The sequence below is a fragment of the Aethalodelphis obliquidens genome, unplaced genomic scaffold (genome assembly GCF_003676395.1).
Source record: "Aethalodelphis obliquidens isolate GAN/ISIS:26980383/991018 unplaced genomic scaffold, ASM367639v1 scaffold111, whole genome shotgun sequence".
Lineage (NCBI taxonomy): Eukaryota > Metazoa > Chordata > Mammalia > Artiodactyla > Delphinidae > Aethalodelphis > Aethalodelphis obliquidens.
In genome coordinates, this window is record NW_020838055.1 from 1,263,870 (window position 1) to 1,335,132 (window position 71,263).

At 47.7% G+C, this 71,263-nt stretch overlaps 2 protein-coding genes across 5 annotated transcripts; one reads left to right on the forward strand and one right to left on the reverse strand.

Annotated features, from left to right (window-relative positions):
• Positions 1-5,773: 5,773 nt before the first annotated feature.
• On the forward strand, positions 5,774-16,438 carry CCRL2 (C-C motif chemokine receptor like 2). 3 transcript variants are annotated; one of them, XM_027096933.1, is made up of 2 exons: positions 5,774-5,967; positions 15,326-16,438. In XM_027096933.1, exon 2 carries the CDS (start codon positions 15,338-15,340, stop codon positions 16,382-16,384), a length of 1,047 nt encoding a protein of 348 aa, XP_026952734.1. In that variant the 5' UTR covers positions 5,774-5,967; positions 15,326-15,337; the 3' UTR covers positions 16,385-16,438. The 3 variants fall into 3 exon arrangements, with proteins under 3 accessions (XP_026952734.1, XP_026952733.1, XP_026952735.1); XM_027096932.1 differs by lacking the exon at positions 5,774-5,967 and adding an exon at positions 14,489-14,766; XM_027096934.1 differs by lacking the exon at positions 5,774-5,967 and adding an exon at positions 14,930-15,009.
• Positions 16,439-26,837: 10,399 nt separating this feature from the next.
• Positions 26,838-55,405, reverse strand: LTF (lactotransferrin). 2 transcript variants are annotated; one of them, XM_027097006.1, is made up of 17 exons: positions 55,234-55,405; positions 51,431-51,594; positions 49,961-50,069; positions 49,479-49,661; positions 48,991-49,138; positions 47,990-48,045; positions 44,185-44,363; positions 43,555-43,729; positions 42,441-42,595; positions 41,235-41,325; positions 39,049-39,096; positions 37,960-38,115; positions 36,092-36,233; positions 32,151-32,218; positions 29,975-30,159; positions 28,670-28,859; positions 26,838-27,045 (listed from the first exon to the last, which is right to left on the reverse strand). In XM_027097006.1, exons 1-17 carry the CDS (start codon positions 55,274-55,276, stop codon positions 27,005-27,007), a joined length of 2,133 nt encoding a protein of 710 aa, XP_026952807.1. In that variant the 5' UTR covers positions 55,277-55,405; the 3' UTR covers positions 26,838-27,004. The 2 variants fall into 2 exon arrangements, with proteins under 2 accessions (XP_026952807.1, XP_026952808.1); XM_027097007.1 differs by lacking the exon at positions 28,670-28,859 and having other exon boundaries at positions 55,234-55,355.
• Positions 55,406-71,263: the final 15,858 nt, after the last annotated feature.

Consider the following 71,263-nt stretch of genomic DNA (forward strand, 5'->3'; position numbering starts at 1 on the left):
GAGGTTTCCATGGAAGCAGAGTTATTTCCAGACATCTAAAGCTCTCTGCTTTTAGTGCCAGTGTTTTTATCATGGCCATTTTATAAGGAGAGCCTGTCTACCACCTCTGCTTGTATCTATGCCTCCTTAAGTAGATTACGCTGAACAGTATGTACTTATTCCTTACTGTCCAGCATCACTGTCCTGAGCGCAGGTCGTGGAGGCGTGGGGACACGTCTGCACCTGCAGACAAGGCCCCAGGCTCTCTGAATTCTTGGATCTGGTTTTGTAACTTCCCTGTCTCTCCTCTTGCTCTAGTTTGCAGGTACCAAAGGGAATAATTTAAAAGTCTCCTTCCCACTCCTATCTCCAGTTCCCTAGTTTCCTATCCTAGAGGCAATGAAGTTACCAGATTCTTATCATTCAGGAGATATTTCCTACATATATAAGCAAATTCTGCATCCCTATCTCCTACTTTTACACAAATGCTAGTACAATATACTACACCTTGGTTCTTTTCACTTTATGATCTTGGGCAACTTACTTAAGCTCTCTGTGCCTCACTTTCTCCGTCTGTGAAATAGGGATAATACCAACCCCACAGATTGTTCTAAGGAGTAAATAAATACATTAACTGGCATATGGCAATATGTGACATGTACTAACTGTCCCATGACGGCCACTCAGAGAATTTTAGCTATTGTTGTTGTTTGCCATTCAGAAAAATTTTATTTGTATGCAAGTGAACTTACTTTTTCTTTGGATTCTGGGTTTTGTGGCATGTTCAGAAAAGCCTTTCCCACTCTGAGATTGCGAAAGACTCCGTGTTTTCTTGGCTTCATTTTTTTTAATATAATTTTTACTGCTCTCTCTGGGATTTATCTTGGAGTATGGAGTGACGAGGGGATCTAAGACATCCCCCCCCACAGGGGGCACACAATCATCCCAAGACCATTTGTTAAATAATTTTCCTACTAACTTAAAATGCCATCTCTCTAATATTTTAAATGCCCCTCAATGTCTGGCTCTACTTCTGTACTTTCAGTTAAAGGACTGCATCCTGGGGTGCCATTTAACACGTTTCTCTGTACCCTGTATTTTCTTCAAATTGGTTGTTACATCTGGAGGCCTTTTGAGCTGCAGGTGTGATTCCCTGGGGAGACACCTCATGAATGCGGCAAGCTCTTCCATCGCTCCACACAGGGGGTGCACTGTCACCATTACTGTGATGTCAGTGTTGAGCACTGGGCTCGGGGCAGTCATATCAGTTAGAGAGCCCCCCTGCCAGCCTTTGGTGGTCTTTCAAGGGCACTGCAGTGGACACAAATTAGAGAAGCGACTTGCCTACACTGAAGTCTGGGTGTATGATACCCAGGTGAGCCAGTCAGATCCTGCTCCCAGAGATGATGACCATGACTGGGCCCCAGAGCAGCAGGCAGTGACCTGGAGAGAGTACCAATAACTGCCTGGTGGGGGGTGCGGGGGGAGGCTGTCCCAACACAGAACTGCCCCAGGTCACATCTTTCCCAGGGCCAGATGCTTGGCGATTCCTCCTCTCCTGTGATCAACCCCAGGAATCTGCCAGCACTTCCCTTCATTGCTGGGTAAGCCTGAGTGGCTCTCTGTTTGCACATAGGGTGCCTTCAGGAATACAGACAATACAGTCACAGAAGTTCCTGCTTCCCCTACACGTGCAGCAGAAGCACTTCTCCACACCACACTTTCCAGCGGCTCCCTTCTTTTTCCAGCTGAGTGGAAGGTTTCATCCACAGATGCACAGATATTTGTTCACCAGCTATTGTGAACTGAATGTGACCACCACCACCTGCCTCCCATTCATTTGTTGAAATCCTAACCCCAGTGTAGCCCCAATGTGAAATCCTAACTCCAATGTATTTGGAGGTGAGGCCTTTGGGAGGTAATTAGGTCATGAGGGTGGAGCCCTCATGACTGGCATTAGTGCCCTTATAAAAGAGACAGGAGAGCTTGCTCTTTCTCTGCTCTTCCCCTGTGAGAATACAAGGAGAAGATGGACATCTGGAGGCTTTCACCAGACACCAGACCTGCTGGCACCTTGATCTTGGACTTCCCAGCCTCCAGAAGTGTGAGAAATAAATGCCTGTTGTTTAAGCCACCCCGTCTACAGTGACTGGTTACAGCCAACCCAAGGTGACCAAGACACCAGGCATTTTGCTACAATGTGTTTCTTTCTTTCTATTTATCTATCTATTTTGGCTGTGCCAGGTCTTAGTTGCAGCATGCGGGCTCTTAGTTGTGGCACGTAGACTCTTAGTTGCAGCACGCAGACTCCTTGGTTGCAGCATGTGAACTCTTAGCTGCAGCATGCATGCGGGATCTAGTTCCCCAACCAGGGATCGAACCCGGGCCCCCTGCATTAGGAGTGTGGAGCCTTACCCACTGGACCACCACGGAAGACCCCAAAGTGTTTCTCTGTCCTTTTGGAAACTGCTTTTTTAAGGGATCTATATTAATTACAAAATAATATCATTTTTGGAAAGTGAACCCTTCTGCCCCTCTTAAAGTGCTGTCCGCCACCGCATAGTTTTCCTCCTCTATCAAAACCTCCTCTCCCATTTTTCACCCAGCACGGGGTAACTAACAGATTACAGTGGAAAAGTGTCACTAATTCGGGGGATTTGCATTTTAAGTTAATCATTTATATACCCAAAAATACTTATAGAGAAGCTAGTGTGCTGGTGCTAGGGTCACAATGGGGCACGAGTTCCTGTGTTCACGGAATGATACAAGAGTCTAGAGACAGGATCCAGAGAAGTAAACAGACAATTGTACAGTGTAGAGTGAGGCATGCTCCAGCACCGAGGAGGGCTTCCCAGCCCAGTGCTGGGCTGTCAGAGTTGGCCTCCTGGCAGTGATGATGGCTCAGCGAAAGCCTGAAAACCAAGGAGGGCCTTCTGACAAATCAGGGTTAAACCAGGTCCCATGCTCAGAAGCATGAATGAAACTATTTTATAACCAGACATACTTTTCCTCAGTCTAAGCTGCATTTGTTTCAGAACACAAAGTTCCATTCCATCCTTCCTAGCATGTTCAATCCGACTCCGTGATTTTTCAGCTAAATTCAGGATGCATACAAGTCATTTTCTGCTCGGTGCTCCATTGCCAAAAAGTTTTCCCCTTTCCCCTGACTCCCATGGTTGACTCTTCTAGTGTAGTGAATCTCAACCAGGGGATGGCTTTCCCCCAGGGGCCATCCAGCCACGTCTGGAGACATTCCGGTTGTTACAGCTTGGGAAGAGACCAGGGGTACTGCTCAGCATCCTACAATCCCCCACAACAAAACTGTATCCACCCCAGCCGTCAGCAGTGCCACGGCTGAGAACCCTCCTCCAGCCTCAGCAAGGAGGACCCTGGATCAGGCCCCGCACAGACTGCTGCAGCTGACTCCAGACTCACGGAACATTCTGGACACTCTGCATGGCCACAGGAGACTCAGGCTATCCACAGGCACCCATTCCTGTCACTCCACCACTTCCACAGCCTTTCCACACCTGATGATGCAGGACAAGCCCACAGTGGTCCCACCAAAGATGCTCTCAGCTTCCCTACAGCATGTGCAGACCTAGTGAGTGTGTGTTCCCTGTCCCCCACCAAGCCCCCTTGGCCAGGTGACCTTAGAACACAGCAGTTCCAGATATTTTTCTCAGTGATCCAGTTTGTGTGCATATGGGGCTGGGGGGGAGGGGGCTATTATATGAGGAGAAATTACAAGGAAAAGTGTATATATGTGGGATGAATGGAAGAATTTCGATGGAAACAGTGTATGAGAAAACACAGAGGCACAGAGAAGAGGTGGCTTCAGGGAACAGATGGTGAGTGGTTTCATGAGAGGGGAAAGTGAGAAGGGAGTGGAAAAAATTGGGACTGGAGGCTGGCGAGTAGAGGACAAATGAGTATGGGCCGCGCACACCCTGCTAAAGGAGTGTAGACCTGTGGGGGAGGAGGGGGCTTTGAAGCCAGGGAGTAAACGCATACTTTGGACCCTGAATGGCCCCGGCGAGTGGCAGATGTGCTGGAAGAAGACTAGAAGGGAGGCAGGGACCCTAGGCAGAGGTTTTGGCAGTGCTCTTTCTGGGACACAACGGGGGCCTCTACCAAGATAAAGAGCTCTGTGTGGAGAGAAATTAATGTATTTGAAAGCTATGAGGGAGAACCACTCATTAAGATTTGGATTTAGGGAGTGAGTGAGTGGCAGAGGTCAAGGCTTGGGCCCCAGCCCAAAAGGATGGAGAGCACTGGCTCCAGGATGTGGGATGATGGGTTCAATTTTTAGGACAGGTTGAGTGAGAAATCCTGGAGGACATTCAGGTGGCAGTGTCGAGAGCCGCTGGATGTGCTGGCCTTGAACCCAGCGGAGCAAATGGGTGGAGATCCACATTTGGGGTCATAGGAAGTGAACACCGTGAGGGGTGGACAAGTGGCTCTAGACAGAACCCAGAGGAACATAGGCAGCAAAGGAGCCCGAGAGGAGGAGAAGGAGAAAGTGGGCAGGGCAAAGCCAACTGCAGAGAAGAGAGCTCTGGGAGGAACAGGAAGTGTCAGTGATGTCTAATGCTGCCAAGCAAGATAAGAACGGAAAAAACATCTCCTGACCCCGTGATGCAATCAGAAAGGCGCAATTACTTAGTAGCTCCTGCCTTGTCTCTTCCTGGACCAACTCATGGCAAAGGAGCGTAGAATCATATTTCCTCCTTCCCCCAGAAAAACATGATTTTTGTCCCCAAGTTTTGGGCTCTCCCGAGGGGACAGGACTGGCCTTTGTAGTCTGAAGGTCCTGGTTTACTGGTAGAGGGAAGTGCCCCTTCCAATGATCTTTCCAGAGAGTGTGGCTGAATCCTATGGGACAGGAAGGGATGGGACCATGGACTCTGAGGCAGAGATAGGAGCCACCTCAAATAGAGTCCTCGGAGGCCCCAGGGCCTGGAAGGAAATGGCTGCAGAGCCTCTGAGGAGACTCAAGGACCAGCCTGGGGGAGCACTGGGCAGGAGGGAGCACAGCCTGCAGTCTCCAAAACGTGAGGCTCACATGGGCCTTGGCCCTTGGAGGGGCCCAGAGCAACCAGCCAGGCTGAGGACCAAGGCAAACCCCGTCCTGCAATTAAAATCTACCATGATTTAATTCTGTTAAAGGAACTATTTTTAAAGTGAGATGCTACTTAGTTTATTACCTTTTACCACTGTTTATAAGAAAAAAATTCTTATCTAATTAAGATACGGTTAGTATCCAATCAGTGACTGTCCAACACGACCGACCCTACGAAAGCTGGAGTGTGGCCAGTGAGGTGGGGAAGGAGAGGCGGAGAAGGGAATGTTGCGGGGGGCGGGCAGGAGGGACGAGCCACTTCCTCTTCCACTCTTCTGTTCACACCCTGATGACAACGGTGAGTAAGCCAAGGGAACGGTCAAGTGGAGTGAGCGGGCAGTGCGGCCTCGCTGTGCCCATGACTCCTCCTCCGTACACCGTACACATGGGTTTCACGGTCTTACGACACATGGTGGTGTTGAAAATTTCAGTTTCCATTTCTTGTCATTCAGGGTAAATGAAATGTGCGGGAAACCAGAACACTCAGCCTGTGCAGCGCTCTGCCCAGATGCCCACTTCAGTCCTGGGGACAGGGCTGCTGCCCCCCTCACTGGGAACCACCCTCAGCCACCAGGACCTACCTGCCCATGGGGTGGCTGAGGCCGATGACTGGCTGAAGTGGGACTGCAGAGGCCGGGGCCCTTCTCTCACTGTGGGATGGCGCTCAAAGACCACCCCGGAGCTCCACACAGGATCGGGTGAGACCTCACATTGTGCTGAGGTGTGTGTGCTGTACTCACATCGTGGTGGCTCCTCCCTCTGCCCGGTCCTGCCTCGCTCACTCCCTTACACGCGTGCCTCCTGGAAGCTGCCCCAACAAGACCTCCGCCCCTGAGGGCTCTGGATTACCAGGAACGCAATCTAAGGTAGTCTGATTCTTGGTTTCAACTTTCCCTTCCACAGAAACTCAATCACAGATGCCAGTAAGTAATAAAATGTCTCTACCCTGAATTGTGTTACTTTCCCTTCCCTTGCTCCATCTCTGACATCCAAGTAGATGGTCCCTCAAGGACCTGAAACAAAAGACACTAGGAGGAAAAGGGAGGAGAGGGGAAGAGGCCTATGCACGCCTCGTCTGGCTAACTCCCATTCAGAATTTGGGCTTAGAAGACTCCCACCCCAGGAAACCCTGCCTGGTCCCTCCGGCTGGGCCAGGTGCCCCTGCTGACAGCTCCCACAGCTCCTGTGTTCTCCCCCAGTACAGCACATGACTCCCTGAATTATAAACAGGTATGCACCTGACCATCTCCCTTCGGAAAGTCAATGCCACGAGGGCAGAAAAGGGGTCTACTTTGCTCGCCATTTTCTCCAGGGACCTGGTAAAGTTCCTGGCACTTGGGAGATGTGTCCTGCGGGGTCCTGGCAGCAAACAAATGGCACACGCAAATAGGGCAGCTGAGGAAAGTTTGGTAAAAGGACTCTTTACAAAGATTTAGACAGGGCATGGGGAAACCACAGGACATAGTGCAGTACCTGATGCTAGTGAGAGCAGGCCGCCATTCCTGCTGCTAGGAGCAAGGAGCACAGGGCAAAGGAGGGGGCAGGGGCTTCTGTCTGACAAAAGCTGCTCACAGGTCAAGAGACACATCAGCCCCGCCGGGAAAGTGACCCCTGAGACCCACCAGGAAGGATCCAGGGAGCTAAATCCCTTGACCTCACTTTCCAATCTCCTGCCTAAAACTCCCCATCGGCCAAACGCAACTGAAACTCAGAGGACAGAGGAGTCTGCTATTACAAGATAAGGCTCCCTGGACGTAAATCAAGGTGGAGGAAAGTAGAGAGTAGATACCGTAGAGAGTAGATACCGAAGAGCAAAAGGAAGATTTATGAGACAGTCGACACTAAATACATGGGAAATGAATAAATGAATGATGTTTTTCAACAAATACGCACTGAAACACTACTCAGTGGATACTTATCATTCTGATCACCGTCTTCATGGAGACAAATCAAAGGCCGCACACATAAAAAGGCCACTAGGTGTAACTCCAACCTGTGGGCAGACAATAAGGCCTTAGGCTACGTGAGATGGGCATCTGGAACTGAGAAGTCCTGACAAAAAGCAAGCGCTTGGGAAAAGGTGGACCAGAAGAAATTTGCCCAGAGGCAGATGACAATAAGTAAGCTTACCTGTTTTTGCCTAGGCTCTACGTGGTAGGGGGAAAATCTCTGAGAATCCAAAACCTGCACCTCATGAAAATCTGAGGTTCAATTTTACAATACCCTCAAAATGGGAGACCCCAAAACAGGCCAGGAAACCTCATCTCAGGCCATTGATATCTTAGTGCTCCTGGCTGAAACAAATGCAAAACTCCTCCGGAAGGGAGTGTTCCCACTTCAGGTCACGAAAAAGCTGCTGCAGAGAAAATAATCCCCGATAAAGATGAACTCACACTGAGACTACAAAACACACAAGTAAATGGACCACCGTGAGTGACAGCTGGCAGGCCTAACAACTGCAGGATTAGAACTCTGAAAGGGTTGATTAAATCATGATTTGATTAAAAGTATTTTTATAAGGAATCAAAATCCTAAAAAAGGAACAAAATATTATTACCAGAACCCACTCAGTGTACACAAAGGTATACTCCACTCTAACAGAATCTGTCTTATTGCCCTAACTCAGCACACTGTCTTAGAGGATGAAAGATCCTAGAAACCCTTCCGGAATATGGGGGCTTTTACTCAGTAGGTGTCTCCCCTCTCTTTTCCTAGGGATACATACTCACTCTCTGAGTCCCTGTCTGCTAATTGAAGAATACTGAAATAATTCTCAGGACTTAACGATTTCCCTTCTTTCTTCAGTACCATATCTGTAGTAGGATTAGGTTTAGGTACAATTCAAATGTACCACATTTCAAAGTTATGGTACAAGATTGGACCCTATTTCTTGTTCAGTCGCTACTGGCAAATTTTTAGAATTTTTGTTGAAACTATTTTTCAGTCATTTTACAAGGCAGTGGAGAAGGAAGAGTCCTTGACCCTACTTCACTCCGCCATCTTTACTAGAAAGCCCCACACTAATGTTCTTGAGATTCTATAGGGGTAAGCACTGCTTCAACTTGGGCAGCCCCAGATGTAGCTGTGCTTGTATGCTGACTTCAGAATTTTGTTGGTGGGGTTGGTGTTTACAGTTGGGCGGCAGGGAGATACTGGACACCTCGTTTATGGGGCATTTGCCCCAACTCAGCAGAGCAACTGATTACATTTCACCACACGATGTTGCTGGTGACCCTGGGAGACCAATCTCAGGGGAACGGTGGGGACAGAACATGGGCAATTAAGTCACCAGGATGATGGAGAAAACTGGGGTGAAGAGAAGCTCCTTATCCACGTACACTAGTCTTAATAAAAGAAGGGGGCAATCAGGCAGACAGTGGTAATGATGAGGTGGAGTAGAGGGTAGTGGCTGGAGACCACAGTAGTCTCTTATATACGTACCTATTAGATCTTATAGGAGTACTGGTCACCAAGTGGTCACCTGGGGCCAGGGACGTCACCTTCTGATCCCCAAGGGTGAGGCGGGTGAGAGAGAGAAGGAGCATCCTCAAGGGACAACAGATGGTAGGAACATTAGGAGGTGAGGTGAGGTGAGGGCAGAGGAGGCACAAAGGAGAATGGCAATGAGAAATGTGAGAAGGTACCTGACCTGAGGCACTGACTGAAGATGGTGGGGATGGGGGCACGATGACATCAAGTGGTCTTACTGTTCCAAAAAGACTGACCCCAGCAGACCACAGGTAGACGGTGGTTAAGAAGATGAGAGAAGTATTAAGATGCTGCTGAACGTATCATTCTCCAGTAAGCAAAGGACTCAAGACTCTCTAGAGACTGATGTCTCCCTTCAAAGGCTGTGTTAGCACAAGTTCTTCAAAATATAGACGCTAAGATGGGACGTGGCATAAAAGAAATGTATTAGAGGAAACGTCTCTGAGAGAGCTTGCAAAGGGAGGTGGGAGAAGCTGGGAAAGCTGCCAGATCACAATGCAGGTCTGACCACAAGGGAAGGAGAGAAGGAGGAAGTGAGGTTAGGGAGAAGCACCAGTCCATCTCCCAGGAATGGGCCTGTCCCAGTGCCCCTAACAGGGCCACTGACTGGGAGCAGCCCGTGGCCGGCATGGCCTCAGCACGGATGCAAGGATGCATTTCAGAGTGAGGAAGCTGGGATCCTCAGTCAGTTATGCTCATTCCCATGGCCGCCACACAACACAGCAATATTTGTATGTCTGAGGCAACATTTCTCGAAATACAGCCTGCAGAGTCCTTGGTCCATAAGTAACTGCATAAGAATTAAAAGGGGATTCCATGATCAAATAATTTGGGGAAATGCTGCATGCTTTCTCTAGGATCCTAACGCTTGTTAGCACTTGAAGAGTTCTGAGAAGCACTGTAGTAAAGAAACTTGCTTTGTATTTTCAGTCCACCTATTTCTCAAACCTACTTGAGTGATGTCCACCCCCACTTCCTTTTACACCTTTCAGCACAAAGCAGAATAAACCGGACATGAAATGAGAAAGGGTTTTTAAGGATACAGTTAACTATTTTTCTTCCAGCAAGTACATATAAAATCTGTATTTCAGGGTTGGTCATCAATACAATTGTTTTTTGGAAGTATCATTTCCCCCTCGCTGCCCTCCCAGGTAGCCCAGGTATTGAGAGGACTAAGCACTAAGGTGACATTTTAGGCTTAGCCAAGATGTGGGAGAAAATGCGGGGGCAGGATGAGACATTCTCAGAATCCCTAGAATTATAACATGTAGGTAGAGGCCCCTTCAATCTACTGCTCAGTACCAAACAACGAATCCAGAGGAAAATTGTTTTCTAAGAGTAGGTTTTACACACTTTCCATTAAGAAGCAGTGCTATTCAGGGAGATCAGCTCAGTGCTTTGTGACCACATCGGCGGAGGGGGTGGTGGGATAGGGAGGGTAGGAGGGAGACGCACGAGGGAGGAGATATGGGGATATATGTATACGTATAGCTGATTCACTTTGTTACACAGCAGAAACTAACACACCATTGTAAAGCAATTATACTTCAATAAAGATGTTAAAAAAAAAAGTAGTGCTATTTAAAAATTATAATAGCTGCTATTTGGGATTATCATAGATTTTTTTTCCTATACTTACCTGATTTTCTGTAATATTTGCTAATAAAAATTAGTTAGATAATCTGAGAACACTGATATTTGATGAAGCCATTTTAAGGGATAGATAAATTATTGTAATTCTAAAGTTCTGAATACCCATTTCTCAATAACAAGTTAGACCTCTGAAAATGTCATCACGCTAGCATTCAGCATCCTAGCACCCTCCCATCCCTTCGCTCAACTAATTTAATGTTGTATCTATCAATCAGCATCCAGTCAAAAGACAGGAATGATACCAGTAATTTGACCAAAGAGCATTTACTACAAAGAATTATTAATTAGTCAAAGGGAATTAACTGTCTAAGGGAGTACGAAGCAGAGGTAGGAAGAGGCCCCTAGACTGAGGCAGAGCACCCGAGAAGGAACACACATGGAAGAGGCCCTCCCTCCCAAGGCTGAGATTCAGACCTGTTACAGAGGGTGACTGCAACCCACTGGATGGTCAGGAAGTTTGTCAAGGTGAGGCCCTTGGGGGCTGGTGAGCAGGAAACTGCCTGCAGGGGTACCAGTGAGACCCACAAGAGGGTGGGCACCACTCGGTCTCCACACAGCACTGTCAGGTCATCCCAAGGAGCAAAAACAAACAAACAATAACAAAATTCTGTAACAGAATGAGAAGCCCCTGCCTCTTCCTGTGATTCTCAGAGCCTTCTACATCAGCTGGCAAAGGAGAAATGCTTATAGGGTTCAGCTCAAGGATTACAAAGCAAGGCAAGGAAGGATGGGTTAGGAGCTGAAAGGCAATAAATTACTAACAGGTGCACCGCATCCTTTGCTTGTTTTTTTTACTGAGGGCCAATGTAACATGAAGAATATTTCTGCACCTCCTGTAAAATTATTAATAAAGTCATCACCCAGTGTGTTTTCCAACCTCCCTAATGTAAGAACTTAGAAACAAGAAAAAAATGAGATAATGAGTATAAATTATTGGACCTAATCATCTGCTGCTTCATCTTGTCAGCACAGCTTTCTCTGACTATCCTACGTAAAATGTGAACCCCCAAACCACCCTGGTCCTTCCTAGTCTCCTTCCCTGCTTTGCTTTTCTCCACAGAACTTCTCTCCTACTACCCTACAATTTACTTACTTATTTTCTTTTTGTCTGTAATGTAAGTCCCATGAAGGTCAGGATGTTTGCCTACTGATGTGTCCCCAGCACCTGGAACAGTGCTGGGCACATGCTAGGCACTTTACAAACATTTGTTGAATAAATGAATTGAATAAATGCGTGATCTACATGTATGGGGGAATGAGAGTTATAACATGACAGTTTCCTAGACTGAAACTGGGATTGAACTTGAACAGACATTTTTCCAAAGAAGACATACAGATGGCCAACAGGCACATGAAACACTGCTCAACATCATTAGTCATCAGAGAAATGCAAATCAAAACCACAATAAAATTATCATCACCTCACACCTGTCAGAATGGCTATCATCAAAAAGACCACAAAAAACTAAAGTTGGTGAGGCTGTGGAGAAAAGGGAACCCTCCTACACTGTTGGTGGGAATGTAAATTGGTACAACCACTGTGGAAAAGAGTATGGAGGTTCTTCAAAAAAATAAAACTTCATATGACCCAGCAATTACACTCCTAGGTATATATCAGAACAAAATGAAACCACTAACATGAAAAGATATATGCCCTCCAATGTTCACAGCAGCATTATTTACATTAGCTAAGATATGGAAGCAACCTAAGTGTCCATAAACAGATGAATGGATAAAGAAGATGTGGTGTGTACACATACAATGGAGTATTAACCATAAAAATAAATGAAATTTTGCAATTTGCAACAACATGGATAGACCTAGAGAGTACTATGCTTAGTGAAATAAGTCAGAGAAAGACAAATACTATATCCTATCACAAATACTATATCACTTATATGTGGAATCTAAAAAATAAAACAAACAAATGAATATAACAAAATAGAAAGGTACTCACGGATGTAGAGAACAAACTAGTGGTTACCAGTGGGGAGAGGAAAGGGGAGAAAGGGCAAGATAGGGGTAAAGGATTAAAAGATACGAACTATTATATATAAAATAAACAAGCAACAAGGATCTATTGTACAGCACAGGAAAATATAGCCATTATTTTGTAATAACTTTAAATGGAGTGTAATCTATAAGAATACTGAATCACTATGTTATATTCCTGAAACTAATATAATATTGCAAATCAACTATACTTTAATTTTTTTAAAACTGGGATTTAATTATAGTAATAAAGAGGAACTCAGAGCCTCAAAGGTAAGGTTTGTGAGCTACATGCCAAAGCCACAGCATGTGGTGAAGTTTCACCAATAATGATGACCCTATTACAGTTCCAGATATTAGAATGGTAAATAAAACTTTCCTCTTGCCTCAACTTCAGACCTTTAAACCATTCCTACCTACCAATTTAGAATTTCCAAGAATCCCACAGTCTTAGAGGTCTAATACACAGTACAGTGATTATAGACAACAAAACTGTATCATAAACATTAAAATTGCTAAGAGAAGAGACCTTAATTTTTCCCACCACCAGAAAAGTTGATAATTTTGTTAGCTAACACTATCATGGCAATCATATTGCAATATAAATGTATCAAATCAATACGGTACACCTTAAACTGACACAATGTTATTTGTCAATTATATCTCAATTAAAAAAAAAAAGAATCCCATGGTCTGGCTGTGGATAAGCAGAATGCTGGGAATCAAGCCAAAATAAAATAATTCAGAAAGTGAAGGCCATACAAATATCAGGAAGTTAGGGTGATCCTGAAGTTACCAAACAGTGCCTTCCTTAGGGAACTTCAAATTTCACATGGTTCTGTGACACGGATGAGGCGCCTGCTTGCTGCCATTTTCCTCCACTTGACCGTATAATGCAGTGTGTATGTTCACAGGGTTTTTCAAGTTTCAAAGTTTGACTTGACCCTCAGTCCCCTGCCTGGGACTGACCAGTGAGTATCAGGCAATAAAGCACCACGAGCCACCATCACTTACTCCGTCAAAGTTCTGGGGGTACTGGTGTGGCTACAGATAGCCCAGCCGCAGGGGGCTGAGCCCCAGGAGGAAGGAGCAGGGCACGGTGGCCCTCACTCACTCACAGAAGCCATACTGCTGGGCGGTGGGGGAAGACCTGCTGGGAAACATTCACAGCCAGGTTCCCACCAGCACCAACCCCTCCCAACCCCTCCCAACCCCTCCATACGGAGGAACATCATGAGTTTCCCTCTGAGTTAAATTTAATGCTCGATCACATATTTGTCCAGGCCCTTTTAATGTTTATTTTTCCTTTCCCTTAATAGTTTCCTCAGTTCTATTTCTATTTTGGCAGGTCCACATTCTGCACCGACTACCACCTCAAACATATCTTTGGCATTAACAGATGTCGTTTAACCAGCGAAATGAACGCTAAGCCAACATGTAAGACTGGTCCTCAAATTAGGTCCATCACAGATACAAAGAGTTGATCCAGGAGAAGTTCATACAGATTTTCCAGTTATTTCAAGTTCTTTTTCTCAGTTCATCTTTCTTCCAAACCGCCCCCATCCCCTTCCTCCTCCCTACACCCTCCTCCCACCACTCTAAATCTGGACTCTCAGCTTCCTTTCTCTCTGGCCTTAAACGTCACCCCACCCCAGCCTCAAACAGGGGTTGAACTTGTTCCCCTCACATTCTCTGCACATGACCTGATGGAGCCTCTGCATCCTCACCATGGAATTTTCCTGTGCTGGGCCCTCCTTCTAGGAGCAGGGTCAGCTCCTAACATCTTGCCTAACTCCTTGGTTCCCTCACATCAATTTCCCCCAGGCACTGGTACTGAGGCTCTGTCTCTGCACCACCCCCTTCCCAACTGACATCACTCTGTAGCTTCCACTGTCCCCAGAGCAGACCCTACTGGGGCCCCATTCCTCAGCCAAAGCACACAGCGTCTCTCAAAAGGGACAATGAAAACCAAAGCAGTGGTTCTCACTGCAAGTTCTTGAAGCCCCATATGCTAATGCTGATGAAATGCTACATGGGAGCCTCAGGCCCCTGGGCCTGGACGCACAGTCATCGTATGTGACACTTCTCTCCTCTGCTGCAAGCCACCACCTGCTCAGTTACACGTCAGAGCACTTTGCTATCCCTCCCTCAGTATCATTGAGAAGCAGCAGTAACTTAGTTCCCTTATCTAGGGCAGCCAGCAGGATGGCCACAGGGAAATCAAAGGCGGGGTACGGGGTGGGGGTGGAAGCAGCAGGAGAAAACAACTTCCCAGTTTCTCTTTGCAGCTTAAGAAACTCTCTGGGGGTCTGGGGGAGCTTTCAAGTTGCTTTATTTTGGTTAGTCCCTGAGATGTGTGACTGGCGGAACACAGCCACCAGGGGGATAAACAGTGGTTTCTCTTGGCCCTAAGGGTCAGGGGCCAGCTGTTCTGAAGGAAGCCAGCTTTTAACTGGCCCAGACGGTTCCCACAGCAACTCGGATGGTAGGTCAGGAGGCCATACCCTCCCCGCCTAGGAACTCGGTCAGTGGTAAGTCTTCGATGTATTTAACCAGTTATGTCCATGTTGATGCTTAGGGTGGTTTCGCTTTTGCAAACATTTATTTATATCCTTCAAGAGAAGAACTCAGACCTCTCTGCCTGTCACAGGAAGCTGTTACGGGGGGTGAGCAAACTTTTTAAATGCACAGAAATTGTGACTGACACCAATTTTGTGAAGCTAAACCCCGGTACTTGGTTCTCTTTAATTGTGTTTTTTCCTACATGGCTTCAGGTAGGCAAGTCTTGTTTCTACCAAGAGAACGAAGTTATATGAAGAAGGGTAATGCTTACTTTTGTCTGCCTGTGGTAGCTCGCATACTACTAAACACCTAAGTGCTTAATGAAGGGATGAATTATAGCAGCTGCTCTCAGGATATAGGGCGTGTTAAAGAAATGTTTATTTTCAGTCTTCTGAGTTGTAGACCTGCTCTGGCTAAAATCAGACACCAGAAAAGGGCAAGTATTTATTTATCCTCTAGTCCTGTGTGCCGTTTCCTCTATGACCACACAGCTGTATGAAGGGAAAATCATCTTTCATTTCTCCACAGGGCAGCCTGAAGATGGCTAATTACACGTCAGCACCAGAGGATGATTATGATGTCCTCATAGAAGACAATCTGAGTAACAACGAAATAGAACCATGCACCCCATACGAGCCCAAGATTCTCTCAGCCCAGCTGGTGCCTTACCTCTACACCATGGTGTTCACGGCTGGCCTCCTGGACAATATCTTGGTTGTGCTTATCCTGGTAAAATACAAAGGACTCAAGCAAGTGGAAAATATCTATTTCCTCAACTTGGCAATTTCTAACTTGTGTTTCTTGCCCACCCTGCCGTTCTGGGCTTACACGGCCTCACGTGAGGGGGTTCTTGGTGACCCCCCGTGTAAAATTGTCGTGGCACTCTACTCCATAGGCCTGTACAGTGAGGCATTTTTCAATGTCCTTCTGACTGTGCAAAGGTACCAGGAGTTTTTCCGCATGAGAAGGCTTTTCTCGGCCTGCAGGATGGTGGCTGGCAACATCTTCACAAGTGCTCTGGCGTGGGTCACAGCCATTCTGGTCACTTTGCCTGAACTTGCTTTTTACAAACCTCAGATGGAAAGCCAGAAATACAAGTGCTTCTTTACCAGACCTCACTTCCTACCAGCTGATGAGACATTCTGGAAGCATTTTCTGACCTTAAAGATGAACGTTTTGGGATTTCTTTTGCCACTGTTTTTTTTCGTATTTTGCTACGTGCGAATGAGGAAAACACTAAAGTGTGGGGCGAGGAACTGTGACCTTTTCAAGCTTGTTTTCACCATAATGGTTGTTTTCCTTCTGATGTGGGGACCCTACAATATTGCGCTTTTCCTGTCTGCTTTCAACGAACACTTCTCCCTGCATGGCTGTGAGAGTAGTTACAACCTGAACAGAAGTGTCCAGATCATGAAAATCATCGCCACCACCCACTGCTGCGTCAACCCTCTCCTCTACGTGTTTCTCAACAAGGCATTTAGGAAACACCTCTGCCAACTCTGCCATCTGTGCAGTGACACCGCACCTCCACCCACTGAGGAACCTGCCCAAGGCACATCAAGGGAAGAATATCACCTTTCCACTTAAATGTAAACTAGCTCCTACCAAAGGCGGGATAAATAAACAATAATTTTTCCCTCATTGCATTGTTTTGTGCAATAGTTTTTACACATTTGTACATAAAATAGGCTCCAGGAAGAAAAGGGGGAGGTGAAGAAACATTCACCAAGCGCTGAATTTGTCTCAGGCGCTGTGCTAGGTTCTTGACAAACGTGAGCTCCTCCGTGCCTCACTGACTGCTCGTGGTGTAGGTGGAATTAGTCCCATTTCTCTGGGGGAGGAAACTGAGGCTCAGAAATTTGTCTAAGATCACACAGCTAGAGCGTGGCAAGGCTGGGACACAAAGCCGGTGCCATTCACTCCAGAACCTATGCCTTGTCCAGCATATGCCGAACTTCTAAAATTCAGGCAAGAAGACACATAAAGCAAATCTGCACTTTTAAAACCAACCGGACCACATTCCAAATTAGAACAACCCATTCACACAAAAGTAATTTATCAGGCACAGTTTCTTTCAGGTAATTGAAAGAGATGGCTAGCTGGAGGCTCTGGGTAAAAGGAGGAAAAGGGACTTGCTCTGTGGAAAGTTCTCTGGGTTTTCTTGGCTAATCACCACACCCCCCGAAGCCCCCAGATACCCCTGAGGCCCCCAGATACCCCCAACCTCTGAGCCTCCCAAGGTTTCTAGCACTTTCTGCTATCTAACAATAGCAAACGTACGATCATGTCTAGAAATGGTTAACACAAGGCATGTTTTGTCCTTTTCAGTGTAACGTACACCTCAGGCCTCGCCGCCTGTGACTACAAAACATCACAAGAAGAGTTTGCCTGGGGCGATCCAGTGCCCATTTTCTGTTACATATCCCAAGGAGAGGTGACAGATGAATACAGGATGCCTGTGGACCACAATCTCTCACCTCCATCACTGAGGCGGGAGGAGGAGGAGGTGGCACCTGGGGGAGACCCTGTAGGGAGCACAGTCTGTACCAGTCACTGGCTCTTCCGTGTCCTCACCGGGTGCTATGGATGAACTGTGTCCCACAAAACATTCATATGTTGAAGCCCAAGCCCCAGTAAGATGGTATTTGGAAATGGGACCTTTGGGAGGTAATTAGGTTTAGATGAGGCGGAGTCCTCAGGATGGGATTAGTGCCTTATAAGAAGAGACACCAGAGAACTTGCGTGCTCTCTGCACCATGTGAGGACACAGCAAGAAGGCAGCCATCTGCAAGCCAGGAAGAGAGCCTGCACCAGAAACCCCACCATGCCGGCACCTTGATCTTGGACTTCCCAGCCTCGAGTACTGTGAGAAATAAATTTCTGCTATTTAAGCCACCCAGTCTGTGGTATTTTGTTGTGACAGCCTTAGCTGAGTAAGACAGGGCTCACCCTGAATGACATTAAATAGCCAATAAAAACACCATGACAAGTCAAGAGCAAGACCTCAGCTGAAAGTACCCCAGCAGATATGAAAAGAGGAGAAGGAGAAGGGACAGAGATATCTTCTTCACACTCATACTCACCAGATATGAGTAGGTCTGGACTCTCCATTCACTTCTACCACATATGGGACAGAAATCTCAGGCAAAATGACATCGTTTTTGGATGTTTATAGACACAGTGATGAATTCACAGAACAAACCCTTTCAGAATTTTCAGAATGAAAACATGGAGCATATAGAGAATAAACTCTTACAGTGACTGAGAGTGAAATAGTTACTGAAAATCAAAAGTTTGGGATGGCTGATCCGGCTACAATAGCCCACACACGTAAGTAGTATATCCAGCAAGGTCTTCTTCCCCTGTCAGAAGAAGAAGACAGTCGTCCTAAAGATAAAAATGATTCATGCTTGCACTATTTACAATAAAAGCAGCCCAAGTGCCTATCAAGTGCAAGTCGGATGAATGGATACACACACACAATGGAATAATACTCAGCCATAAAGAAGAACGAAATGCTGACATGTGCAGAAACGTGGATGGACTACAGAATATTATGCTACACGAAATAAGTCAGAGAAAGACATACTGTATGGTATCACTTATATGTGGAATCTAGAAAATAACACAAATGAATGTACATGCAAAATAGAAAAAGACTCACGGATATAGAAAATAAACTTGTGTGGGTTTCCCTGGTGGCGCAGTGGTTAAAAATCCGCCTACCAATGCAGGGGACGTGGGTTCATTCCCTGGTCTGGGAAGATCCCACATGCTGCAGAGCAACAAAGCCCGTGTGCTGCAACTACTGAGCCTGCGTTCTAGAGCCCACGAGCCACAACTACTGAAGTCTGCGTGCCTAGAACCCATGTTCCACGACAAGAGAAGCCCGCGCACCGCAACGAAGAGTAGCCCCCGCTCGCCAGAACTAGAGAAAGCCCACGCACAGCAACAAAGACCCAGCGCAGCCAAAAACAGATAAAATAAATTTATTAAAAAAAATACTGAATCACTATGCTATACACTTGAAACTAATAATATGAATCAACGATACTTCAATTTAAAAAATAACACATTTTCCACTTTTCTACAAACTATTGCATTAGAAAACTAACAAACAGTAAAAAGCCAAAGAGAAGGCAGCTAGCATATTTAAGAAAATTTGACAGTGTTTCTGTTTTTGCCTGTAAATTATTTTCTAATGCAAAAAAAATTTTCCTATCAGGTCAAGATAATTCTGATTTGGGACATTTTAGACAGAGACTGAAATCTCATGAGAAATCTCTGATTCATCTCAATTTATGTGTTTGTGGGTACAAATGGAACAAATTTTAAAATGGTAAACGTGACTGATTTAGAGAATGAGACAGCAATAAAACCTGAAATTGAAAAAAAAAATATAGGATGCCCAGTTAATTTTGAATTTCAGTTAAGCAACAAATGATCTTGTTCTTTTTGGTTTTTACAAATGTGCTGTGGCCACATCAGCCCAAGTTGTCCTCCCTCCTAAGAGCTGCTCACCATTCCCTGGTCTTAGGCTCCCACACCAAGCCTGAATTTCAACAGGACTTTATCCTTTACCAACTGCCTTCACAGACGTATTTGCACCACATAACAGTCCTTCAAAGAAAACTGACTATCATCAGCCTCATTTTACAAGTGTGGAAACCGAGGCTTAAATCTCACAGCTCTCAGGGGTCAGAATCTGGGCTTGACATTTTCTGATATCAAATCCCACACTCTTTCCTCTCCTCCACCCAGTACTTCCTGGCTTGTCTACAGCACTTGGTTTATAGAGTGAGTTCCTGTATATTACTGCTCCAGATTTTTCACAACAGTCCAAAGGACTGGGGGAAGGCACATCCAAGGATTGCTGCTCCCCTCAGCCACCCATTTACAGACCCTGTGAAAAGCAAAGTTCGCCAAAGAACCATCTCTGGCACATCTAACAGAAGAAAATCTTTGATCTAAATTTCAGACTCTGAATCCTTTGATTTTTCCCTGTGGTGTGGCCTTTAGCTATGAGCGGGGCCATGAGTCACCTCCCTGGAGTCCCCTACCATGCCTGCTCTGGGAGAAGGTAGGAAAGGGTGTCTCTCTCTTCCTGTGGGACCCAACACAGGCCATCTAGCCTCCCTGTGCCTCAGACAACTGGGAATAAGACACCCCCCCACACACACAGGGCTGCTGGCCAGGATGAGGGCTTAGTGAGCAGCACAGTGACTGGCCCACAGGACGCTGCCCACATCCCACTTTTCCTCACACCCTCCACAGATGCTGCCTGCACCCTAATGGTGCTTGAATTTCAGTTCTGATGGGCCTCCTTGTCCCCACGTCAGCCTCCTGCTGCTGCTCCAGGTAAATGACTGTTGACAAAAGGATCTGGGGACATGTGGCTCAGCCCCAGCTTCTTTGTTTGAAGGAGTGGTGGGGAGGTTCAGACCATCTCGCTTATATCACCTATGACAAAATGTGTTTTCCTCTGCCCTCAACCACGTGGTCAGCTCAACAATTTTTTTTTAACATCTCTATTGGAGTATAACTGCTTTACAATGGTGTGTTAGTTTCTGCTTTATAACAAAGTGAATCATCTATACATATACATGTATCAGCTCAACAGTCCTGCTATGAGTCTGTGGACAGCCATCCCACCAGAGCCCCTGCCCACATGCTCTTTCAGGCGACCATCTTTGCAGAACACCTGCCACACACTTCCTGGGGGGGCACCCAGCTTGCTCACCATGGCTCAGGACCATCCCCAGCTGCCCCGTGCAGACGCTCCCTCCTCGGCAAAGCACACAACCCATGTCCCCAAGCTCACGCCGCTTCCAGCGGATGGCTATCTGTATGCATACTCACTGTCTCCACTCTTTTGTCTCTGAAGGACTCCAAGGCAGAGTCTGTGGGATTCATCTCCAAACGGACTAGAGGAGCTGCAACGTGGTGATGGATGAGGAGGCGGCCAAGAGAGAGACTCCAGCCAACACAGGTGCTGTTATTCCCCCAGAGAGGTGACACTCATGCCTGTGAGGGAAGGCAGGAGGAGCCAATGGGTAGTGGGAGCACTTCCTTAAGAAAGAGGCTTAAAGGCATTCCAGAGAAAATCAGAAAAATATGACTATAAACAAAATGTCAGATGACATACTTATTATTTTCAAGGGTGACAATAAAATTGCAATTATGTGGGAGAATGTCCCTATTCTTAGAGGATGCATGCTCAAGAATTCAGGAGTGAAATGTCGTAGTCACAGCTCACATTCAAATAATTGAATCACACACATACACACACCAGGTGCATATAAAAGCAGCAAGAGGGAAAACACATCAAAATGTGAACACCTGTCAACTCTACATGGAGGGTATATGAATGTCCACTGAGCCCTCTCTGACCCCCACTGCACAAACGGAAATATTCATAAGACCAAGTTGAAGGGCAAAACTGACTTTGACTTTGTCTGGATAAAAACAAAGAAGAAAGATTGACCCCAAGTACAAATTTTAAAAGTCTCCTCCCTTCTGGTCCCTCATGACTGGGGTCAGACTCAATCTGTAGGAGAGTCGTAGAGAAAACAAGCCCCAACCCCTCATTTTACTTACAAAGCTGAGCCCAGAGAAGGTAAAGGACTTACCCGAGGTCATACAGCCACACAGCAGCAGAGCTGCGACTTTGCTCTAGACGTCCTGCAGCACATGCCACTTCTGTCCCACTCAGGACTGACCTGTTATTATTTCTGGAGACAATGGCGGGCCAAACGATTCCGAATACGCTAAGGCTAACAGCTGAGAAAAAAGTACGCAGCCTCAGTCCGTTTCCCAACGACCTAAGTACACACGACGTTCCTCCTGACGTGATGTGATAGGGAAGCTCCCAGCACCACAAGATACTGGCTTTTCCCTCAATACTAAAGGCGCACCGCTAGGGAAGCGGCCTGCAGGCGTACCTTCCAGGCTTCGTGCAACGCCACGCTCCGTGGAAGCACCGCGCAGGCGCAGACAGGAGCTTGGACTCCTCCGCGGCACCGATAGTCCCGGCACCGGGGGCGGAGTCCCGGCACCGGGGGCGGAGTGCCGAAGTACCGCGGCGGATGTATCGCTGCCCCGGAGCAGCACCAGGCCTCACAACACCTGGTACGTTGGAAGGAAGAGTCGTCCCCGTTGTACTTCTAGAGCACTTCCAGGAACTGGTCCTGCACATCCGACAGAGGCAGAGCCCACCTTGCAAGAATGGATGAAAGGACAAAGAGCAGCAGCCAAAGGATGGGTGCATGCGCAAAGAGTAGCGTTTACTTTTTTTTTAATAGTTGGAAAAAATCAAAAGAATATTTCATGACCTGTGAAAATTATATGAAATTCGAACTTCAATGTCGAATTTCAGAAACTTTATTTTCAATAAAATAAAGTTTTTTTGGAACACGACCACACTCATTTATATATGTATTGCCAGTGGTTGCTTTTGCACTGCAATGGCCGAGCCCAGTGGTTTTGACAGAGGTGGTCTGTGGCATTCTCATGGCTTCCCACTGCTGCTTGGTGCATTGTAAATTACAGCCAGTTATAATTCAATAGCATTTCAAGTACCAGACTGTGATGTTGTGATACAATAAGACATATACCTCAGGTCTTCAGCCCTGACTGATGGGGTGATAGGAGTGTCCTTTGTTATTCATAATAAACCCTCTACCTGCGTTTCAGTCAGACCTGAGTGTATGCTGATGAGGTGACTCTTGGTGCTTCCCTAGATAGCTTCAGGATGGGAGCTGGTTCCCAGAACCAACCTTGTGATGAGAGGATTGGAACTTTCAGCTCTGCTTCCTGAGTTCCAGAGATGGGAGAGTGGCTGGATAATCACCAATGGTCAATGACTTAGTCAATTGTGTCTATGTTACGAAACTTCCATACAAACCCTAAACTACAGGATTCAGAGAGCTTCTTGGTTAGTGAACACATTCATGTACTGGAAGAGTTGCACACCCTGACTCCACGGGGACAGAAGCTCCTACGCTCTAGACCCTTCCAGACCCTTAGCCTATGTACCTCTTCATCCGGCTATTCTTCTTCTATCTTTTATACAATCCTTTAATATAAATAGGTAACAATAAGTAAAGTGTTTCCCTGGGTTCTGTGAGCCATTATAGCAAATTATCAAACCTGAGGAGGGGGTCGTGGGATTCCCCAGTTTACAGCCAAGTTGGACAAAAGTACAGGTAACCTGGGAACCCACTACTTGTGATTAGTGTCTGAAGAAAGAGGGCAGTCTTGTGGGCCTGAGCCCGTAACCTTGTGGGTCTGTATTAACTCCAAGTGGTTAGTGTCAGAATTGAACTGACTTGCAGGAAACCCAGTTGGTGTCCACAGAGAATTAGAGAATTATTTGGTGTAGAAAACCCACACATATTTGGTGTCATAAGTGTTGTGAGTAGATAGACATAGAGAACAGATTTGTGGTTGCCAAGGCGGAGGGGAATGGGAGAGGGATGAATTGGGAGTTTGGGATTAGCAGATACAAACTATTATCTATGGAATGGATAAACAACAAGGTCCTACTGTATAGCACAGGGAACTATATTCAGTATCCTGTGATAAACCATAATGGAAAAGAATATGAAAAAGAATATCTAAATAACTGAATCACTTTGCTATACAGCAGAAATTAACACAACATTGTAAATCAATGCTACTTCAATATAAAAAATGTAAGTGTTGTAAGTAGAGAGAACAGTTTATCTTTATACACATAGAGCCAAACCACCTTTTTTAAATTTTTATTACCAGTGCATATTCATCATGTTAAAACAAGCAAAGAAGAGAAAAGTGAATTTTGAATGTCACACTAATAAGACACTATGGATTGTGGATTATTTTGTTATCAAATTAGATGCCAAAGCACTGTATTTATTATGCAATGAAACTATAGTTGTGCTAAAAGAATACAACATGTGTTGACATTTCCAGACAAAGCATTCATTGCACTATTCCAAACTCATAGGGGAAAAATGGTCAGGGAAATTACAAATTTTAAAGTGAAATATCTCATCACAACAGAATTTCTTCAAGGGACTTCCCTGGAGGTCCGGTGGTTAGAACTTGGCACTTTCACTGCCGTGGGCCAGGGTTCAATCTTTGGTGGGGGAACTGAGATCCCACAAGTTGTGTGGCACGGCAAAAAAAAAAAAAAAAAAAAAAAATCTTCAAAATGAAAAAAGAAATGAGGCTGCAAGCAAAGTAACTTTCTAAATAGCTCATTTGTTAGCCAAGCAAGAAAAGTCATTTACCTATGTTGAGTTAATGAAATGTTTGATTGCAGCTGTAAACAAATGTGCCCAGAGAAAATTAACTTAAGACTTTAGCCGTTCACTGACAACTCCTGCTTAAAGAGCTGAAAACATTGGGAACAAGAAATAAGACAAATGATTTGAGTGGCTTTCCTTGGCTTTTGATGAATAAACAGATGTTACAGATGCTGTTAACTATTGTCTATTTGAGGAATCAGTGGTGAGTTTGAAGTGAGTAAAGAATTAGCCTCCAGGAATAGTCCACATGGAATAACTACAGGCAAGAATATTTTCCAGAAAATTGAGGAAACACTAATTTAGTACAATCTGAAGTGGAATCTGCTGAAATGTATTACAATTGATGGTTGTTAAAATCTGTGTTGGGCAGAAAAAAAGTTTAGAGTGGGGACCGCGCAGAATACAAGCTTTCCTTGAAGACTGTAAGGAACTTGAGGTCTGAGGAAGTAAAAGCAGGGACACCAAACACAGCCCCACACTCAATTCAGTGTCAGGGTGAAAGAATGCGGGACCAAAGACCCCCCTCATTGATGCTACGGCCGCCTGACTTGCTTTGGGCGATGAAATGATGGAAATGATATGGCCTCTCCTAGAAGGAAGCTTTAAGAGTTTTTTTGTGTTGCCTCCATCTCTCTCTTATTTCCCGCTCTGTCTACAGGCCAGTGTGCCCCAGGCAGGGGCTGCTGGTTCAGCCTGGGTCTCAGAATAAAGAGATGAACAACAGAGCCACTGATGACCCATGACAGGTATGAACGGAGACAGAAACAAACCTTTGTTGTGTAAGACATTGACATAACTTAGCATGAGTTAATGGATACAGCGATGTTAGATTTTGCAATTTTTATTTCAGCCAGAAAAGGGGATTTCATGGGCCTTTAATTTCACCTAAGTATCTTATTTATACAAGAAGGTTTATACGGTTCAAATATGATGTTTTATCTTGCTGGTATTATGACTAATATGGCTACACCATCAAATGTTGCTCCCACAGTAAACTTCTAGTTTACTAGTGAGGCTGGACTACATATCTGGGCCATAATTCAAAGTAGCAAAAAAGGGAGTTTTCATTCTAGGATTATGGGACCGTAATTAATGTCCTTCCTGACAGATTTCAGAGGCTTCTGCAGGCAGCAGCAGAACTGCCTATCTCATTTTTTTTTTAACATCTTTATTGGAGTATAACTGCTTTACAGTGTTGTGTTAGTTTCTGCTGTATAACAAAGTTAATCAGCTATACGTATACATATATCCCCATAACCCCTCCCTCTTGCATCCTCTAGGTGGTCACAGAGCACTGAGGTGATCTCCCTGTGCTATGCCTGCCTATCTCATTGGTACTGGTCAATGCTGGCCATTCTTGTCTGCTCTCTGCCTTTGAAAGGGAAGATTCACCCTGGTTGACGCAGGTTTGCCTGTTGAGTCCAATGAGCCATTGGAAATACTAAAAACAGGAAAATGATCCTTTCTCAGGGAAGAGTTACTAATCTAAGGTAGGACCCCAATGGGCCCTGTTTACTGGTGGGGAGAGTCTGTGCATTAGCAGCTAAAACCCAGCCATTTGGTTCTCTCTTAATTCCCTTCCCTGGCATCAAGATAGTGGGTCAGAATTGAAACTCTGGAGAAGAAAACTATGGGGAACACTTAAAGGACAAAGCATGGACCTTCAAAAAGGCAGAAAAAGGAAGGAGCAGCAGCATGGAACCTGAGGAAACAGAACTTCAAGGAGCACATGTCCACAGGATCAGACATAGTAAGGGGCTCAGGGAAAAGAGATGTGAACCCTACTAAGCTTGGCCATTTGGGAAGCTGGGGCTGTCCTATTCCAGAACTGCTTCAAGGGAGTGAACAGGTTAGAATCAAACTACAGTGGGGTGAAGAGAGAATGACCCAAACACCCACCTGACTTGCTGAAGTGAGGGCAGCCCTCTCTGACCACGCTTTAAAGAGCTTGGCTGAGAAAAGTGGGAATAAACTGGTGACCAGAGGTTAACCGGAGGTTGAGGGCCAATAAGGCCAAGGGATAGATGTACAGTTGTCCCCTGTACCTCGGTATTTGCAGGGATTGGTTCCAGGACACCCCGTGGATGCCAAAATCCAAGGATGCTCAAGTCCCTTATATAAAATTGTGTAGTATTTGCATACAACCTATGCATGTCCTCCCATATATTTTAAATCATCTCTGGACTACTTATAATACCTAATACAATGTAAATTGCAAATTCAAGTTTTGCTGTCTGGAACTTTCTGTAATTTGTTTTCAAATATCTTCAATCCTCAGTTGGTTGAATTCAAGGATGTGTAACCCATGGACATGGAGGGCCCACTGTGTTCCACATTTTCCTATGTCTATATTTGTACATTTACTATACCTGATGCTATTTACTTAAAATAGCAAATACTCATAAATCTTCTTGATACCCGGCTTCTTCCACTAATCCCTTGATTCCTACTCTCTATTCCTTCCCGCGCCTTAGAAACACACACACACACATGCACATACACACTCAAACACACACACACACACACACACACACAACTATATGAGGGACCAACAGGTGCCCTTGAGGAAAAGAGTTGCTTGGCCTGACCTTAGACTCCAGACCATCAGGCACTAAGCCCGAAACTGCTGGAAAGAGTGGGAGTGGGAAGTGGGAATACAGGGAAGGAAAGGTTCCACTGGGCAGGTGTTTGGTCAGACACATGATTTCAGTATGAAATTCTAGAAAAGATGAATGGCACTTTATAGGAAATGAAAATCAACAGCATTTCTAATTTTATTTCTTGTTAAGATGGTAGCAGGGATCTGTGAAAACTGATGGGCTTGGCAAAATCCGCCCTCAGGAAGGGAGAGGAAGGGAGAAGAAGGATCAGGGCTGGAAGCAGGGAGGGGCCCCCGGGGAGGCGGGGCAGCTTCTCTTCAGGTTTGACGTCTCAGGAAGGCGCAGGCTTCCAGAAACGCTGTGGGACACAGCAAAGCAGGAGATTCAGAAACTGATTCCTTTTTTTTTTTTTGAATCAATACATCAATCAAAGAGGACACTAAAACAGACTTTCCTCTGCCCTCCCACCACTGTAGGTCAAGGCTTGCCATCCCCACATTTCCCCACTGTCCGTCCTGCGAAGAGCTACAGGACCCAAGGGAGCACACAAAAGCTCTGGTCCTTATCAAGCTGCGAGATTCGCTGTTCTGGCCTGAGTGACACAGCTGCCACCCACTTGTCTCCAGGTAAATCAGCGGTCACACTCTCAAGTTCACAAGGTATTGATGGTCCTCGAATTTGTTCTGGAATGTGAGCAACTGATCATCTTCATGCAAATCTGCTTGCAGTGATATCCACCTACTCATTCACTCATTCATCCATGAATCCCTCCTGAGCACAGGCTTTGTGTGAGCCTCTGTGTTAAGTGCTGAGGATTCAACACAGACAGATAAGCCCTGCCCTCAAGGGGTGTACCATCTGTGCAATCCTGAGCAGGCTGCTCACGAGAGTAGACCTGCAGCGCAATTTCTAAGCGTAGCCCTAGATCCACCTGCATCACAATTCCCTGAGATGTCCGTGGAAATAGCAGGGTTTCCTTGGCACTCTTGACATTTGGGGCTGGGGAATTCTTTGTTGTGAAGGCTGTTCTGTGTGTGCTCTGTTTAGTAGCATCCCTGCTTCTACCCACAGATGCCAGCAGCACCCCCTATATCATGAGAATTAAAAATACCTCCTGGCATTGCCAAATGCCTCAGGGGCAAAATGATCCCCGGTTGAGAACCACTGATATAGAGATTCTCAGCCCTTCCCCAACCCCTGGACCACCACACAACACCCACCGATGCCTCCAACTCCCCTGGTGAGGGACTGGGAATAGGAACCCAGACGACATCAGTGCACAGAGGAGGCAAAACTTGCTGAAACTCGAGAATCATTGCCTGGAGGCTCACAACACTCTGCTATGTCTTCTAAATGCTTTTAAAGGGTTAAATTATTGTCAATACATTTTCCTGGCTAAAATGTTTTTTGAGAATTTGTATTCTCTATGGTTAGTACTTACGGTAACTGCCTAGAAAGCAGAATTTGTCATTTGTCAATATATATGTAAATATACGTATACCTTTGTGTGTATGTATATACATACATACATATATTTACAATCGCTATCAGCATTATAAAAAGTTAGCATATTACTAAGGGTTTATTTTATTCTCTAGCTCTTTCACCTCATCAATGAGAGTGTAATTTCCCAAAGTATAGAGACATTGTATTGCCTTAACGTTTTTTTTGTTTGTTTGTTTTTTTGTGGTACGTGGGCCTCTCGCCGTTGAGGCCTCTACCGTTGCGGAGCACAGGCTCTGGACGCGCAGGCCCATGGCCACGGCTCATGGGCCCAGCAGCTCCGCGGCACGTGGGATCCTCCCGGACCGGGGCACGAACCCGTATCCCCTGCATTGGCAGGTGGACTCTCAACCACTGCGCCACCAGGGAAGCCCTGCCTTAACGTTTTTATACCCGCTTCATCCCTAGAATGTTTGGCCCTCCAACCTTGACCTTCACCCGCGGTGGTTTCCCAGTGATGCTACCTATGTTCCACTTACGGGAGGTTGAGCATTTTTTCAGGTTAGCAATGGCTGTGACATACTCTGGTCCCAAATATTTTTCATATGTTGTTTTGCCTCCAAGTTTGGCCAGACACTCGGTGTTGTCATTGAACAGAAGGTTTTTGGTCTCAGACTGGAATAAGCAAAACCTGTCCGGGCAGTGTTTTCCATTTTTCCCAAACTGAGCCTGTGTCAAAAGGGCAGACAGTAAGAGAGCAGCGGAGGAAAACAGGAGAGGTTATGGATTCGGGGAGGCCAAGGGCATTTCTTCTGCACAGGATCAGCCACAGGAAAACCATGGGGCAAAAGGAGCTAAGTTCTGGAATCACTCCACTGTCCTGGCTAAGTCTTCCCCTGCCCCATGGCCCCCTGCTCCACACCCCAGCCCAGTGCCCAGGCCCCTCACCACTTCTGATCTCACCTCCCGCCATCTTGCCTTTCTTTTTAATCTGTGGCCTCTCCCCTTAGAACTTCTTCTGTGTGACTGGGTGACAGCTGAGGATTTTGAGATCCACCCTCAAAGTAATCACCTCTAGCATTCTAATAGGCCAGCTCTCCCAGAGAGGCAGACTGCATTGGAAATCCTCTCGGCCACAGACCCAGTCATTGCCTTGGGCAGGTCACTTAGCCTCCCTTGGGCCTGGTTCCTCCTCCATGCCAAGGCCTCCCACGGAGGTGAGCTGCAAGAACCAACCACCTGCATGGCAGCAGACCTCTTACCAGCATCCGTGAGTGTGCACAGTGGGGGCTCCATAAATGCTAGTTATTGTGCCAATTTTTACATTCTAGGGCCAATTTCTTTAACGCACATCTAGAAACATGCCATTTTAATACAGAGCTAGATGTCCTAATAGAGAATCCCAGACTTCAAGGAAATTATAGGATTTCCTTCAAACCACTTCACGTAGATAGACTTAAATCTATACAAGTTCTGGGTTTGTTGTTTTTAGAGATTACAAATGCAGGGGCCCTGTCTAGAACATCCCCAGTCGGCCCGGGCTCTGGAAACATCAGCAGAGTAAATCACTCTCTACCTGGCTATGGGAGGAAGGCTCAGTCGCCTCCCTCATTTGCCTGAAGAACAACAGGAGACTCAAGGAGAGAAAGCATCTCCCAGCCAGACCGTGAGCGCACATCCAGGGCCATGAGACTCAGGGCAGCCCCCCAGCGTGGAGCAAATACTCTCATCACCAGCTTCAAGCAGAGGGATGGGACAGAAAGGCTGGGGATGGGTGGATTCCCTGAGCTCTGTGATTGCCCCACCTAACAGGAGCCCCTGCAGGAGGCCCTGGTGACCCATACCTGTTGGCGGAGCAGCACCTCTTCCACATGTGCTGCCTTATCGCTCCGAGATACCACGGCATGATTTGGGGCCACAGCCAGGTAGCAGCTCTCAGCCTCTGTCACAGGCTTCCTGGTGCCATCGAGACACAGCAACTCAAAGTCCTCCCGATTCAATTTCCTAGCCGTGGCCGCAGTGTTCTCTCCTGGAGATATAAAGAAGGCAGCATCAGCCACGGCTGCCACTCTGAGGCAAAGCATCCTTTCCGGGTGGCTGTGACCATCCACCGGCCTCTTGAAACGCACACACTGGGGTCGCAGTGATGTGAAGGAGAGCAAATAAAGCTCCACAAGATACACAAACTTCAAACATATCAAGCATCAGTGCTATATCCTCACGATGGAGTATAACTCAGCAATAAAAAGGAGTCAAGTTCTGACACACGCTACGACGTGGATGAACCTTGAAAACATTACGCTAAGTAAAAGACGCCAGTCACAAAAGATCACATATCGTAGGATTCCATTTATGTGAAATGTCCTGAATACGCAAATCTATGGAGACAGAAAGTGAATTGGTGGTTGCCAGCTCTGGGGGAGTGGGGAAGGGACTGGTAATAGGTGTGGGGTTTCTTCAAGGGGGTTTGTGAAAGTTCTAGAATTGGATTCTGTTGGCAGCTGCACAACTTTGAATGTGCTGGAGATCACTGAATCCCATTGAATCTACACTCTGAATGGGTGGATTTTGAAGTATGTAAATTGTATCTCCACAAAGCCGTTACATTTCTTTAAAAGAAAACCCTCCATGTATGCCAGATTCTCCAGTGAGCTCCAGAAAAAGAAGTGTTGGTTTGTGTTCAAGAAGAAATTGTTGGGACTTCCCTGGTAGTCCAGTGGGTAAGACTACCAGCTCCCAAGGCAGGGAGGGGGTCCGGGTTCGATCCCTGGTCGGGGAGCTAGATCCTGCATGCTGCAACGAAGATCCCGTGTGCCGCGACTAAGAACTGGCTCAGCCAAATAAATAAATAAGTAGTTTTTAAATAAAAAGAAGAAGAAATTGTTTCCTTTCGTATTCCAATGCTCTTAGTGTAACCAGAGGAAGGACAGGAACATCTATGGGTTTATCAAATATGCTTTCAGTCAATTCCGATAAAATACAGTTGTGAAATCCCAGAGAAGCTTAAAACTAAATTTGACACCCATCTGATCCCTGAAGATCACTTAGATTCACGGTTCCTGAATTCGAAATGTAACTGTACACATTTATGCCTGTGTGTGTGCAAATGTAGCTTTCGTGGTCAGGTGGCTGCTTCTCTCCTTTCGCCCTGTCCCCTCAAGAAAAGACTTCCTGCATTCTCTTAGCTTTGTCCATTCAATACTGAGATCACCCCAGATTTACATGTCTGGCCTCGATTGCTCTCCCCAGGGACTTGGAGGAGTGGCTCTGGCTGTGGCTGTCACTGAAGGGAAGAGGCAGAAAGGGGAAGCAGCCCCTTTGAGGGGGGAAGTGGCAAGTGCTCTGCGGCGGGGTGGAGGGCTAAGTGCAGCGGGTAGGGAGAGAGGTGCAGTTTGGAAAGCAGCACACTGCTGGGAGTCTTAAACTTGGTAATTAGTATTTTCACCAGAGGTCAGAAGAGAGAGTGACTTATTCCTCTATTGGCTGAGGGATTTTACCTTCTATCATCTGCATCTGCCTATGATTTTGTCCTCATTAACTCCCCAAGGAGTTTCCACACTGAGGGCTCACATGGGCTGAATGAAGGCTCCTACTTCCTTGTTTAAAAGGGGAAATTTAACCTGCATATGTCCAAATTTTTTTTCATGTATCATCCACGTTCAGTTTCCGATAGGCTGAGACAGGAAGATGGTGTGCTTCTGTGGCTGACTAGACAAAGCCAGGGAGATAGTTGCCCCTGAGTATGGCTGGTGTGTGTGTGTGTGTGTGTGTGTGTGTGAGAGAGAGAGAGAGAGAGAGAGAAAGAGAGAGAGAGAGAGAGAGAGAGGAAATTTGGTTTCAAAATCAATGTGACAGCTATAGATGTTACTATGTTGCATACTGTGGTAAAGTATTTTAGAATTAATTTGATCCAAGTCTGGAAAAGGTTATAATATTTCCCAATTGCAAATTTGAACAGTAATCTGTGTCGTGATGGCAAAGATTCTTCTTTGAAGGGGAAAGGGAAACATCTTTACCTACCGTTAGTATTCTCCAAGACAGTGGCATCTTTCACAAATGCGACATCCCCAGCGTCCTCAGCCAGGCACCTAAAATGTTTCAGAGAATAAAAACATTGCCAGGGCTTCCCTGGTGGCGCAGTGATTCAGAATCTGCCTGCCAATGCAGGGGACACGGGTTCGAGCCCTGGTCTGGGAAGATCCCACGTGCCGCGGAGCAACTAAGCCCGTGTGCCACAACTACTGAGCCTGCACGCCTAAAGCCCGTGCTCTGCAGCAAGAGAAGCCACCGCAATGAGAAGCCCGCACACTGCAACAAAGACCCAGCACAGCCAAAAAAAAACATTGCCAGAGAAGAAAAACTATTAGAGTTTTCATAAGTATTCATAATACACATTCCAAAAACTGAAACATGGAACTAAACATAGAAAACATAGAGACAAATATTTCCAGGAACTTAGAGTTTAAAATGGTAGGTTGAAGATATATGGGTACCTTCCCTCCTTCTAAAATTCCAATAAAATGACATGAATGAGATTTTTTTTAAGCCATAAATCTATGAGCCAGAGGAAGGCAAGAGGGAAAGAGAGAAGATAATAATGACAACGTTTGGAGGTAGAGAACAAATGGGTGAGCAGTAATTGACCCAAAAGAGCAAAGAAAGCTGTGACATAAGTTGGAAGTGGGGGGCGCCCAGGAGAAAGCTGATGTGCATGGCAGAACTCCAGAAAGACTCAACAGTTAGAAGTACTAGGCACCACTGAAAGTAGCTGAGAACAGCAGCACTAGATACAGCCTATATACATGAAGGGTAAATATATATATGCCCAATCCGATGAATTAAAAGAAGACCCACTAAAGAAATATCATTGTGAAGTTTCAGAACACTGGAGGGAGATTTAAAAATAATCTTTAGAACTATTTTATTTTTTTAAATCAAAAACTTTTCACAAAAATAGTTTTCAAAGCATTTTACATTGGATGAAACACAAAACTCATTTTTTCCTAAAGAGTATTTTTCATTCATAGTTAAATCTCTGTAAATTTGGAGAGAAATATAAAACATATGTGTCTGATTTATTTACTCTTCACAAAATATTCTTTGTGTAGACCTGTTTGTCTAAGACACTTCATGAGCCTTCTACAGCTTCTCTCTCAGAATTAGGAAGCCAAAAATAAATTGTTGAAAACTGAAAAAACAAAATTCTTTTCAAGAAGAAAAAATGTCATATACAAAGAATCAGGGATCGAAAAATGGTACCATATTTCTCAACAGAAACTCTAGCTTTAGAAGACAATGGATTAATGCTTTTAAATTTCTGTATTTGCTCGATTTTCTGTCTATGTTACATTCTGCATAATTTTTTCACATATTTTCCACATTGCTACTTCTCTTTTTAGCTATGTTTAATCTGTTAAACTGGTCAATTATATAGCAAACTTCAATTGCTGTCATTTTTTTCCTTTCTAGAAGTTCTATTTATTCCTTTTTAAAACTACTAACCTGTTTATTCTGTTTTTTGCTTCTGGCAACTTTTCCCGTGTGTTTGTTTCACATTGCTATAATTACTTTTTACTGTGTCCTGCTCATTGTTACTGATAGAGTATTTCTGAGCAGTCTTTGAGGCTTAAACTGAAGATGCTGTCTTCCAGACAGATTCTTAAAGGGACTGCTAGTCTGGGACCACTTTTTAAAAAATTATGAGTTGAGAATTTCTGGACCATCCTAGGGGACACAAGTTGGAGCTGCAAATCCATGCAAGAGCTGGCCCATGGTTTCAATTTTTCAGGGATGGCATGTATTTTCCTCCCTGTTTTCCTCAGCATCCAGGCAACCTGAAGCCTCCTAGGAGTGGGGTGGAAGTTACTTCTGGTTCACTCCTACCTTAAAGGTGTATGTAACCTCTGAGTTCAAGTTTGTCAGAATAGCTACTGTCAGGACAAAGTGTCTCCACCTAGGTCTCTGAATTCCTATTCCCCTTAGATTTTAGTCTAATAATCCCTTGTTACTTTGTCAGTTATTCAATGCTCTTAAGAACACAGGTGTGTGTGTGTGTGTGTGTGTGTACTTAACCCAACATTTTCGCTTGTTTGTAGTGGGACAGTTGGTCAAAACAGTTAATGCTCCCATTTCCCAGATATGGAAATCCTGTCAAAATTCCTAGGGAAATTGTTTTCCAGCCTGTACTTAGTTATCCAGCCAAACTATAAATCACTTCAAGAGTAGACTAAAGATGTTTTTAGACATGTAAATACTCAAAAAACAGAACTCCTATTCACCCTTTCTCAAGAACATGTGTTCTGTTGCAACAAAACCAAGAAAACCAAAGATGTGGGATCCAGGAAACAGGTCATTTAAGAGGAAGTAAGACAATGAAAAATCCCAGAATGATGCCTAAGGGGAATCCCCAGACCACAGATATGTAGGGGGCCTCGAGAGGACCAATCCAGACTGGGGAGGAGGGTGGAGATCTTCAGGTGCAACATTCGCAGGTAAATGATGAATCTGGGACAGCATCCAGTCTGTTTGTGCATGAATTGCTAGATTTATGCTACTAGTAGAAGGTATGGGGATGAATGAGTGATTTTTTAAAAGAAGTACAGAAAATTAAGCAAATTTTAAAAAGACACCTATCGACTCCAGAGTAAACAAAAACTCTGTTCAATAAGGGAAATATAATTTTATTATGTCATATATTTAATATGAGACTAATATTTACATATTCATAATAAAGTAAGCACTAAATATGTCATACTCTTGTTGGATACTGAAAGGAGGTGAAGTTTGTGGTTACGGGTGGAAGAAACACAGGAGCAGTATGAGAGGCTAGATCTTCTTTCATAATGGAAAGTCAGCAGAAAATAGCTGACATTTAAAAATCAAGAACCAGCAATATATGAGGATGTTAGTTAGAAACACAGAGATAAATATGGCTCTGTTTCCACTTTTGATTTGAGCAAAAGACAAAGCATTTCCTTCTAGTATAAATAGGAATACTAAAGTGTAGGTGTTTCCAGTGAAATAATACCTTACCATAGGTTTGAAAAAGAAAACCACATGGTTTTTTATCAGACATGTTGTCTATTCAATATTTCTGAGTAGAATCACATCACAACTCTTCCATTTGCAAAACTTTAGCCCCTTAAAGATATTTTTGTACGTTCACGAAATTTTTTTTTATAAGTCACTCAGAGTGTAGCAAAAGCTACTTTTATATCATGCCATCACTGGAGAGAAGGCTACTGAATTTACATTAAAAAATTCAAAGACCAGTTTGGGCAGTCATTCTCAGATACATGACGCCACCTGGTGGTGAAATATATTCTTGGAGAATACAGAAAAACGGATGGGGGAGAACTCTGCCCTTCAAACCCCTAATTGGACCACTGAGAAGTAACATCTGGATTATAAAATGAAGACTGTGGAAAGATACTGTGATTTATTAAGTGTTTATAATTGGTGAATTCTAAAAACTTATTTTTTGGTTTATTTTTCACTAGTGGAGAATAACACTGCGCTATTTTGCCATTTCTAAGGCCAAAATCAAAGAGAAAAGTAAAACGTGAAACATAACAATGACCTAGGCTGGGGTAGAGGGTAGTGCCTGTGAGAAAGAGAATTCTTCCCCATAAACTGAATTGCAGAAAGGACTGATACCACAACCTCTCCCCATTTGATGCTGAGGATGAGGACATCGAGGCCCACTGAGGTTGGCCTTGGCTCCGGGCCACAAGGGGGAGACCAGCAGAGCTGAGGTCAGACAGCCCCGGGGCCAGTCCCCACTCTTGGGGTGGTGGGTGCGATGGGAGGAGCACTCCCCAGCCCGCCCATCAGCTGATCCCCAGGCTGCCCCTTGGCTCTGCTGTGATGGGCCACATTGGGCCCCTTAGAAATGCAGTGCCAAGATGCTGGAGGATGAGAAACAAGGCCCCGTCCTGGTGAAGCCTGCCCACAGCACTCACCTGAAAGCCCCGGCGTAGCCATAGTACCTCTCCTTACTGTTGGGCACACACTTGTTCATGTTCCAGTCATCGCCAACACACAGTGCACAGAGGCTGGATTTCGGGTCAGCCCCAGGGGCACAGCTTTGATCAAAGAATTCATCTGCAGAGAAGAAGCACAGGGAGTCAGCTCTTCCTACCTGAGTCAAGATAAGCGGTCTTTACCTAACAGGTGATGTGGCTTGGTTTCCATTCATCATATTGACCAAGGCAGATAGAACACAGTCATTATAACACACAGTAACATGTCACCACCAACCCGGGCCCCACCAAGGTTCAGAAAAACTTGAGACTGTAGGTACTTGAGACAGGAAACCTGACTGGGGCTGGGGAAGAGAGTGTGTAATTGTACAAAGGGTCCCATCATCACAGCCTCGAGCTGGGGACTCAACTTGATGAACCTGATGGCCATCTCAGCAGAAGCTGCAAAACGTCCACTCCAGGATCTGATTTCCCCTTCTCCTCAGTAATAGGAACCCTGCTTTTTACCTGGGCACCTGGTCCCTTAGAACAGAGACAAGCCTTACTCTGTGGCTAGTAAGCCACATGGCTAAGTATCGCCAGTGAAATATGAGCAGGAGTGTTGGGTGCCAGTGTCCTGACATCCTTAAGAGACAGTTGGCACATGTGTTTTGCCCCTTCTCCTTCCCTTCCTTCATTCTGCACATGGAATGCAGAAGTGGGGACTGGACCCCCAGATGTGACATGGGCCATGAGCGACCTTGAGCACGGAAGCCACATATGTTTCAGAATAGCCAGATGTTTGAAACCTGGGCCCTTGACACCATGTAGTCGTCCTGCCAGCTCTGGACAATCCACCGCTGGACTCCACTCACGTGGGAGAGAAATAAACTTCTATTCACTTCTACTGGGGGTTTTCTGTCCTTGCAGCTGAACCTAATACAAACCAACCCACCATGTGATTTAACCCACAGTAAGGAGTTAACATGGATTAATACGGATTAAAAAGAGAGGAAATAAAGGTGACAAGAAAGCCCTGCCCCGACAAGCAAGTAGCACCCATTATCCAACTCGTGCAGCCCCTGCCACTGGAAGAGCCATGCCACGTGCCAAGCTCGGCCTAGGGCTGGGAGTGTCCCACTGTGGTCCTGGCAGCTTGCCCACAACCTGGAGGCTGCCGTGGGGTCATAGAGGGCGACACCAGTGTGCACTGCTAGTGAGGAACAGAGCCACACGAGAGCCCGCCAAGCCAGGATCACAAACCCATTCAAAATGCAGCAGGGCCCCACTTGAGCAGACGCCTGCCCGGGAGGTGACCGTGACAAGAATGTGGCACACAGCTCCACGTCACCAGGCCCACAGCAGGTAGGGCATGGCTCACGTGTGGGGTGGGAGCACGGCGCGCAGCCAGGAGGCAAGGCTGAGCCAAAAGCCTGGAGGTCTTACTCAGTTTCCTCTACAGCGTGGAGTAAGATGTCAGTTCCGTTTAGTAACAGAAGTCATCTTTCATGAGGAAGGCAGATGGCTTTTCCCAAATTGAGAAGCCAGTGCCTGGGAGGAATTTAGATCCGGAGCTCCAGGAAGCAAAAAGTGACTTTTGTACTTCTCAGGACCTGCATCCATTCTTAGGGTGCAGAGAAACAGACCGATCCTCCAGTTTTGCGCCTTCGTGTGGGGTGGAGGGGGTGTGGGAAGTGCCGTGTGGAGAAGCTGCAGAAGGAAGCCGCAGGGGGATCTTGCTTACACCAGAAAAGGCCTGTAAGCCACGGTCAGCCTGCAAGTCCCCACACCTCCCCTCCCTGAGTTCTACAGAGGACCCCAGCCTGCCCCTCAGGATGGCCGACCCACGACTCCCTCGGGACTCCTACCAAATTTGCAGGAGCCTGTCTGGTTGGCGATCAGGCCCATGGGGATGTTCCAGCCTGCGGTCCTGTCCACGGCAGTGTGGCAGGACTTCTTGCCTCTCAGAGAATTCCATGTGAGCTCAGCATTTGCCTTCTTGACAACTGCCACAGCAAGATACCCTTGGACAAGAGAAGAGCAAGTCTTAGCCTCCCAGGGCCCGGTCCCTGGACTCTACTGCAGCTGTGTGCAACCCGAGCCAACGAAGGTCAAGAAGCATCACCAGGCAGATTCCCCCGGATGACTGGCCACTGTCCGATAGACCAACAAAGTTTAAGCTGCTGCTCTATGTTAAGATGAGATTGATCTGGGTTATGAAATGAAATAGTAAGCTGATCCTTGAAGTCCTTGACCAGCCATATACTGCCCCTGAGTTATAAACCGGCAGTTCATTCTATTGTAGACGTGGGCTATCAAAGCCACGAACACTGACGAAGAAGCATGACCCCAAGAGTGCGTAGATCGCCAACTGCAACATGCAATATACCAACTGCATCAGGCCAGAGCGTGATGGCTGCCGGAATAAGTGCTGTATGGATGCAGGGGGTGTGTCCCTAAGGACCTCACTGTGCTGAGAGAGGGTCAATGGGGTGCAGTCCTCCTCCTGAGAGCACGCACCGGGCAGACTCCGCTGCCGGCAAGTGCAGAGCTCTGCCGAAGTTGAGGAAGCACCAGCTCTGGCAGGCAGGTGGGCTGGTGCACAGGGCAAGGGATTTAGCACAAGGGACCTGGTTCCAGGCCAGGATCTGCCACAGTATTATCAACGGCTGTGAGTGACATCCGGGACACTGTTTCCGCGTCCATATGAGATGGGGGTGTGACACCCCACCTTCACCGTGGTCAGGACAAAATGAGGAACTCTTATATTTCTCTGCCATGTATGAAGGTCCGTAAAAACATAATTATAGTTACTCATCTGTGAATGATTTGCACCTGCAAAAGAACTTACAGCTTCTATGGCTGCATCTCTGTGAGGTTTTTTTAAGTTCCCACCACCTCCTCCTCCAGATACAAAAACTTACCCTTGACTCTGAAAGTGATCGATTCCAACTCACCTTCCGTTGGTCTGTGCACACAATCTAAGCTGTTGCTTTTGGAGGATTCTGAAAGAATAAAGACAAGCAAAAGGTCATTAAACACATGTTTTATTGTGATCATATATTTTTCAAAGGTACACACATATCAAAGAACATATACTGGCATGGTTTTGTGTATATGTGTTTTTAATATAAATAAATGGCATTGTATTATAGACTTCACTAAGTTTCCTCCTTTTTTTATTTTCAACCCAATACTGTGTTTTTAAGCTCTTTTTTTTTTGGCCGTGCCATGTGGCTTGCAGGATCTTAGTTCCCCGACCAGGGATCGAACCTGGGCCCTGACAGTAAAAACACCGAGTCCTAACCCCACTGGACCGCCAGGGAATGCCCTAATTGAAGTATAGATGATTTACAGTGTTGTGCCAGTCTCTGCTGTACAGCAAAGTGACTCAGTTATACACATACACATTTTTTTAAATATTCTTTTCCATTATCATTTGTCCCAGGAGACTGGATCTAGTTCCCTGTGCTATACAGTAGGGCCTTGTTGTTTATCCATCCTATATATAATAGTTTACATCTACCAACCCCAAACTCCCAGTCCCTCCCTCTCCCTCTCCCTCTCCCTCTCCCCCTTGGCAACCACATGTTTGATCTCTATGTCTGTGAGTCTGTTTTGTAGGTAGGTTTATTTGTGCCATATTTTAGATTCCACATATAAGTGATATCATATGGTATTTGTCCCAATACTGTGTTTTTAAGTTCAAACCGCCTTACTGTCTGTAACTTATTGAGCTGAGTTAGGGCTCCTAAGTTCACTGCTTCCAATATTGTCACTGACATCTTCATACACGTCTGGGGATGTACCCAGGGGTGGAACTGCTGAAACTAACGTCTGGACAGTTCAATCACCACGTAAACCAATCAACTATCTTTTTTGTTTAAGCCACTTGGCAATGGGATAGTGTCATTTGCAACCAAAGTACTCCTACCTAATCCTCGCCCGTTGGAGGTGAGGGGCACCTTGTCTCACCTGCCTGACCTCCTCTAGTTCCCTCTGGAGAGGCTAAGGATAAAGTAGCATTTCTTATGTCCCTTCAGCATGGGGAGATCCATGCTTTCAGACTCAGTAACTGGCTTCTTCTTAGGAAAAAGTCGCATCACTCCTGTTTCATGGGATGGATAATGTGAATCTGTAGGTGTTGTTTTATTGGAAAAGTATATTTAATTGGTTTATAACATTATTTAAGTTTCACGCATACAGCATTATATTTTGACTTCTATATACCTACCAAAAGTTTAGTTTCCATCCATCACCTATAGCTGACGCCCTTTACCCCTTTCCCTCTCCCCCCACTCCCCCTTTCCCTCTGGTATCCACTACTCTATTCCCTGAATCCATGTGTTTGTTTTTGTTTGATTTGGTTTGGTTTGTTCCCTTTTTTTTTTTTTTAATATTCCACATAGGAGTGAAATCAGAAGGTATTTGTCTTTGCAGAATCAAGTCCAAAGAGACTGTCCCAGCAGTTCCATGCAGCAGAAATGCATACACGTGCTCACCAAACGACACAGACACAGATGATCATACCAACGCTATCCACAGCAGCCAACTGGAAATTACCCAAATGCTCATCCACAGTAGAATAAATAACTGCAGTGGAGTCACAAAGTAGAACACTACAAAACGAGGTATAACGCTGAGCAAAAGACATTTTTAAAAGCACATGCTGTGCAACTCCTTTTACATAGAGTTCAAAAACGGGCAGAACTGATCTGTGCCATTTGAAGTCAGGAGTCATTACCCTTGCTGGAGTAAGGGGGCTGGTGACAGGAGGACACAAGGAGACTTGTGGAACCTGCTGTGTCCTGCTCTGGGCCCTAGCGCTTGGGGATGTACCACTTTGTGAAATGTCCTTGAGTTGTACACTTGTGTGCACTTTTCTGCATATATATTATACTTTACTAAAATCTTTTTAAAAATTAAAAAGAGGAAACCGATCTGGGCTTTGTCAGTTCTCACTACAATAGGCTGTGTGGGTAACATGGCCCCTTTCATCTATTCTTTCCCCTGATTCTCCTGTTTGAACGTATCTGTCCATTTTAATGTCTCCACTTGGACCCACAGAGTGGGGTTACTCCTCTCTATACCCCACCCCCAAAGCCCTGAGGGAATAAACCAGAGAGGACTCTTCTCCACTTACTTTGGTTCTCTGCCAGGACAGGCACCAAACCACACTTGCCCGCAGTGTAGATATATCCTCCATCTAAGCTCAGGGCATCAGCTTCTCCTTTCTGCCAAGACAAAGCATATCTCCAGCACCACAGTGAGGCTGTTTCCTGTCCCGCCTGCCTTTACAGCTCTAAGAGAATGGCTGTCAGGTGCCCCAGTAAAGCAGCAAGGGTTGAACTGAGGACCCCACGGAAACACCATGTGCACTATTAATTCTCTACCAGACCTACATGCCTTTCATGCTGTCGCTTCCATTGGAAAGACCGGGTACAGGTAGCCCGGTCCTCTGAACAAAATCCCTTTCTGCACTTGGAGTACTGTTGGGATGCCCTCCTGGACCAGCCTCCCTCACTGAGGAGACAGATGGGAAGAGCTGGTCTTGTCTAGTCTCTGCTCATTAGCACTACACTCAAAGTGCTACACAGAAGCTATTCAACAAGTGGGCAGAAACAATTAAATTCACTCACCATCAGAATGAACGAGCCCACGCTCCAGAATTGGAACACGGATTCATCAAGATTGTAAAACTCCCTCTTTGACTAAGTAATAATTTTTTTACAACATTATTAAAGCTAATAGGAGATGTGGATAAAGATTTCTATTCAAGGCTGCACAGCACAGGGTTATTGTTAACAACAAAATAAGGAGACAAAGAAGAATAGGGTCATGACTAAACTGTGCCACACCATATAAAAGATATCCTGAAATCACTTTTTAAAGTGTTTTCAAAGAATATGTCACGTGAGAAAATGGCCATGATACACTGTTAAGTGAAAAGGACTCAACTACGTAACTGGAACGACCCAGTACTGTTCCGAGCCTAAACTGAGATGAACCGAGAAATCCTGGAGTGGGAAGTTAGCAAAACTCTAACTGTGGTATCTCTGCATGAGGTCCCAGTGTTTTGTTTGTTTTTACATCACATCTTTCTATATTTTCCAAATTACCTGCATTCATCGCAACTCGTTCTTAAAATCAGATTGGAAAGCCCACAGTAAACAGATTGCAGACGGAAAGCTGTGTCTGTTCCCACACTGCGCAGGAGCGAGCAGACCCCGCCCCCGGGGCCGTAGCGCTTCTAAGGTCCGCCTCACTTCACACCAGATGCCCTTGACCTCGGTCTCCTAGGAGCGCTGCCCCGCCCGCACCGCCCGCAGGCCCGCCGCGGGCCACCTACCAGCACCAGGGCGATGCAGTCCTCGGTGGTGTGGGCCGTGGCGCAGGACACGTTCTGGTTGCTCTGGCGGCTCCACTTCCGGCACTTGCACTCCTCCTCTTGTCCCACCGCGCACCACACGACCCGCGCGCGCCGCGCCTCCACCTCCGCTGCAGCTGCCCGGGGACATGGCGGTCGGCAGGTGCCCTGAGCCCAGCGAGGGACACCCAGGCCCGCTGACCTCCCTGGAGCGCCGGCTCCACTCAGAGCCCCCTTCCTGCCCCGATGCTCGCTGGGCGGGAGCTACTTCCTCCAGAGAAGAGTGGAATCAGACACCTGCGCCTCTTCCCTTCCACGTGCTCCTCTTCCCCCTCCACTCTCAGCTCCCCAAACCCTTCTTCAGGCATAGCCCTCCTCGTGTCTCATTTCTCTTCCTTTGGAGGCTTCCCCGGCTTCTAATCCACCCTTCAAGCTTTAGTGTAATGAAAGAGATACCGAGATATTGCCTAATATCTCTGTCCTACTGGATAAAAGCTCCAGGACACAGAAACAGTGGCAGCCCCAAGAGATGGCCTAGGGGACCTTAAGCCCTGTCCTGACTTCCCCTAAGGCAGGCAGTCACCACCACTGACAACAGCGCAGCTTCCCAGTTCACCCAGACTCCATCTGAAGCCTCCAGTGGAGAAGGAGCCATGGCTGAGCTGGCCCAATGCGGTATCCCAGCCAAGTTCAGGGCCCAGGCACTGGGCCGTGTCCCACCAGGCCTCTGGATTTATCCCAGGAGGGGCCCTGGCTCTCTTGGTTCATGTTCATACTTCTCACTTCCTGGGAGGCAAACTGACTGTTTCGTCAGGGCTGGGGAGCCTGACGCACACAGGGACCTGTGGCAGTATTATCAGGAGGCGACACATTCCTTTGGAGACACTTTTCACCTGACTTGGTGCACAGAAGATGCTCACACTCACATCAAACCTACCATGGTGAAGACCTCCAGTGGCTTGGAGATGGCCAAGTGACCACTACAGAGCAGGGCCAAGCTGCCCATGGGGTGGGGGTGAGGTGCTCCCCGAAGGCCTCACCCATGGCTCACCACCCACACCAGCCTGCCCTTGGGGCCTGCCTGGCCCTCACTCACCTTCCCTCAGGCCCTGCATTGCGGTGAGGTAGCGGAAGCCCAGGTACAGCCCAGAATCTATCTTTGAGGGGATCCTCAAAAACCCAAGGGCAGAGTCTTTGAACAGCAGGTCCTTCTGCCCAGGAGGAGAGCCAAAGAGCTGGAATCCCTGTAGAGTGCTTTTTCCAAACTTCTCCTAATTAAGGGAAAAGAGAATTATGATGTCAGTGGTAAATAGGAAACAAAAACACGATGTTGAAAAAGAACATCTGGAACTTAGGGATGACTCTGAGAGGAGGAACCTTGGTTGACTTCCTCCCATAGAGGGACTCAAGCCATCCCTGTGACATAGCTCAGTTATGGCTTCATCTTTAAAAAGCTGCTGGGTTCCAAGCATCTTAGAGTCCTGAGAATATTGCATTGTCCTCCCCCTGCTTCTACTCCAGCCCATGAGACACCACCAGTCCGTAATGCTAGAAGGGGCTTCGTTGTTCCTGCTGTGTGGAGTATGGCCTAGAGACAGGCAAGCCACTGCATCTGTGCAGTGAGGCTACAGAGGACTTCTACAGTGGCAGGTAGTTAGGGAAAGAAGGAAGGAAACCCCACCACCACCAAATCCAAGCAGGTTAGGGGTACTCTGGGTGGGGATACCTGTGCCTTGAGGAGAAGGTTCCAGATCAAGTCCTCCTTGCCATCCACACTTCGGGCCACAACAGCATGAGAAGGGATCTGGGCTAGGTGGCACTCCTTGAATGCATCCACTGGCTTCCGAGTATTGTTTGGGCAGAGCAGCTCATACTGGTCCCTGTCAGCCTTCGCTGGCAGGTTCTCTAGGGAAAGAGGGAGGTGGAGGGGAGCCCAGATGAGGCAACCCCAGACAGTAGCCGTGAGCTGTAGTCCCCCTTCCCCCATAGAATTTGAGCTGGAGGAGACATCTTACACAGTTGACAAAACTGGGCGTCAGAAAGGCAGTGGATTGCTCCAGAATGTCCAGAAAGGTAAAGACAGTGCCCAGAAAGCCTTAGGGGCAAAGGCCACGTTCCTCTGATTGCATCATACAGGCCCTGGGGTTGCTGCAACTCCTGCCTGGCAAGTCAAGGAGGCTGAACCAGACCCACCTGTTTCCACGGCAACTCCACCTAGAAAAGGGTCACATGAGGGAGACAAGCCCAGGGGGCCAGCCAGGGGCTGCTGCCTTACCCACATCTCCAGCAAGAATAAAAACAAGAAAAATTTTAAAGCAAGAAATACAGTTGAGCCACTTCTCAACACTTGGGTGTATCAAAAGAAAAGATTATTTTTATTTTATGAGTGAGTTCATCCCAATTTGGAACTGTTCATCTATATCACATGTAAACTGCTTCAGAATACATAAAGTGACGGAAACTGACCCAAGTTGTTTTATGAGCTTAGTATAATCTTGATCTCAAAATCAGAGAAAGAAGTACAGGAGGGAATAATTACAGACCTATTTTACTTATGAACATAAACACAAAAATCTAAAATAATTGGCGAACTCAATATAACAGAGTATTTTAAAACTAATAGATCAGGATTAAGGTTTATCAGTTTATTCCATTCACAAAAGAATGGCTGAATGTCAAAGAAGCTAAAGTAATTCATGACAAGAATGGGTTAAAGGAAAACCATGAGATCATCTTAATCCTAGTAGGTGCAGCAAAAGCATTTATATGTTCAACATCTATATGTGCTTTTTTTTTTTTTTTTTTTTTAGTTTTGGAAAACAAGTAACATAGAGAACTTGGCAAAGGTATTAAACTTGATAAATGCCACATATCAAAATATCTACAGCAAAATCATTCTAAAAGAAGAAAATTTAAACAGTCACTTCAAAATCAGGAACAAGGCAAAGCTGTCATGTTGCCAACACAGTATCAGACGACCTGGATTTCACAATTTACTAAAGAAATAAGAGATGTAAGCACTGGGAAAAAGACAAACTAATTTTTTAAAGATGAGGTACTCACCTCCATAGAAAAGCCAATGAAACCAAGAAAAAACTAATAAAACTAACAGGAGAGTCCAGCAAGGCAACACTACAAAAATCAAGTGTTACTCTCATTAGCAATAATAAAACAGAAACTAATACAGAATATGATACTATAATAGCAACTAAAACCATTGAATAGCTGGTAATTAGCCTCATTAAACAACGCAGGAAGGAGTTCCCCGGGGGCCTAGGGGTTAGGACTCGGTGCTTTCACTGCCGTGGCCTGGGTTCAATCCCTGGTTGGAGAACTGAGATCCTGCAAGCCATGCTGCGCAGCCAAAATAAAACAAAAACAAACAATGCAGGAGACCAAGAGAAAAATGTTAAGTTCTGTAAGTTCTATTAAGGGACATAAAAAGAGGTGTGATCAAAAGGGAGAGATTGGGCTTCCCTGGTGGCGCAGTGGTTGGGAATCCGCCTGCCAATGCAGGGGACACGGGTTCGATCCCTGGTCCGGGAAGAGCCCATATGCCGCAGAGCAACTAAGCCCATATGCCATAACTACTGAGCCTGTGCTCTAGAGCCCGTGAACCACAACTACTGAAGCCAGCGAGCCACAACTACTGAAGCCCACGCGCCTAGAGCCCGTGCTCCGCAACAAGCGAAGCCACCACAAGGAGGAACCTGTGCGCAGCACAAAGACCCAATGCAGCCAAAAATAAATAAATAAGTTTATTTAAAAAAAAAAAGAACGGAGAGATTTATCATGGTCAGGGATTGGACAGTTTGACATAAATATGTCAATTTTTCATGAATCAATTTAAATGCAATACAATTCTACTTAAAGTATGATGTTTTTAGAAATTCAACAAAATAATTCTAAAATTTTAGTTAGAAAATAAATAGCAAAGTGTTGGGGGAAGGCGCTTGCGTGCACGCTCTCTCTCCCCAGACCCCCACAAGCTATTAAGAACCATTACAAGCCAGAGTAATAAATGCAGAAAAATACAAATAGACCAATGAAACAAAATAGCTCAGAAACTGATCCATGATTATAAACAAGCTTGATGTATAGGAGGCTGCACATATCAGTAGGAAAAGGGTGGAATTTTTCATAGTCGTTACTGTAAGGAAAATGATCTCACTCTAAAGGGGGGAAATGCTGAAGCTAAATCCATACCTGATTTCCTAGGTAGAGTACGTATGAACAAACAAGTGTGTGTTAGGGAGGGGAGTCTATAAATCTTATTGTAGAAAATATTTATGATCTGGAGGGAAGAGGGCATCTTTAAAAGTCCCCAAAACACAAACCAGCAGGGCAAAAGTGACCAATTTGATCTTATCAATATCAAGGGCTTCTGTTCAACAAAGGTGCTACTGACAGATTTTTTGACTGAGAAAAGACGTTCCTAAAGTCTAGAACCAACAATGGCTGGATATCTAGAGAGAAGGAATGCCTAGCCTTGAATCAAAATCATGAAGAAACAGACATGAAAATCAAGAGGAAAATAGTCAGAGATCATAAAAGAAGGGAAGCCCAAACTACTAGCAAATATATTGAGATGATCAAACTCACTAGACGTCAGAGAAATGCAAAATAAACCAACAATGACACATCTATTGCTTTACAACCATAGATAATAAAATGTGATGTGTGTGGACTTCCCTGGTGGCGCAGCGGGTAAGAACCCGCTTACCAGTTCAGGGGACACGGGTTTGATCCCTGGTCCGGGAAGATCCCATATGCTGCGGAGCAACTAAGCCCGTGCGCTTAGATGCAACAACTACTGAGCCTGCGCTCTAGAGCCCGCGAGCCACTGAAGCCCACGTGCAAAGAGCCCGTGCTCCACAAGAGAAGCCACCACAATGAGAAGCCCGGGCACCCCAACGAAGAGTAGCTCCCGCTTGCTGCAACTAGAGAACGCCCACACGCAGCAACGAAGACCCAATGCAGCCAAAAAAAAAAAAAAAAGTGATGTGTGCTTCCCATGGAGCATTTCTCATCTATTAGAACCACTGAACCAGACAAGTACAACAACACGGATAAATCTCCAAAACAAAATGCTGAGCGGAAAACCTTGATCACATCATGATCGATAATGATCAGTAAAGCTTCTGTGAGCTTAGAATCCAGAAACACACACCAGCACTACACGTTTTGCAAGACCACCTATATATCTCGGAGGACACGTGTCAAATACGTTGGCATGGGCGTCTTTGAGGGGGAAGAGAAAGACAGCGGGCATGGGAGATTTCAAGAAAACTGATCATTTAGAAATAACATAAAATAAGAACACATTCCACTGAATTATTCCACATTCCATTGAATTATTCCATGAAATAACATAAAATAAGAGCTATGCTCTGTAGGGAACCTTGATGATCGTGGGGCCAGGAAGTGAGGAGTCAAATTAGCTCACTACTTGGAATTACAGTAAAATGAAATGAAATAAAATAAGGAAAGAAAAGGAAAGGAGGCAGTACCCGTGGCTCTTCCTCTCTTACCAAACACTGTACTGTCTTTCACGAAAGCCACATCTCCAGCCCCGTCCTGCAGACACCTGTGGGATGAGAAAGCACCAGAAGGGTCAGCACAGAGCGGCCCTCCCCAACTTCTTCCTCGTGCCTCCCTGTGGAACAGGGTCCTGCGGCTTGTCTTCTGTGGGCTCCTGATCTGTGGAGGGCAGGGCCCTCAGGCTTTGGGGCATCCCCACTGGAAAGGCTTCAGGGGTCACCTCCAGGTGAATTCTGAGGAAGAAGGGCTCAGGTGCTGGCCGGAGACCCCTGCTTTCTGCTTTAAGGGCTGAGAGGGCCAAACTTTGTCCTTCTACGTAAAAGAGTTTCGAAGCCTCTACACCAGAGGGTAAAAGTAGTGTCCTTAGCCATGTAGCTTTTTTCTCCCAGGACTAAGTGGCAGATGTGCCCTGGCCAGTGGAGAAGCAAGGAGGCCTCCCTGCGCAAAATGCTTGAGTCCGAGAGGCAGATGGGGGAACAGGGGCAGCATCAGTTGGGTGGGGGGTTTGCAGAGAGGCGCTGGGGCCAGTCAGTCAGGAGGAGCCCACCGCCTCCTGGCTCCGGGACAGGCCAGGCTGGCCTGCCTGGCCAGGAGCCTGGGACTGGTCTTCTCATGACAAGACTCCTTCAGTCCCTCTGTGGTTATGGAGGGGACAGAGTCAGCAGGAGGAACCCAGGACAACAGAGGGACAAAGCCCGATTCAGGGTTCTCTGGGGGGACAGAAGGGGCCACTGGCCAGATGGCTGCTCATGGGGCTGGTGCAGAGGTAAAAGGGCACATGTTGGGCCTGGGGGGCTAGAGGGAAAAGTGCACTGGGAAGGTGCACTGGGCACCCTCTTCGGACTCAGTTTCTCTGTCTGCACAGCAGTAGGACTGGACCTCCTCGATGGTCCCCACTAGCTGACTGAGCTCTATTTGGGACCAGAGACACAAGCGCTTCCTAGCCGGAGGACATGTGGGCCGCTGGGGAGAAGAGGACAGTCTCACTCACTTGAAGGCACCAGAATAGCCAAAATATGGTTCCTGGGAGGAGCAGGCACATTTTTTTCTCCCTGTCCCTGTGCACAGCTGACAGAGGTTGGGGTACTCTTTGCCATCCACGCAGGGAACACAGCTGGCAGAGAAGAACTTGGCCACAGCTGTTGAACAGAGAGAAATGAACCAGAGTGTGAGCCCACCGGGCCACAGCCAGTGGCACCCCCCAGTGTGCACTCCCTCCACCCCTGCCTGTCAGCGTTTGCAAAGCTAGCAGCTCAGAGAGATGTACTTTGGCTGAGAACAGACTCAGCTGCCACCTCGCAGGGCTGCTGATGCGGGTAGACCCTGCCCCTGCAGGCTTCACATCAGTTAACTTCACCCCTGCCTCGGAGTCATCCCACATGTCCACCTGGGCCATCCCGAAGTGGCTTGTGTATGTGCCACTGGAGTAGAGACCCCAGCCAGAGATCACCCCCAACACCCCTCCCCCAGCCATCTTACCTTTCTGGAGGGGCTCAGGTGGCCCTGTCCAGTTCAAGAACGGGCGAAGTGTCCCCATAGGTATGTTCCACCCGGCGGACCTGCCAAAGCCCGTGTGGCAGGACTTCCGGCCTTGTAGCTGGTTCAGCTGAAAGTTGCTGCCCTTCTTCACTACAGCCACGGCATAATACTGGGTTTGGGGCTCTGCAAAAGAGCAGAAAGAATCGAGAGCTCTTAGCCTGGACCGGAGGGAGAGAAACAGCCCACGCTGACCGAGCCCCCAGTGGGAAGGGGAGTGTGTGCTGCCGTTTCACCTGGTCACCGCAGCCCAGAGCCTGCTCTGTTTCCCCGGTGGGTCAGTGACCGGCCCAAAGAGCCCAGGGACTCCATTCCCTGTAAGTGTGATGCTGCCCGAGACATCACCTCTGTGGCTCATCCACTCTGACTCCACGGAGCCCAGGGCCCAGGCCACCCCACCTTCTGGGTCCCCAGGGGCAACTCACGCTCTTCCGTCCCATAGACCTCTGCCGCTACCGGCCGCAGTTTGTAGGGGTCCAGGCCTGCCTCAAACACCAAACCACCATCCAGGGTCACAGCATCTGCCTCTTTTGCCTGAAAGCAGAGACCAGACCGGATTAGGAGAAAACCCACGCTGAGCCACGCAAGTGAACTTCAGAAGGTCAGAAGCCTCCATGGCTGGAAGGACCTTCCAAAGGGTCAGCTTTCAGTCATGTCCTCGCAGGTGCCATGAGAGGTGGCACAAGCCCAAGGCCCCTCTTTTTGGGTAATGAGCCCCAGGGGAACTGCTTTGACTCCTGAGGCTGGCGGGTGGCCGCTTTTTCACGTGGCTTAGATCTCTCCGTGGATCGCAACCTTCGCGGTCATTTATATTAAAAGTTGTTCTAGGTGCTTTCTCCCCTGTTTTTGCTCTATATTTCTTTTAAGTTCTTGTTTATTGAATAGAATTTTTAACTCTTAATATATCTTAAACTTATCATAATAATAGACCACGTTCATTCCCTTTGGCATATTACCCCTCATATGCTTACCTATTTCTCATATTTGCAACCTGGTATAGATAATGTTTTGCGGACTGTTTTATTCATCTAAAACTGACTACATTTTCTTACTTCTCTAGTGCCTTTATTGATTTTATTGACTTCATGATATTTCATTATAAATGTGGCTGTTCCGTAATTTATTAAGCTAAATTTTAAAAATTCCCTCCAATGTTCACCACTTGGGTTCCTTCTAACTCTTTGCTGTTAAAACTGTACTTTTATGGACAGCTTTGTCCTCATAGCTTGTTTTTCCTTCTGATGACCTGTTGCCTTCGGATAGGCATCTGAGGGTGGGATTGCCCAGACAATAGGCATTTTATCTCCAAGGCCTTGACTGTCATTGCCATTCTGCTTTCCAGCTGACTCGTTTCTAACCTGGAATGCCACTCGCTATGAGGATCAATTTCACTATAGACTCACCAGTGGGCCAGGGTTTCATTTTATTAAGGGTTATTATTCAGGAAATGCGAGTGCTAACAAATTGCTTAGATTTGTATTTCTCTTGATTATGAAGGGGAACATTTTCGTAAGTATTTTTATTCATTATGAACTCCATCTCCTCGTGTTGTTTTTCTTATATGATCCTACGTTTCTTACCAATTGACTTAGAGTTCTTTATAGAGTGTAAATGGCAGTCACTTGTCAGAGCTGCCGCATATTCACTCTGGTGCTTTCAAATTTTTGCCTTATTCACAATTTCTGTGGCAATCCCAGTTTCCCTACACGTGGTTCTCCACTTCAGAATGTTAATTTCTGCTTTCAAAATAGCATCATGTCCTATGAGAGAGGACAGCTCCCAGCTTACAGGTTTCCATGAAGAAGGACAGAGGGAGCAGGGAGAACACATATTCTATTGCGCTCGGATCCTGTCCCTTTCAGTCTGGTCCCACCCAACCTATGGCATGGACTTACCGCAATGGCCTGGATACATTCAAAGCGAGAGGTCCTCCACACACAGGTGACAGAGGGAGTACCCAGTGTTTTCATCCTCCATCGCCATCGGTAGCATTTTAACCACTCTGGTAGTGATATGGCGCACCATCGAACATATTTCGTAGGGACAGCCAGACACAGTCCTGGGAGAAAGAAGCCGAGGAGTGAGGGCTCCACCACTGCCCATGGAAGAGACGGCCTCACCCTCTCATGGAGTTGTCCTCCCCTTCCCTCTCCATTCTGTGGCTAAGTCAGGCCACTCTCCTCAAATGGAGGTGTCTTGCTAGCCTAATGACAACACCATGCTGGCCAGAGGGCTGTACTTCTCAACAAATTAGAGGAGACGATCTGGATCGTTGCCCTCCTATGACTGACATACTTCCTATTCCCTGAAAAAAAACAATGATGCTGCCTTCTATCGGTTTATGGAGTTCTTCCACCTGCTTTCTCCCCTGGAACGTGGGAGGCAGGCAGGGAAGGGATGATTACTCCTGTGTTTCTGGTGTGGAATCTGACTCTCGAGGACACTGAGTGATGGCTGCTCAGCAGTGGCAACGTCCCACCTGGAATCTGGGTCTCTCTAGATTGTTGTGGCTACGAGCATCTCCCAGAGGATGCCAAAGGAACAAAGGAAAATGCACCGCACGCCTTGTCAGTAGCTGCAGTAGGTGTTGTCAGTTTGGGTGGGTTTGCCTGAGTTATCACCGTTCACCACTGTACCAGAGAGAGGACTCTTATGGGGGGATGGAAATGTTCTAAAACTGGTTTACCGTGATGGTTGCACCACTTGGTAAAGTTCCTAAAAATCGTTAAATTGTACACTTTAAATAGGTGAATTTTATGATATGTAAAATATACCTCAGTAAAGCCGTTACCAAAAACAAAAAACTCTTGGTTGCAAAAGCCGCCTCCCCTTTAGGATGTGCTTTGGGGTGGACCATTCAGCCCTCTGCCACCTCCTATTCATGAGCCTTCCCCCGCGCAGTCAGACCCACCAGGGTATTGAGACACCCGCCAAGGGTGTGGCTGCCACACCCTTCCTCCACCAGCCGTCATCCCAGGGACATGTCTGGGGGTGTAATCTATCCTTGGAAACCTTCCTGGAACTGTCCCGAAGTGAGAACTGGCCTTATCTGATTCAGCCGTTTGTGACCCAATAGCATGTCCTGGACGCTCTCTGTATACACAGCACTGAGTGATATGCAGAGGAACGTGCAAGCAGACAGCACCAGCTCTCACCTCCCATCTGGAGAGGCAAAAGCCCCCAAAGAGGACGCTACGTATGAGGAATGCTCTAGAAGAGAACAAATACCACGCCAGGAGTGATGTCCCCATGACCTCAGCCAATAATGGGGGGGCGGGGGCATTCCAAGAGGTGGGAACAATGGGCCACGTGCACAACGACAGTTGCAAGCACGCTCTACGCAGGTCTTTACTCAGCCCTTCATGTGTTATGTCTCCTTCAAACCTCCCAGCCCCTCCTTATTGTGAATTTTGCTGATATCCGCATTTTCCAGGTGATGAAACTGTGGCTTCAACTAGTTATGTGGCTTGCCCAAGGTTTCACAACTAATAAGTTAGGATCTAGGATTTGAACCTAGGCAGTCAGACACCAAACCCCCTGCCTATTTAGGCTAACTGGGTTAGAGACGGGCTGCCATGGAGATGGGGCTGGTAAAGTGTTTGGGGTCAGATCATGGAGAGCCTCCAATGCTGGCCCAAGAAGTTCTTATCGGGAAGCAGTGGAGCAGTGACTCATTGGGAGGGCAGGGACAAGTGGACTGAAACCTGGGAACCAGGCAGAAAGGCATCGAGAATGGAGAACAGGGCCCAAATAAGGAGTTGGTGTCCAAAGGTAGCTTAGTAATAGATGGGACCTGAAGGGAGAGAGCAAAACGAAGACCACGTCTCAAGCTGGGGGGAGGGCGTGAGCAGGGGCAGGAATGGGAACATGGGGAAGAGCTCGTTTGCTCCCCTGGGAGGGGATGAACGAAGAAACTAAAGCGTCACTGAGAGGTTTTCTGAGATCCACAGTCCCCAGCCCCCCCAAACACCAGGGCTGGGTGCAGAACACAGCATTCTGCTCATCCCCTCCACAGCTCCCACCAGCCAGCTCTGAAGCTATGTGCCCCTCTCAAGACAAAACGCTCCCTGAAGCAGGTCTGGGCCTGGCCCCTCCTGTATCCCTAGCCTTGCTCCTGATCTGTCTCAGTCACTCAGATGCTGCCCACCTGAGCCTCGAGGGAATCTTCCTGAAAGTACAAATCCTCAGATTCCTTCTGTGCAGACATGTAGTGCCCCTGTCTCAAAGGCAGAGGCTGGGATGGAGTTACTCTTCCCACCCCACCCAGCCTTTGCCAGCCAGGACACGCATGAGAAGCAGGGCAGGAATCCCCTAGGGCAGCTGCCACTCCTTCCACTGGGTAGGACAAGGGATTCCGTGACACTTTGGGACATTGGCCACCATCCCATGGACTGCAGGATTTAAACTGCAGACCTCTGTGGGGGCCAAGACAACCAAAGATTCAAGTGAAAATGGAACCCAGTGGTGCAACTCTGAGCCAGAATCCAGACCACCGCCGGTAACCACCTCTAGGAAAGCAAGGCTTCCTACCCCTCGGGCCTCTCCCAGGTGGCCCTGACCCTGTGCTGTGGGCCCAAGCAGGCCACGTGTCAGGGAGCAGAAGGGAAGTTGGTCCTGAGCAGTTGGTCCTGGCTAGGCCAATCCTGCCTTAGAGAAGAGAGAAATAACCAATACCCATGGGAAGGAATTTGGAGAAGGGGACCAGAAAAGACAGGGACAGGTTTGGGGGCATAAGCTCATTGCTATCCTTTAGCCACCCCTTTTCATCCAGGAAGCTCCCAGCCCAGAGTAGATGCCCTAGGACAGGAGGAGGCTGCACTGGGCTGCCACTGGGGGAAGGGGGTGACACCTGGGCTTTCACTCTGAGCCCCATGCATACACACTGCCTAGGTGCTGACGCCCTCGAGCCCTTACCGCTGCTGCCCTGGACCCTCCCCCTCCACTGCAGGAAGCCCTGCCCTCACATTTACATCACTAATGTCCATCATAGGTGAGTGTCCTGGGAACATCCCAGAAATTATTTCAGATACTTGGGTACAGAACTAACAATTGTTTAGTCCCTTCTGTTTAGTCCCCTTCTAGTCCTGGCACATTAAAAACCAGAAACCAATCACTTCTCTCACACCCTCTGGCAGAAGGGTCCCATCAGCAGGGTCTGTGCCACCACCCCTGACCTTCTGCAGTGGGAGGCTTGTGTACACCTTTGCCTACCACAGAGCAGGTGGACACTGCCCCCTCCTCACAGCTGTGTGGGAAGAGAATTGGACCATTTTTAAATGAAACTAAGGTTCAGAAAGACTCTCTCTTGCCCAAGTTACATAGTCCTTGCAGGAGCTGGGATCCCATCTCCAGTCTCCTGTGTATCTTGGGCAAGTCGCTCACCCTCTCTGAGTCTCATTGTCCCCCTCCATGTATACGCATGTAACAGTACTATGGGTAGGACAAAATGGGACAGGGACCCGGAAGACCCTTCGGGGAGCTCTGCCAGCTCTAGGGAAAAGACCCAACCTGCTTCGCGGAGCCCTGCTCGAGCCCCTCCCCAGGAGAGTGGGCGGGAGCCGGCCCACTCCCGGGCTCCTCCCTCGCTGCAGGCGCTGGTGCCCACCTGGCGGTGCGCGGGACCGGGATGCCCGCACTGAGGGGCCAGGGGACCCGGACGCCCGCCCGGAGGGGCGTGCCCCCAGGTACCCGCACTCACCAAGGGCCCCAAGGGACAGCAGGGCGGGGAAGAAGAGCTTCATGTCTGGGCTCTTGAGGCGACGAAGGCTCTACCACCTGCGCTCGCTCTGCACCCGTTTATCCAGCGCTTGGTGACCTCACGAGGTTAGCCACGCCCTGCGGCCCAATAAGCGCCCCCGCCCCGCCTCCCCTCCCCCTCCCCCTCCCCAGGTCTACTAGTTGCTTGAAGGGAAGCAGCAGCGGGGAGAGGACAGAGGAAGCCGGAACGGTGCCTGGGCTGGGCTTGGCACACCCGAGAGGATACCCAGCCCACACCCACCTCTCAAGTCTGCCCTGGTGCTGCCTGGATTGGGGATGTTTTTCCTCTCCCACTAGTCTGCAGCCCCTGGGGAGTGGCAGCCCCTAAGTTCTGCCCTCCCTCTGGTCTCAGTGCTTCCTAGAGAGTGGGACACAGAGAAGCGGTCCTAAGGTGAACCTTTGTGGATCATCTTGACTGTACAGATGGTATCTAAAGCGCTGGGGAGCCCGTTAGGACAGAAGGATGCCCCTCCATCTGCACACAGCAGCCAGCCCAGCGTTCGAAAGGGGACTCGCTGCCTGGCCCGAGGTCCGCAGCAGGCGGGCACAGCTAGCGGAGGTACCAGAGGCTGCCCATTGCCTGACCCAGGCTGCCCATGGGGCCCTCCTGAGACCACAACACGACTCCCAGAAAACAGAGCCAGAGGCCTCAGTGACCAACAGCTGTCTCCCGGTTCCCTCATTTACCAATGTAAAGGATAGCCTACCACTTGTTTTGTTTTTGTTTTGTTTTGTGGCAGTATGAGATGGGAGATGGGAATCTCATTTTGATAAATGTCCTATTTTGTCCTCAGTACACAAGCCGACCCTATTTCAGGAAGCTGCTTTTAAATTCTAGAACTAGAAGTCTGCTTCTACATCTCTTAAATACACTCCCTTGATGCACAATGGCTCACATACAGGGGTCTCCAGTGCAGCCCTGCTTATCGTTCACTGATTGCAAGCAAACTAAATGTCCATCACGGTGTGGGGGGGGGGGGGGTCACACAGAGCAGGGGTCCCTGACCCCCGGGCCACGGACAAGTACTGGTCTGCATGGCAGGAGGTGATCGGCAGCGAGCGAGCAAAGCTTCACCTGCCGCTCCCCATCGCTCACATTACCGCCTGAACAACACTCCTTTACCAGCCCCTCCCCGCCCCGTTCCATGAAAAAATTGTCTTCCACGAAACTGGTCCCTGGTGCCAAAAAGGTTGGGAACCTCTGACATAGAGCATGGTTCTGTGCCTACAGGGGGACACACTGAAGGCCCCAGAAAGAGCAGGCCACCCTGCATGTATTGATGTGAACTTAGTTCCAGGAGATGCTAAGTGAAGAAGTCAGGTACTAACGATGAGGGAAATCGCAGGTCATCTAAACATTCCCTCTACTGTTTAGTCTGGACAATATGTTATTCTGAAATCTGCTTGTCCTGAAAAGCTGGTCTTGATTCTTTGCTTAGACTACTTGGTACAAAAAGCATTTCTTGGAGCAGAGGGGCAAGACCTAGGGAGACAGCACTGTTGAGAGTGGGCATGTAGCGAGCAGCACTTGGCCATGGAGAAGCAGAGCCAGCCCAAGTCTTTGAGGCCCTCAGGGAGGCTGTGGGGCCCTTCTGTCTGGGTGTGGATGCTGCCAAGGCACGACAGTGGTGTCTGACCAGGGATCCTGCTTGATGGGCACAAGAGTGGGGTCCAAGGTTCAGCACCAGAATCACCAGCCAGGCTTTGGGGTGACAGATCCAGGGTCTCTCATCGTTTGGAAATACAGTGTCACAACATTAAAAGTTGCTTTCATCAATAATTGCAATAAGCTGTTTCAAAAATAATGAAGTAATACAAAACTGGCTAGTTCTCAGGAGCACTGAAACATCTTTTTATGTAAATTAGCAATTTGGCTTTGCCTTTCCATGATTATAAAAGAACTAAGAAATGTCACAACCCATGTCTGTATCTCCAAGTGCAAATTAGAAAAGGGATGTGTTGGGAGGTCAGAGGCCTCTAGATCCTCTTATATCTGCTGGCAGGAACACAGAGAACCTGGGGCCAAAACAGAGAGGCTGAGCTTAAGGGCCGCCCTGGAGGCAGGACTGGGGCAGGCAACAGGGCAGACTGTTTGCACGCTGTGTCTTCGGGAAGGCCCAGCCTCAGGCCAGGGTTGTGCTCAGCTGAACACCGCAGAGCAGCCCCCAGGCCATCTGCAGGGGAAGCTGATGAAGGGGGTGGGCCTGCCCAGAAGACAAAGTTCAACTGATCTGTTATCAACGTTCATTCATTCACTCTTTCATGCCAGAACTGGTGGGTGCCATGAGGGACACAGAGAAGAGGGGTCCGTCCTTGCCCTCAGGAGCTCATGGCACAATGGGGGACAGGGGTAGGCACAGGCCACCTGGAAAGAGGCAAGGCAGCATAAACAGAGTGAGGGTGGAAGCCAAAGGAGGCCTGACTGACTGGTTCCCATCATGAGGGTCCCAGAAGACTTTGAAAAAGAGCATTTGACCTGGGTACCTGAAGGAAAGGTAGGGTTTCTACAAAGAGAATTCCAGGTAGAGGAAAGAGCCAAGTCAAGTCTCTGGAGCATGGATCCGGTGACCTGGAGGAACAACAAAAAGCCGCTCTGGGCTTTCTGGCCTGGAACACTTATTGAAGAAGGATTAACAAAGTCACCTCCTCCATCCTCAGCTCCACACAGGTGTCTCTGTGCCCCTGGACAGCTCTTCCTGCAGGTCCAGCAAGCACTACAGTCAGTGCATCTAAAATGGAACTCCTCTGCTCCCTCCAGCCCTGCATCTCCTCTCATATTTCCTACCATTTTCCACCAAACCCACCAGACAAAGAGCCTCGGAGTCATCCTCAAATCCTCTGGCCAGGTAGCCCTACATGTGTGCCGGGCACTTAATGATTAATATTGGTTGAATGGATGGGTGAATGAGTGAGGAGGAAGGACAGAGCAGGGCAAAAGATCCTGCCTGCAGTGTGTCAAATCTGAAAGACAGAGCCTGGTCTGGCTATGCCGGTCGCCCCAGAGCCTGTGTGCCTGGAGTCATCAATTTACCCGTTAATTCAACATCCATCTATGGGGCACCTCTGATGTGCCAGGAGCTGGGCCAGATCTTGAAAAGCCTGCAGGGAGGTAGGACGCAGGTTTCTAGATGCTGAGACGGTAGCATGGCATGAATATAAGGAATACAAAGAAGGTGGATGTGGTACAAACCCGAGTGTAATGGCAGGAGCTGGTGTTTCACAGGCAGGTGAGGGAGGCTCTTCCCCAAGGACCCCACCCTCTCTCCACTCCCGAGGTTCACACAGCGACCCTTTGCTTGTGCAAGCTAAGCCCTCCCGACAAATGGGCAGCAAACCCCACACCCTGCCCTCTCTGGAGTCCTCCAGCTTCAACCCCCAAGAGAAGTGTTGGAAGGAAATGAGGGATCTGGGCAGAATTGGCTCCAGATGGAGTAAAGGAAAAAAGGAGTTCCCAATGGGCTTCCCTGGTGGCGCAGTGGTTGAGAGTCCGCCTGCCGACGCAGGGGACACAGATTCGTGCCCTGGTCTGGGAAGATCCCACATGCCGTGGAGCGGCTGGGCCCGTGAGCCATGGCCGCTGAGCCTGCGCATCCGGAGCCTGTGCTCCGCAACGGGAGAGGTCACAGCAGTGAGAGGCCCACGTACCGCAAAAAAAAAAAAAAAAATTTCCCAAGACATCTACTCCCATGGGGGCTTCCAGGCTGGCTGACAGGAGACGAAGGCCTTGTTTCCTGCCCCTGCCAGTGGTGTCAGGTTACTGGCTTGGTAGAGAGCCACTTGTTAAATATTTGGGATGTCGTGGTGGTTTGTTAAACCATTGGTAGCTTGGAATCAGTCATGGTGGGAATATTTACACCATGGAAATGAGCAAATTCTATAAATCATGTCATTTTTCCCTGTAAGAAAGCCAGTTTACAGCACACCTCTGCCTATGTTTGTCATTATTTGGGGGCATGCAGTGCCTGTGTGTGTGTGAGGGGGTGGGGGGCATCCCAGGAGGCAGAAGATAATAGTCCTCAGCGTTTAGATGGCACTTTCAACCCCGAACAGAGCTGTCGGTCACTTTGTCTCCCGTGACTCTAACAATAGCTCTCTGAGGTAAGAAAGTCACTGTTTCCGCTCTAAAAAGAGGGAAACTGAGGATTGCCTGTGGTCACGCAGTGAGTGAGATACGGAGACCAAATGACTAACCCCGAGTCTCCCGTTAGGCCCGCAGCCACGCGCGCTCTTTTCCACCAGGCCCAGAACTCTCTGAGAGCGCCGGATACAGAGACTGGGGCCCAGGGATGGCCTCCGCTCTTGCTCTCAGCGGCAGTATTGGACCCTCCTGTGGATCAGGCACTGTCCAGACCCTTCACACATCAGCCATGGCTTCACAGAAGCACCATGATGGCCTCATTAGACCTCATTCCAGACGAGGGGATTCAGGCAAAGTAGCTCGTCCACCATCATGCAGCTAGAAACCTGTCACTGACCCCTGACTCCTGTCCCATGACCTCTTATTGGTTTGGTCAATCCTGTGCTGACCACCCTGAAGAGAGATCAGGAAGTAAGCAAGAATGAGCAAGAGATGGATGGAGAGCTCCCTGCCTTCCAGCCAGTGTGATGACCGTGATTTCTGGAGCAAGGCCTTCGCTGGAGCTGGGCCCTTGCATAGAGCCGAAGGTCCCCGAGAGTCTTCGGACACACCTGTGGGGTTTGGGGTGCCGTCACGAGGGAGCTCAGCTGAAGCTCAGTGGCAGGAAAACCGTGCTTTTGTGAACTAATAGGTCTTATTGCCAATTGTTGCCCAATTTACAAAGAACCCACAGAGACAAAGCATTTCCATCTCCATGCACAGACTTCTTCCCCTTCCTCCTCCTCACTACCCCTCCTCAGAGTCAGGACCCTTGCCCCGCGGGGACCCTCTCCTCCCAGGGCCGGGCCCTCCCGGGGCCAGCACCCGCAGACCTGCTGAGGGACACTCTCCCCAGCAGTCGAAGGGGCAGTGGAAACACCCCAGGTTGGCCCAATTGCAAGATTTCAGTCTTGCTGGTCAGGGTGGCACCCCATGTCCCTGGCAGAAATCAGATTCCATGAGCACCTAATCATCACACCACTGAGATGAGAATGGGCAGTACGCCAGGCCTAGGGAGAGTTTTCCAGGAAGGTGTCAGCGAAGGGCAGCCTGGACGATGGTGGAGGCTGGCCCAGGGCCAGCCATGCAAATTTCTTCCCAGAAGGAATGAGGCCCTTTGCCCAGGGAAATGCCCAGGGGGGAAGCACCTGAGCCCTGGGGGCCCTTTCGCTGCCCCTCTCCTGGGGCCACATTCTGGGAGGGAGGGTCCTGCCCAGTGGCCTTCAGGATCTTAGCTCAGCTGGCCGGAGGCCTCCATGTCTGCTGCCTGCACCCCACGAGGGAAGGTCGGATGGGCTTTCGCCGAGAAGGAGCTTGAGATGGGTACTTAGCGGAACAAGGAACCACCGTTTTCCTCCATTTCCCTGGGTGAGGCCGTTGCTCCGTCTCTCCAGCTCCTCTGGGCCAGGAGTGCTCAGTCCCCAGACCACTGCTCCAGGTGGGCTTCCCTTCCTCAGCCCCCCATTCACTTCTTCCCTGGACAGTCTGGCAGGCTGGAGGGCCCAGGGGAGATGTGGTTAGAAGCTCAGGAGGTGGGTTTGGACAACTGGGTTTCAACCTGCTCCACCCTAAACAGCCACCTGGACGTGGGCCAGACTCTCAACCTTTCTAAGCCTGTTTCCCCAGGTGCAAAAAAGGGACACAAATAATACCCACCTTGTGCAGTGGGCAGAGTTCAAACCTGATGTTTGAGATGCATACACAGGCTCAGTACAGGCAAGCTATTGTCCATATTTGCAGACACTCATGAGTCCTCACCGTGTGGGGCTCAGCTGGTCACAAGGGTACAAGGGGAGCAGAAATGGCCTCTGGAGGCACCTGGTCCAGCGGGAAGGGCTGTGTGTGCTGAGAGCTGCCTTCCAGTGTGCAGATTTACAGACAGAGGTGTCGCAGGGAGCTTTGACAGCGAAGGGAACAGCGCACCTGGGGTGGAGACAATGGCAGAGGTAGTTTCCCCACATGCCCCTCCTTATCACAGAACACATGGTTGCCCCAGGTGCCCCCATGTTCTAAAGTGTTCAGTCTTACCCTGTCCTGCTCTCCGGCCCCTTCTCCGTATCTCTGTCTCTAATCCCGGCCTCCTCCCCTCTCCTTCTCACTTTCTGTCTCTCTCTCCTTGGCTTCTTTCTCCATCTCTAGCTCTGTCTCTCCCTCCCTCCTTCTTAAACATGTGTCTGCAGTTGTCCTGGGTGCCCCTCCTCTGGGAGCCTGCACTGAGCCTGACTCAGCCTCCTTCTACCACAGTCATTGCAATTACTGGCCCATCTCCGGCACCCAGAGCCCCCAGCGCTGAGCTCCAGGGGGAAGGGTCTGTGGCTGACCCATCTCGGGCCCAGGAAGAGCCTCACTGAGGGCTTGTTGACTGAGTGAGTGTGGAGAAAGCTGGGGCGAGAAGCCAAGCAACCCCCCGCACCAAATCCTTTGGTTACAATTCTAATTGATGGCACCCTTCTCATCCCCCCGGAGGTGGGAAGAAGCCCCAGCACAGTGTGATGGGGGGTGGCTGCACCCATCCTTCCTCCTCCCTACCCTGTGCCCTGCAGAGGCCTCCCAGCAGGGGGGACATTCTGGTACTGCCTCGGACCTCGGGAGGGAGCAGGAACATCAGAGCTGAGAGAACCCAAGGCCCCATCTGATGGAACAGAGGAGGAGGGGCCCTGCACAAAAGCGCAGGAGAGTCGAGAAGTGTCCCACCCTGTGCTGTGCAGCACCTGCCTGCCTGGTGTCCCGAGGAGGGTCGGTAAGAGCATGGCAGCAGGGAGCGGATGCGAAAGGCTGAAGAGGAGATTCCTCCATCAACCCCGGCACCCAGCACTCTCCTACAGGGAAGCTAGGACCTACTTCTAGCAAAAGGCCTCTTTCCTCCCCACATCAGCTTCCAAAGACAAAATGAGAGGGCAGCAGGAGAGCACCACGGAAACGCCAGTGATGAGCTGGGAGAACCGTGGAGGCAGCGTTCCAGACACCCCCAAACCCTCCTGTGCCTCCCTTTCAAGGCCAGAGGTGCTTTCAACTTAGTGGGTTGGTTTGCAGTCAAAGGCTTGTTGGAATCTCCAGAGGGGTCCCTGGCAGCCTAGGGCCTCTCACTAGCACCTGCCAGGGGGGTCTTCCGTGGGGACACGCCCTTTCCATTCCCTTCCCTTCCTTCCCTCCCAGCTCTAGATTCTAGCCTCCTCGGTCCTCCTTCTGTTCCTATGCATCTTCTATTCAGCTGCAACCAGAAGTGAAACTAGCACAGACCCAGGGCCCTTCAGGAGGTGCCTGCCCGTGAGCTGTGGCATTTATCCTACAAGTGTGTCTTATCCCAGAAATGACACTCTCCCAAGGTTGCTCAGCAGGCACTAGCCCAGGGCTCTCTCCGGGCATCCTGTCCACTCATCCTTAACCTCCTGTGTGTTCACACTGAGAGTGAGAGGAGGGGTATGGGGGTAGCAGGAGGCCCCTTTTCTTGATCCACCAAGCCAATCTTGACCCTGAGCAAAACCTTCCTGCAGCGAGAATTAATTTCCAAAAATCCATTCAGGAAAAGACTCTTAAAGCTCAGCCACCTGGTTGTCCCTCTTGAAAAGAGAGCTGACCCCCTGGAGCTGTGGTGTTTGTGGGGGACTCTGAGGGGAGGGGGCTGGGGGACAGGAGAGCAAGGGCTCTGAACCAATAGCGGTGTTGCCCAATGTTGCCCCATTTGTAAAGGAAACTCAGCAATCAAGACTTCTCTGCTTGTCCTTCCTGCCCTTTCTCCTTCCTGCCCTTTCTCCTTGCACCCCGGAACCCCTGCCCTTCCTTGTGGTCTTCTCTTCACTCCAGTCTGGTAGGGCTGGGCCCATGTTCTCAGTCTCTCCGGGTTCATACTTGTGTGTCTTTCTGATTCCCTTTCTCCTTCACCCACTACGTGTGATCCAGGGCCCAAATGTACCGAGTCCTTCTTCATTCTGCCCTTATGTCCACATGTTCCTTTCTCTTCCATGGTCACAAGATGGCCCTGGGCTCCTGCCTGGGCTCCTGACCACTCCCTTGCCTCTCAGCTCCCCCACTGCAGTCCGTCCCCGAGGGAATCTTTCAGAACCACAGAGCTAACAGTGGTTCCAAGTCATCTCCCCTTGCCCCGCCACCGCCGCTACACCCCGTCCCTAAGGAATCTCATCCCCCTTCCCCCTTTGGATTAAACCCACTCTGTGCCGAAAACCCCCAGAACTGTATTGCCCACCCAGATCTCATGCCTACTTGGAGGTGCGCTCAGCCGTGAACCAGACAACTCATCCTGAAATCCCACCAGCACCCCAAAGCAGCACACCCAACTTCCAGTGCTGGACAAAGATTGAGTAGGCACATCTCTCCCTGTTCCTCCTGCTAAGTACAGCTTAAACCCTGGAGATGATAGATATAGTGGTTTAAACAATATGAATGAATCATCTTAAAGTTGTAAAGGTAGAGGTTCAAGTTATCCTCAGTGGGCTAAAGAACACCAGGCTGTGCTCCTTCTGGAGACTCCAGAGGAGCCACTTCCTGGCCTTTTCCATCTTCTAGAGGCCCACCATATTCCTTGCATCTTGGCCCCACCTCACTCCCACTTCTGTTTCCAGCATCGTATCTCAGTCTCTCACACTGACTCTCCTGCCTCCTTCTTATAAAAACCCTTGTGGTTACATTGGGCCCACCAGGATAATCTCCCCATCTCAAGATCTGTAATTCAATCATATCTGCAAAGTCCCTTTTGCCACGTGAGGTAACATACTTATAGGTTCCAGGAATCAGGACATGTACACCTCTGGGGTCCATATTCAACCTAACAGGCCAGTATATTGTGATAAATTGTGTGTGCGAAGTAATACCTAGAGCAACCACTACGTAAATTATACAAAGAGATACACTCAAAAACACTATAGACAGGGCCTTCTCTGGTGGCCCAGTGGTTAAGACTTTGCCTTACAATGCAGGGGATGAGGGTTTGATCCCCAGTTGGGGAGCTAAGATCACGCATCCTTGCAGCCAAAAAACCAAAACATAAAACAGAAGCAATAATGTAACAAATTCAATAAAGACTTTAAAAATGGTCCACATCAAAAAAAAAAAAAAAACCAAAAAACACTATAGATAAATCAAAATGGAATTCTAAAAAATGTTTAAGTAACCCACAAGACAGTAGGTAAAAGAAAACAGTGAAAATGTAAAAATAGGGAAAACAAACAAAAATTAAAATAAAATGACAGACTTAACCCTAATATATCAATAATTATATCAACTATAAATAGTCTAACTATTCCAATTAAAAGACTGGGATTAGCAGAGTGTTTTAAAAAAACAACCCTGCATTGGCTGTCTACAAGAAACTCACTAAAATATGTAACAACATATCTAGGTTGAAAGTAAAAGAATGGAAATATATATACCATGTAAATGTTAATTAAAAAGAAAGTAGGAGTGGCTGTATTAATATCAGATAAAGTCAAATTCAGAGCGAAGAAAATTATTAGGGGCAGCTTGGAATATTACATAATGGTAAGAGTCAACACACCAAGAGATCATAACATCCTAAATGGGTATGCACCAAAAAACAGAGCTGATAGAACTAAAAGGAGAAATAGATAAATTTATAATTATAGTTGGAAGCATCAAACTCCTCTCTCAACAACTGATAGAACAGGGAGACAGCAAATCAGCAAGGGTAAGGACCAATCCAACAACACCACCAACGAAGATCTAATCAACATTTATGGAACACTGTCCAACAACAGCAGAATACACATTGTCCTCAAGTGTCCACAGAACATTTACCAAGATAGACCACATCCTGGGACATAAAACAAACTTCAACAAATTTAAAAGAATTTAAATCGTACAAAATGTGTTTGATCACATTTAAATCAAACTAGAAATCAAGAACAGAGATAGGAACACCTCCAAACACTCAGAAACTAAGCTTCACACTTCTAGATAATCAATGGGTCAAAGAGTCAGCAATGGGGAGCTTGAGTTCCTCCCAAAAGACAACAAAGTCATAACCTTGAATAAGAACCTAGGTAGTTTTAAAACAAGCAACCAAGCCAACATTTTGAGAAACGCAGGTGTGAATGTTCAGATATGGGGGAGACACACACACAGACACAGAGACGTAGAGAGAGAATGAGAACCCATTATTCTTTGCAGAAACCCTCTGTGAAATGAGATCACTTTCTTCTGGCTCTCTCCTCCCCCACATCTCCCTTTTCCCCTCCCATACTGTCCTGCAAAGGGCTATTCTTGAATCCCATGGCTCTTTTGATCTGGCTATAGCCAACTGGCTTAAATTGTGGATCACCTACTCAAGCTGGCCAAGGAGTTTTTTTTGAACTTTTAAAAAAATGACTGTCATACAGAAAAGTGTAAAAATGTAAGTGTACAGCTCAATAAATTATCCCAAAAAGAACACTTATGTAACCACCACTCAGGTCTAAAAAGAAAACATTGCCAATTTTCAGAAGCCTCTTTATACCTCCATTCAAACCAACACCCCTCTCTCTGTCCCCAAAGTTAACTACTATTCTAATTTTTAACACTATAGTTTACTTTTGCCTCTGTTTGAACTTTATGTAAATTGAATCATACAATATGTATTTTCTTGTATCTGGTTCCTTTCATTGAACATTATGTTAGTGAGATCATCCTTTTTTTCTTTTCATTTTCTGATTTTTATTTTGTTTCCTAATAATTGCTAGTATTACAAATACAATCTATTTTTGGATATTATCCTTATTATCTGGCAACCTCATTAAATTCACTTATTAATTCTAAGGCCCCTCCTAGCAGCCTCACTGGCTCATCTTGGCATTTTCTAATCCATCTTCCAGTCAGCTGCCTCCTGACTCTTAGGTCTTACCTCTGCTCCTACCTCCAAAATTCTCTGGGCTACAAGGAAAGAATTCCCAGAGCCCATGTGGTCACTTGGCCACTTCCTCAAGAGCTGAGGGTCATTATGTTGGTGACTAAGGACAGGTGATGTGCTTTGCAGGGGCCGCAGAGAGTGCCACGGACTGAGGGGTGAGTCCAGGACTAGCTTGTTCTGAACCCATCATTCCCTAGTCATCGGGAATGGTTCACCTTGTTGAGGAAGCAGCAGCAGGGTGCAACATGGATGCCAGATGGCCAAGATGAGGGTTTAAAGGCAGAAGATGACTCGTAGAATGAGGAACTGGTAGCAAAGCCTGGGGACGTGCTAGATGAAGCAGAGCCCGATGACTATTTGCAAATGGAGGAAAGAGAGAAGTGAGCAATTTCCAGGATATTTGGAAATATTCTGGCTTGAGGTTGTTCCTATGAAATAACTTGAGCAAAAAAAAAATCAGACACTCTCAGAGTTGAATGTTTCCTTTGATGCTATTTTACAAGTAGGGTCTCTAAGCCCAGAGGCGGGCATGTGGCCTGCCCAGACTCGCCCAGGGAGGGCTAGGTAGAATCTGGCTTCCTGACTCCTTGCACTAGGGGAGGAGTGGGGTTCCTTTCAGTTGAAAACATCCTCATTGAGCATTTATTCTGGTCCAGGCACTTGTCAAGAGCTGTGTCACCAAAATGAACCAGACCTGGTCCCTGCCCCCAACAGCAAAAAACAAGTGAGCAGGCAGTTACCATGATGGGAGATGAGAATGTCCAGGAAAAGGCATGGAAGACATGCCTGTGCTCAGTGCCCTATAAACGGGAGAGGGAGTCTGCCTCCCACCTGCGGCAGCTCTGAAAGGGGCAGGGAAAGTCCCCACACACCCTCACTCTGGCATCTTCCAGCAACCTCCACAAGGTGGCCTTGCTGGAACCAAGTGACTGAGAGAGAGTATAGGGACGAGGAATTGTGGGGCCTTGTGGGTAACTGGAGGAACTCCCTCTTTTACTCTGGGAAGGTAGAAGCCACAGCGGGGTGGGGGCTAAAAATAGACTGAGAGGGAGCAGAGAGGCAATTGCGCAGGCTCGGCAATAATCAGGGACAGAGATGAGACAGCTTCGCCTGGGGTGCAGCAGCGGGGAGGTGGAAAGACAGGTTGAATTCTAGGCACATTTGATAGGTGGACACCATGGGATTTGCTTACATTACCGGGGGATACGGGGTGTGAAGGTCAGGAGTGGAAGACGACTCCAAGGTGCTTGGCCTGAGAAGCTCAAGGATGGACTTCCATTAACTGAGATTTGGAAGACTGTGGATGGAACAGATCGAGAGGGGGTGGACCAGAAGCTCCATTCTGAACACCATCGGACTGACAGACCCCTGGACCTCCAGACGGATTGTGAGAGAGGAAGCTCCCTGACTCACCACCACTCAGAATGCACTGGTACTGCAGAAGTCAAAGGCAGAGGTCTGGGGCTTTATTTAAAATTATTTTGGGGGTCATGGGTCCATTTTCTCCCCGGGATAATGCTGATGTCTAATTACCCAAAACACTGTCCAACTCCAGGGCCTCAGGAAACACTCTGTATCATGCTGATGGATCATTCTTACATGTTAGGAGCCTGGGACAACCTTCCTAATGGCCCCCTCAAGTCCCACTCTGACCCTTCTGCCCCTGCCCTACCCACGCCTGCAGCAGTGGAGTGCAGACAGTCTCCCATTCAAGCCTTCAGCTTATCGGCACTGTTCCATGCATGTCGGTTCCTTCCTTGCACAGGGACCCAGAAGGGCTGGAGTGTTTCTCTGTATGGTCCACGTCTAGCACAGAGCCTGCCTCTGTGAATTTCATGACTAACAGTGCTTTGTGACTGATTGTTGACCACTGCTTCGTGATCGATTGTTGGCTTACCCCTGAGCGAAAGGGAAGGAAACATCTACCCTGGCTGCAGGGAGAACAATGGGTGCACTCACAAGCTTCAGAAGGCCTTGTGTGCATTTTTGGACAATGTTTATTCATCATTTTATGGGCCACTTTGTGTTGGCCACAGATTTCAGTGCACTAAAGAATTTACGGAGATCAGAGCTGAGCAGTGATCCATAAGATGTGAGAATTAAACCCATGAGAGAAGCCTTGAGAAGGAGAAGAGCTTTCTCACACTGGGCTTCTGCCCCAGGGACAGCCTAGTTCAGGCTTCCTTCCAGGTGGGCCATGGGGCTGATACATAAAGGACAGGAGACCCGGACAGTAGGGATACAGCTACCAGTGGAGTTGCCCCCAGCTCTGTGCCCTCTGCCATTGTTTACGGGAAGATACTCCAGCCATACTCCTTGCCCTGCAATGCTCACAGGCTGTTCCCGCCCTGATACCTGGTGCCTCCCCTCATCACTCAAATTCTCAGAGCCAGCAAAGGGCTGGCCCCTCCAGGAAGCCGAGTAGCTGCACCTGCGTGAACTCTTCCTTCCTGCAGCCCCCCTCCCTGCCCAGATCACACGTCAGCAAGCGGCCCTACGGAACTAGCGTTTGCTTATGGAATCTTTTGCGGATAATTATTACCCAGCCTGTGTCAGCTAGTTTGCTCCGCCATGGCCTCAGTTTCCAGGAAACTGCTGGTCCTGAGATAGGACTACAAAGTACAACTGAATCTTGTTTAAAACCCCACAAACAGACATACGAATGGGTACAACCCATTTGGAGAACCATTTGGCAGTATCAGCTAAAGCACAATAAGCCCCATGACCAGGGCTGGGCTGCTAAGTGCTTAATAACGGGTTCTGGGAGTGTAATTCCAGCATGACTATTGCTTGATGTATTTTTTCATGTTAAAGAGCAAGATGAAAGAGAAACGACTAGATGCATGTCAGAACTTCACTTATTTGTCGGTGATGTGAGCAATGTCTTTCCTGAATCAGATACATAATCGTTTTCCAGTACCATACAACTGAAAAATATTTTCTCAATTGTTTGTGCTATTTATGATGTTATAGCTACAGAGATGACACACTTATTAGTTTAATCTGCATTGTGGACATTTTCTCTATCACTTTCTTAAGTCTAACTCTAGACAATCCATAAAAAACAACAATCTATTAAGCCCTGATTTGTAGCATTTGCTAATTTCCAAGGTGACTGATTTCATATTGCCAACGTGGATGGACATCACTGAATCTGGAGTTGGGAAGAGATGAGTAATATCACGTTACACAGTGTTCCTGCCAAACAGGTAACAATAGACATAAATAACATCGAGAATAACGGGAATGCAAGGGAAAAAGGTCAGAGTGGGGCAAAATTCTGCAAGCTTCTCGCAATCTAACAGCTGGTTTTCATGAGCCCAGATGAGCCAGCTCCTGTGCAGCCCTGCCTAAGTGGACACCTAATAGAACTGTGTGCACGCGCACCAAAAGCACAGACAGGAATGTTCACAGGAGCATTACCCCTAACATTCAAAATGTCTCTTAGCGGTAGACAGGAAAAATAAATTATAAAGCAACAAGAATTGCTGCTACCCACTATAACAGGGCTGAATCTCAAAAATACAATGCTGAGTGAAAGAGATCGGACACAAAGTTGTGTCTACCTTTGTGCATAGCTCTGACTGTGTTTATATAAAGCTCAAGAACAGGTCAGATGAGCCTATGACCTCACAAGATAGGAGAGTGGAAACTTTAGGCAGAAGGGGTGGGAAAGTGATCGGTGGGGCAGGAGTGGGGCTTCAGGGTGCTGGTAATGTGGGGGTTTTTCTTGATTTGGGTTGTGATTACAGGACGGTGTTCATCTTGTGATAACTCACCTAGCTGTACGTATATTAACCGTGCACTTTTCTACACGTAGGTTGTACATCAATTAAACTTTTATTTTTAAACGCCACCAGCATGAAGGCAAACGACTGCATCCCCCAAAGGGGATGTGTCAAAAATGCTGCGCTGGGAGGCCCTCTGGAACCTGCAGGGCAAATCTTTCCTTGATAAGCAACCTCCTCCCTCAAATGTCAACCCTTGACAGTGGCTGAAGAGAGGAAGGGGAGGGGAGAGGAAGGGGATGGGTATTTGTAAATGGACGAAAGTTGTGGTTACCCAAGTCACAGAGGGATGGTGTTTGAGCTGGGCCTGGGCTCAGAAGGACGGAAGGCAGAGAAGGAGGGAAGGAGGGAGAGGAAAAGAAACGAGCATGTCTGGCAGACTCTGCCCAACACCTGAGCACAGGGACAGGTGCTGTTTTGGACGCTGTGTGTGCACAACACATTGGATCCTGAGCCACCCCTGCGAGGTAGGTCCTGCCATCACTCTGCCCATTTCACAGATGAGGACACCAAGGCTCAGGGGCGAGGTGACACCAAAGCGCCCTCTAGGCAGCCTCAGGCCCTGGGAGCTGTGCTCTCCTCACCCCGCCCCACGCTCATTACTCCCCTAGGAAACTTTGTGTCTCTGCTGGGAAGGTAGTGCCACGAAGGGGCTGAATGTCCTGCCAATGTTCACCTCCCTCTCACACTGGCACTGAGACTTCATAATCTGGGGGCCCCAGCATATTGCTGTTAAATCAAAATTAGCTGTGGCTGATGAAGCAGGGACATCAAAGGGGCCCAGAGGGGGAATAAGGAAACAAATGAAAAATCGAGTCAAATGTTCCCAGCAAATGCTGATACCTCGAGTTCCACAATCTGTCTCATCTCTCGCGCCCAGCCCCACCCACCTCGAGTCAAGCAGGGCAAGAACCTGCCGCCTTGGGGCAGAGAGGCCAACTCTTCCATGCTCTTGGGGGCTGCTGAGCTAGCTCCAGACTGGGAAGAGTCTCCACGACCTCTGGGTCCAGCTCCAAGGCCGTGCTTCCTCCCTGGCCAGCCTCCTGCTCTCCCAAGCCCCTGCCAGCCCCAGGAGGAGCAAGCCTTCTTCCTTTCCTTCTGTGGATTAAATTCTGGATCGAGTCAGACCCCAGTCCAGCGCTCAGCTGGATCGGGGACCAGGGAAGCTGGGAGAAAAAAGCTCAGGGGGGCAAGCTGGCTGAGCCAG

Coding starts and splice junctions, on each gene's coding strand:
- LTF (XM_027097006.1), bottom strand. CDS start 55,276: ATGAAGCTCTTCTTCCCCGCCCTGCTGTCCCTTGGGGCCCTTG. Junction 51,595..55,233: donor GCTGTCCCTTGGGGCCCTTG/GTGAGTGCGGGT, acceptor TCTTTCTCCCAG/GACTGTGTCTGGCTGTCCCT. Junction 28,860..29,974: donor AGGTGCTGCTCCGCCAACAG/GTATGGGTCACC, acceptor CTTTTGACACAG/GCTCAGTTTGGGAAAAATGG.
- CCRL2 (XM_027096933.1), top strand. CDS start 15,338: ATGGCTAATTACACGTCAGCACCAGAGGATGATTATGATGTCCTCATA.